The 72,089-nt window shown below is 38.4% G+C and overlaps 2 protein-coding genes across 2 annotated transcripts; one reads left to right on the top strand and one right to left on the bottom strand.

Annotated features, from left to right (window-relative positions):
• The first annotated feature begins 25,574 nt into the window (after positions 1-25,574).
• On the top strand, positions 25,575-53,655 carry LOC149934410 (ankyrin repeat and BTB/POZ domain-containing protein 2). Its single transcript, XM_090153450.1, has 21 exons — positions 25,575-25,828; positions 26,365-26,828; positions 28,623-28,995; positions 30,538-30,778; positions 31,435-31,703; positions 32,895-33,077; positions 33,629-33,977; positions 34,492-34,735; positions 44,817-45,035; positions 45,648-45,837; positions 45,956-46,108; positions 46,586-46,844; positions 48,333-48,434; positions 48,847-48,940; positions 49,025-49,326; positions 49,535-49,730; positions 49,911-50,089; positions 50,224-50,329; positions 51,599-51,786; positions 51,858-51,926; positions 53,070-53,655. The coding sequence occupies exons 1-21, from the start codon at positions 25,575-25,577 to the stop codon at positions 53,427-53,429; spliced, it is 4,794 nt and encodes a 1,597-aa protein (XP_090009576.1). The 3' UTR covers positions 53,430-53,655.
• Positions 53,656-55,531: 1,876 nt separating this feature from the next.
• On the bottom strand, positions 55,532-61,455 carry LOC149934409 (endoplasmic reticulum resident protein 44-like). The gene is made up of 3 exons (XM_090154313.1): positions 60,999-61,455; positions 57,428-57,680; positions 55,532-56,890 (listed from the first exon to the last, which is right to left on the bottom strand). Exons 1-3 carry the CDS (start codon positions 61,346-61,348, stop codon positions 56,132-56,134), a joined length of 1,362 nt encoding a protein of 453 aa, XP_090010439.1. The 5' UTR covers positions 61,349-61,455; the 3' UTR covers positions 55,532-56,131.
• Positions 61,456-72,089: the final 10,634 nt, after the last annotated feature.

The raw sequence follows: 72,089 nt of genomic DNA, 5'->3' as shown, positions 1-72,089 counted from the left end.
CTTTAACAGGGAAGTAGTGTAGTCTCTCATCTGTAGGTACCTCATATAGGGGATCGTGATTTTCTAGGCCTGACTTCGCCGCGTCAGGCCCGAGTGCGAGTTTTTTGGGCTGGTACTTCTGGATTTCCCACTAGAAACTTTAAGGCTTGGTCTGTTCCTATTTTGACGTTTTTTAAAACTATTCAGACGTGCCATCAGGCTCTCCTCAAAAGTGCGACCAGGAGCCAGAGTAACTCTCCTGTATTCAGGTACTAGATTGTTCCTCAACTTACTAGCCGCAGCAAGGATAACTTGTCTACTTTCACCACTATCGAAACATAGAAGAATCGGTTGTCCGGTTTTCTCCTTCCCTTTTCCAAAACGCGTGCACGTAGAGACAGAAAACGAAAAAGACTCTTCCAGCTCAAGGTTCTTACGCAACCAATTTTCCGCTTCTATCGGCGTATCCAAGTCATCGAATGCAACCCCAAAAGCGACAAGATTCTCTACTGGAGCCCTTTCGGACACCTTGTAGTTATTCGATTCTGTAGTGTTTTCGTTTAGTTTCAATTTAAGAGTCTCCACTTGCCCTGATAAAGCGTTAACTGTTTCACGCAAGAGCTCCGTTTCCTCCTTTTGTTGTTTCAGCTTCTCGGGGGAAAAGATCGAATTCAATTGTTGCACTAATTCCTGGATTTCGTCCACCTGTAACTTAATTCCAGCTGTGTGGTTCTCTTGGGCTAGCTGCCTCTGCTCATTTTCTTCACAGCTCTTTATTGTTAAGTTATCTCTACGGTCCAATTCCGACAAAAGAGAGCTCTGTATTGCCGTCAAACTTTTTTCAAAGGAATTGAACCTATTTCCAATAAGGCTATCCATAGTAGCCAGAAAATTATTCATCGCAGTTACATCCAAAGTCTCGATAGGCTTGGGAACCATGGTATCTGGAAACGCTATTGCATCGCTTCGGACTGAGCGACTGTCATCGTATACTGGATCGCCAGAGTTTGCTTTATCTTCCTTAGTCAAATGCGCTTCCTCTACTGAGACGCATTCCATGCATTCGTAAGTGTCTTCATAATCTCCGGGATCGTGCTTTCATCACCACTTCCCTCACATACTGAGGCACATTCCACATGGTACCAGCTGTGACATGTCACACAACGGATCCACAAATTAAGTAAACCTGTACCCTTATTAGGGGCATAGTCCGCCGTGTGACAGAGCCGGCAATTGTTACCGTCATCCCTGTTACGATTCCGGGTTTTCCGCTGTGATTGAAACATTCTTATTGCAACTATAAATATCCTAGCTTGCAGGCCCTCAGCCTCTTAACCCGCACTCCCGTCGAGCGCGGGCCGCCTCAGACCCACAAGCCATTCAGCTAAAAACGAAGCCTCGACCTCGGTATCAAAATCAAACGGCAGACACGGCACGCGCCGGAAATCGGAAAATAAACCTAAAAATAGGTTAAAGCACACAAGCCAGCTCAACTAATTCAAATAACGTATATAATATCTAACAGGGCTAAGAAAATCTTATCCAAAAGGCGCCAAAACTAGTTCAAGCACCAATAACACGAAAAAAAACCTGACCAGAATAATTAAATTTACGAAAACTAGAAAAATAAGGGAGACCAAACAAAAAACCGTTTGAACAGTGCGCGACGATCTTAATGCCATGTAGTTTTTAAACATGGTACATGATGGTAGACTGTTTCTTTACACGTAAAGATTTTTCTCTTATATGCAAACGTTTTGGATAAATATTGCGTTGTTTGTTGTTACACGGCCAACTTTGATTTATCGCGCATCTCTCGCGCTACAGCGGCCATCTCATTCGTTGACGTTTCTGTGTTAACCTATGAGCAAAAGATGTGTATGACGTCAGCGCTCCTAGCGGATTATTATTTTTAGTATAGTTTTTACATTGGGGACAATATAATCACCGAGCGTGGCGCTGAACTCCTACACAGTGACGCACACAGAATTAATTAAAAGGGGTAGGGCTTGTAAAATGCTCCGATAAAAATTTGTAAAAAAACAATGTTTTTCGGTACCAGATGGCGCCAGTAGTCCGAAACAGATTGAAATTAATATAAAAAAACCAAATGGATAAAAAAATTAAATGTTGTTCTTTGGGTGCTCCACTTAATTATAGTTTTTTTTAAATTAAACATCGCTTAAATGTGACTAGTGTTTTGTATTAATCAGTTTTGTCGTGAACAGCGAAATAAAAGACGCGAACTTTTCCGACATAAAAACCGGTAAACCTTTTTCCTCTTATTTCAAAACAGAACTGGCCGTTAATTTATTTTTACACGCGCAAAATAACACCTTTTTTAACAGCAACCAAAAACTCACTTTCACGCGCGCGTGCGCTATATAAACATTTGAAAACGAATATAGGTACCTGTACTATACAAAATTACGATGTGTACAACCGAACATTCCGCCCGCCTTGAAATAACGAATTTCAAATGAGATAGTAAAAGTCCGAAAAGTTACATTTGCATACATAAATAACCCTTAGTAAACAGTTTGAATACAATTAAAATCAGTCTAGTGGTAACTGGCATAATTTAACTACGGGTCTTTTCAGTGATTTGTCAGAGGTTCTGACAGTTACGACGCGAACTTGATTGTCTTGTCCTGGATGAAGTTCAGTGATTCTTGCCATTCTCCACTTGGTTGGAGGTAAATCTTCATCCTTGAGCAAGACCAAGTCGCCGACTCGTAGATTCGGTTTTGGTGTAGTCCACTTTGGACGTTGTTGAAGGCGAGAGAGGAATTCATTTCGCCAACGGTTCCAAAAGTGCTGCAGTACTTGTTGGCCCAATTGCCAACGTGACAGGCGGTTGACGTTTTCAGAAGTGAGATCGGGTTCGGGTATTGCGGTGAGCGCATCTCCGATTAGGAAATGTCCAGGTGTCAACGCATTGAAGTCGTTTGGATCCGAGCTTAACGCCGTTAAAGGACGTGAATTTAAGCAAGCTTCGATTTGGCAAAGAAGCGTTTGCATTTCTTCAAAGTTTAGAACCATGGTGCCAAGAACTCGTTTCAGATGATACTTGACGGACTTCACCCCGGCTTCCCAGAGGCCTCCAAAATGTGGCGCTGCAGGCGGGTTGAAGTGCCAATTAATTCCTTCGTCTGCGAGCCATCGTGACACTTGATCGTTGTTGTTTGTAGAGACTATGAATTTGATGAATGTTTTCATCTCTCGATCGGCTCCTGTAAAGTTGGTTCCACAGTCGCTGTAAATGTCGGCGCATTTTCCTCGTCGAGCAACAAAGCGTTTCAATGCTGCCAGAAATGCTTCGGTGGTCATGTCACTGACAAGTTCAAGATGAATTGATCTTGTGATAAAGCAAGCGAAGACGGCAATGTATCCCTTAAACCTGAGGTGACTTCGTCCCTTCATTAGTTTAAGGGTAAATGGTCCTGCGTAGTCGACTCCACACTTCAAAAATGGCCGAGCTGGATTTACTCTCGCTGGTGGTAAATCGCCCATAAGTTGCTTTACATAGACTGCCTGCTGTCGTACACATGAAACACATCTTCTGATATGGAAACGTATGGCATCACGAAGACCGACGATCCAATAACGTTTCTGTAAGACAGAAGTTAGTAGTTGAGCACCTCCGTGAAAATGTTTTTCGTGCTCGTGTTGTATTAGAAGTTCTGTTAATTTGCTCTGTCTCGGTAACAGTGCCGGATGCCTTTGTTCGTATGGTAAGTTGGAGTGGCAAAGTCTGCCACCAACTCTAAGAATCCCATCTTGATCGATGTACGGACGCATCGAAAGGATTTTACTTTTCCGTGGTAATTCCTTGTTTTGTTTAAGGCAAGCTATCTCTTCGTTAAAACTGTTGCTTTGGACGACCCGAATCCAATGGGATAGCGCCTTTTCGTTCTCTTCCTTCGATAAAGGTCCAGTAATCCTCAATTCTGTCGCATTTCGCGAATTGAAGACAAAACGTAGAATGTAGGCGGTGATATGAATGAGTTTTTTACGCGCTGAAAATTTGGAAAGGAGCGTGAAATCCATTTGATGATGTGTTACTAACGAAATAATTCGTCTTTCCTCGGATAAACATTCATTTGGCTCTGAGAGTTCATGTAGTTCTTGCGTTGTTGCGGCGAAAATAAGGCACTGCGGTCCATGCCACCAGAGACCATGATTTCCCAGTTCGCTAGCGGATATTCCTCGAGAAGCGCAATCTGCAGGGTTGCTGTCTCCTGAAATGTGATGCCATTGCGCTCTCGGTAGTTTCTCGTGGATTTCTGACACTCGATTGGCTACGAACGTTTTCCAACGTTGCGGTGGAGCTTTCAACCAAGCTAGGACGATTGTTGAGTCCGACCAGCAATGAACATCAGCTATATCCAATCTCAATGACTCCCTGATCAGTTGAATCAGAGAAGCCAAAAGTAATGCACCAGATAATTCCAGTCTCGGAAGTGTGATTTGTTTGAGCGGAGCGACTCTTGTTTTCGCAGCGATCAGTTGTATTTTGATTTGTCCGTTGTTATTCACCGTCTTCAGGTATACGGCAGCTGCGTACGCTTTCTCCGATGCGTCACAAAATCCATGCAGGCTAATGTCTGTAGCATTAGCTTGCGAAATGTGCCGTTGAACCGTAATGTTTTCAATTTCTGGTAAATCGGTTCGAAACGACCTCCATTTAGCTTCAAGTGGTTGGGGAAGTTGCTCATCCCAATTCAATTTTAGCTGCCACATTTCCTGTAACATCAGTTTCGCTCGAACGGTTACTGGTGCCAACAGTCCCAGAGGATCGAATATCCTTGCTGTATCCGAAAGAATTGTACGTTTAGTGATTGAACTTCTTGACGCTGGAGAAGTAACCATAAACGAGAAATTATCAGCCGAAGGAGTCCAATATAGGCCGAGAGTCTTGACTGATTCGTCGTTCTCGATGCATAGTGGCTTTTGTAAATCCTTCATGTTGGCTGGTAGTGTATCCAATAATGCAGCTTCATTCGACGCCCATTTCCTTATTTCAAATCCTGTTTGAGATGTAGCTTGAATGATTTCTGACTGAAGTCTTAAAACGTTCTCAATCGTTTCGTCTCCTGTCATTAGATCGTCCATGTAGAAGTCATTTTGTAAAGCCGAAGATGCCAACGGAAGTGTCTCTTTCACGTCATGGCCGAGTTGCTTCAAGACTTTAGTTGCTAGGTATGGCGCTGATGCGGTTCCATATGTAACCGTTAGCAAACGGTATTCGAGCAAGGGTTCGTGTGAGTTGTTTCGCCAAACAATTCTTTGAAGATCGGAGTCGTCTGGATGTACTCTAATTTGACGAAAAATTTTGGCAAGGTCTGCTTTCATTACAAAGCGATGTTGACGAAAGCGAATAAGGAGGTTGACCAAATCATCTTGAAGTTTTGGCCCCACTAGCAGATGATCGTTTAGGGAAACTCCAGTTGTAGATTTGGCAGAGGCGTCGAACACCACACGAACTCTCGTGGTGGTACTGTCTTATTTGAAAACCCTGAGGCTCTCTTGAAAACCCTGATTGCAAAGCCTCCTCGTGGCGAGAGCCGGGCAACGTATGGCTAATAACCTGCGGCTGATTTGCACAGGTATCACTGTCCCTATCCGGATTGTCCTTAATGGGGTCACTGGTGTCGTTCGCGGCTGCCGGGCCTGATTTCTGGGCTTGCGCGCCAGTTCGCATCGCCCCCTTCGCCGCCAGCCGGAGGGGGGACGGGTGTGTTCGTGGTTGCTGGGCTCGGACTTTGGGTTCGCGCGATGGTTCGCTCCATACCTGTCATTTGATAACCTTATCGGGGATGGTAATTGCAGTGAATGAGAAAGTCTCTCTAGCCCTCAGCTGTGCGAGGATGGGTTCTCGGGCAGGCCCATGGTGTCGCCTTTTGTTGGGCCGTGATGAGGGCGTTTGTTTGCCATATGTGAGCCGGTTCTTATAGCTGTCTCACTGGCCGAACGTTTGTTTCGCAAAGCGCATTTTTGTCCGGACCTGGTTGAGTGTTGTGGGCCGCCGTAGTGCCTAGCGGAACGGCGGGGTACAAATACATAACTTTATGTCTTCTTTGAATACCGCATGATGAGGCACGTAGTAAGATGGATTGGTTTCGATTTTTATTTCATTCGAGGGAATGAGTTCCATATGTCCAAGGGCAATGTATTCCCCCATGAACTTGCGGTACTCCTCATAGAGATTCGGGTTAACACGTAGACGTCGTTCTAAGTGAGAGAATCGACGGATTGCCATTTGTTTAGAATCTCCAAGTTTTGGTGCATCGTTTATCTTTGGTAATCGTACAGTGAATCTTCCTGTAGAGTCACGTGTATGTGATTCTTCAAAGTTCTTTTCACATTGAATTTCTGTTGGAGATATTATTCTTCGAGGCTGGATGTCTTCTAGCTCCCAAAGATGTTTCAAATCTGCTTCCAATGTACAATGGTGGACCTTTATTTTCGAACTTCTTCCGGCCATCAGCAATGGACCGGAAACTGCCCATCCGAAAAGAGTATTAAAGGCACCTGGAAGACCTTCTTTCCCCTTGCAAATGCCATCTTGTAAGAGCTCTAGATACACGTCAGCACCTAGTAAAATATCCACTTGTCCAGGGCTATGAAAAGTTGGATCAGCAAGTGTTAAGCCTTTCAAGTGTAGACAATTTCCAGGATCGAACGGACTGTTAGGTAAATAATCCGTGACCTTTTTCAGGACGATTGCCTCGACGATGACCTCCGACGTGTTAATGATATTTGACTGAATATTCACCATGACACTGCCTTGAGAGGTGTTCATTCCGGTTGCTCCAATTCCGTCAACCGAGACGTTGAAACGTGTTCGCTTCAATCTTAGTTTCCTCGTGAATTGTTCCGTGATGAAACTGGCTTGAGAACCCGAGTCCAGAAGCGCTCGGGCTAGATAAAGTTGCTCGTCAAGTCCCTTGACTTGGACCATTGCGGTTGCCAAGATAACTTGGGTTGATCCAATTATTTCACGAGATGGGCATGAAACTACACCGGAGGTGGCCTTCGTCTTCGTTAATTCCTTCTCTTGATGTAGAAGTGTGTTATGTCGTGCGTTGCATTTCCTACAATGACCAGATTTGCAGTCATTGCTTTGATGACCGGTTCGTAAGCAATTGAAACACATGGCACTCCTCTTGACCATGTTCCAACGCTCGTCCGAAGATGCATTCAGAAAATTGGTACATTTGTATACAGAGTGTGTTTCGTTGCAAAAGTGACACGTCTCGCTCAGAGCACCATGATGAGCCTTTGTACTCGGTCTCTGATGTAATGGAGGCTTCGACTTGATTGCAGTAGTTGTAGGCGGAGCTGCTGCTAAGGCTCTGGCCCGTTGTTCAAGAAATGTAACGAGATCCTCGAAAGTTGGTCTTTCGGTCCCCCTCAGGGAAAGTTCCCATTGTCGGCGAGATTCTGAATCCAGTTTTTCCTTTACAAGATGAAGTAGTATGGAGTCCCAATGTTGTACTGGTTCTTTGAGAACCTTGAGCGCCCTTATGCATTCGGCGGTGGTATCGATGAGCGTTCGTAAAGCGGATGAAGATTCTTGGATGACGTTAGTTTGACTGAAGAGACGTTTTACGTGTGCATCGATGATTTCCCGGGTATTGTTGAACCGATTGTTTAAGATATCCCAAGCCTCCAGATAGTTAGCTTCAGTTACCGGAATAGATTGAACGAGGAGCGCTGCTTCGTTTCGTAATGATGACTTCAAATACTGAAACTTCTGAGCTCCGGTGAGCGATTCGTTGTTGTGTACGGTGGCCGTGAAGAGATCATGAAATGGAAGCCAATCGACGTAACCACCGCTGAATGATGGAAGTTCCAGCTTAGGTAAACGTACATCACTAGCTGGTCTGACTTGTCTCACTGGAATGTTTGCTGCTCTTTCATTTGATTCAGTGACGAGTAGGATTGTCAGATCTTCGAGTCGAGCGACTAGAGGGTTGTATTCATCTTCGTGATCCGCGAAGTCGTCGTCGTCGGGATCGATATTTGCAACTACGGCATCGTGAACCTCATCCAAGTCTTTCGATAGTTTTTCCACCTTGTCTACATACAGCTTCAAGGCGACGTCAGATAGATTCGTTGCTGTTTGACCCACCGCATTTTCAATCCTGGTGATCTGTCCCTTGATAGCTGCTCTTCTTCTCACCAGAACATCCATGATGACTTATGTTGATTCGTTTACGATCGGGATATGATCGATGGTTTAAACGGTTTCCAACGAAGAATCCACGCTAATTTTCACTGTCTCTCACGGAAAGATAGCCGATTCGATGATTAGTTGAGGAACATAATCAAGTTGACGAATGTATCCGGCTCGACGGACCAAAAAATGTCGTGAACAGCGAAATAAAAGACGCGAACTTTTCCGACATAAAAACCGGTAAACCTTTTTCCTCTTATTTCAAAACAGAACTGGCCGTTAATTTATTTTTACACGCGCAAAATAACACCTTTTTTAACAGCAACCAAAAACTCACTTTCACGCGCGCGTGCGCTATATAAACATTTGAAAACGAATATAGGTACCTGTACTATACAAAATTACGATGTGTACAACCGAACAAGTTTCGTAGGAACGGGGGGGGGGGGGTTCAGGGGTACAACGTACCCCCCTTGAAGTTGGAAAGGGGCGCCAAAGTGGTATGAAAAGGGCGCCAAACTGTTTTAGAAGGGGCACAAAAAGGATACTGATGAGGGGGTGCCCAATTTAGCATCCAAGCTGTACCCCCCTTAATCCAAAACGTTCCTACGCGCCTGGTATTTATTAACGTTTAAAGTAGCACTATCAAAAACAAATAAAAAAATCGAACCTTTAAATGTTTTTTCCCTGTAAGCCTTTTGTGATTCAGTCTTGCTTATAACATATTCTGAACAGGCTACAATATTAAAGGTACTTTATAGTGTTTTGAAAATAGGCGGAATAAACCTAATTGGAGATTCCCACAACACTCACAATTGTCAGTCAAATCTGCACCCTAGGGTAGTATGATACGCGTTTTCCCCACGTGTATCTAGTGAGTTGCGCTAGGAAGAATTTTACTTAAGGTGGTCAGAATACACTCTTTTTCCTTGGAGGAATAAAACAAGTATACAGGAATTGCGGAGAGCTGCGAAATCGGTTTCGTCAGTGACCGTGAACTCGCGCGAGAAAGAGGGGTTCAAACGCGACTAGCGCCAGCTGCATATGGAATTTTGCAACTATTCTCATTTTATAGCATTGTTTTCGCGTCGTCTGGTTTTTTTTGAAACATTTATAAATTCTTTGCGCCTTTTTGCAAAATGACTCTTATTTGCTTGGAGGAATAAAACAAACCAGACGACGCGAAAACAATGCTATAAAATGAGAATAGTTGCAAAATCCGTATGCAGTTGGCGCTAGTCGCGTTTGAACCCTTCTGCCTCGCGGGAGTTCACGGTCACTGACGAAACCGATTTCGCAGCACTCCGCAACTCCTGTATACTTGTTTTATTCCTCCAAGCTTTTTCATGGTATTTTCCTGGGCGCGTCCATGTTTGGTTTTCCCCCTTTCAGCAATGGCCGACGAGCGGGAGGCAAGTAAGTAAAATAAAGGCGCGAAAAAGAGTGTATAGAGGTCCCTAACAGTGATGGGCATTTTTGAAAATTTTGTGATAACACTCACTCAGTGGCGGATTTACACATTTCCCAAAAGGAGGCTGTTCACATTTTGCCGCCCTTACCTTTACAATTGTCAGTTCCCATTTTTTTTTACAATACAACAACTTGGTTAAAATTGCACAGGAAATAGTTTTTGGGTATATTTTTTTTAATAAAAAAACGACTTTTATTGCCTTATTTACGAGTGGCCCTTCATTCCACGCGAGCTTACCGTCAGCTCCCTACACTCATAGCCGGCTGTATTAGAGAAGGCCGGGAAATCTCGGCGGTTGAAAAAATATTTACTGGCACGCGGCCAGACCCCAACCGCCGATAGATGGTGCTTATTGGAGTAGGAAATATTTAATGATGTCATTTCTTTTTTGATTTTACAATTTTTCTTCCACGGTGAGCGTCTGCTAGCTAGGCGGCGGTGTCAGCTGTCTAATTGTTATAAGTACCGACAAAAAAATGTAAGTACAGTTTTGTAATAATTCGTTTCATAATGTAATATTTATATCTTCCTTTTTTGAGATTATAGCGAGATATTTTTTTCATTGTTATGTAAACTATAAGAAAAAGCCTTTATCTAGAAAATATCTTAAACTTTAAATTAAGGTTTGTGATATGTGATTTTGTAAATCAAAAACAAATGTTCTTATTTTTAAAGTACAAAGTTCCTGTCCCTAGAATGGGCTTAAAGTTTAATATAATAGCGAAAAAGCTGCATATGCTAAAACTTTATAAAGAAATAATAAATTCCTTAAAAATTAAATGGTTTTATTAAAATAAGTTCAAAATAAAATTATTTTGTTTCATTATTTAAGTAGAACAACACTAACAATATGATAGACGAAAATAGTATTCCTAAATGGGTTTCAAATAGCTTGTTCAAAAACTTACAGGAAAGATAAATATATATAATATTTGAATCGCGCGCCTTTAGTTACTACTCCAATAAGTACCATCTAGCGGCAGGAAAAAATTACTCATGTCGCCGCCTCCGAAAATTCTATTTCCTGGCTTTCTCTAATACAGCCGGCTATGCTACACTTAACCGTTAAACTCCGCAATTTTCAGGGTTTTAAAAAAAAACGCGGGTTTTTTGTATGGGTTTTTTTATTTCGAACCCTGCTTACAAACAGTTAAAAAAAATACAAATTGCATGAAGCTATGAAAGTTCTTACAATACCTAAAGTGCACATGTGATACTGATTAAGCTTTTTTAATTTTTAAGAGAATAAAATTGTTTACACGTGTTTGAATTTTCGGTAAAGAATATAGATAATAACTACAAAGGTGTTAAAAATATATTTTAGTTTAGTTTTACTTTCGGGCGTTTCGGTTATGTCAAATTTTCGATTTCGAAGGTTAATTCGATATGAATAGTGAATAAACTTGGTTAACAATAACAAATACCTATATATATCAATGCCATGTAAAATTAATGCCATAATAAAAAATACAGAAAATAAAAAACTTACAAATTTAAACGTCAGTGTTAATAGCCGCCTGACTCAAGAAAACAAAATTCGTATTTGGAATCTTCGATAATACTAATACAGATGCATTTATATTTATTATTTAATTTATTTATTATTTATATTTAACTCCGTAACTTAATTTTTTAACGTGTATCAGATACATTTTGCAGGATAAATGTTTCTATTTTTTAAATTAAATTAAAACAACTTCCCAACGCTGCCACTGCGCCAACTAAAAAAATTTGCTTACCTAATAGTCCTAGAATTTTTTGCGCCCCAAAAAACCCTGGCGCCCGTACGCAGTTGCGTACCCTGCGTACCCTATTTCGCCGCCCCTGACCAGTTACTATAGTCGGACTTGTATGACAGGGGGTAGTGTAAAATATATTGGCCGCAATTTTGCTCTCTTCTCACTCATACAAAGTACAGGCAGAGACGCAGAAGCCGATTACTGGTTGTGGGCCGGGAACTGGATGTCTTAGCATAGAACTTAGAGAACTTATATAAATTTGCGGTACGTTGAATGAACAATGAAATTGAAAGTCACCGGAAAATTTCTTGTAGACTTCTTTAGTTGCAAGACATCAGAAAACCGGCTAAAAAAATTCGGTCCCCAAATTTGCTGCCCCTAAAATCTGCCGCCCTAGGCTCCAGCCTTTTCAGCCTTATGGTAAATCCACCACTGCACTCACTCCATCTCATTCCCGTTTCTAGAATTTTAAACTCAAACTCACCACCGTAAACTAACTTTTTAACTCATCTCCTTTCATCGCATTTCGCTAATTAAACTAACTTCACTGACACTCCAAATACTTTATTTGAAAAATCTTATTTCCTCTTACTCTCCTGAGTCTCCTCTCACTTAAATCATATGTAACATAATTACTCATAAGTATGCCTCTGTATAACATTTCCATTGAAAAAAATTCAATGAGACCTTGTTTCACGCGGAACATACATTGAGCGGACCCTAAAATGCAAAAATGCTATCCTTGCGCTATTGATAAGGTTACCAAGGAAACAAAATCTCGTGATCACGATACACGAGCTAAACTTGACATGGGCAAAGCCAGAAACGCGCGAGGAATTCTCACTAATTTCCGTTTCCAATCAGTAAAGTCAAAAGTATACTTTTGGTAAAGTTGATGACGCGTATTTCGTCACGGAATTGTAAGTGACGTAATTTACGTCATATCCCGTGAACAAGGTTTCATTAACGAAAATACTTTTATGGCATACTTATGAGTGATTATGTTACATATGCTTAAATGCATAGCTTGGAAACTCATCTTTTTTCAGGAGGGGGCCGAACTTGAGCAAAAACGCGTCTTTAATATTTTTTGGATTTTTGATCGAAATAGTTATTGCATAATTGCTAGTGATTTTCAGGTTAATAGATAAAATAAAACATTTTCCCAAGATATTCCTCGTACTTCATCCGATTATGAGTTGGTATTAGAAATAGGATTTTTCAGGAGGGGGCCGAACTTGAGCAAAAACGCGTCTGTAATATTTTTTGGATTTTTGATTGAAATAGTTATTGCATAATTGCTAGTGATTTTCAGGTTAAAAGATAAAATAAAACATTTTCCCAAGATATTCCTCGTACTTCACCCGATTATGAGTTGGTATTAGAAAAGTTCGTGAACTTTTTTGGCTCATAATAATTCAGGGTGGGGGAATGCCCCACTAGACCATCCCAAAAGACATCCTAGTCCATCAGTAGTCCCTACAGATACCTGAAATTCAGTCTGAATTTTTCAAATGATTCTGTAGTCTTTTAATAAAATGCTTCTTCATATAATAGGAATGACTATAGGCTTCGAGCTTAGGAAATATAGCGCCATCTGCCTTAATATCCGTAAACTAACTATGTGAAAAAAAGCAGACACCTTTGGAATTTCTAGGTTTTCCGGTTGAACTTTCACCAGGGTGCTTTCACCCGTTATGCATAAAGAATTTTGAACGAGCAGACAGCTTTCATATATTAAATTAAAAACTCGGTCGGTAGGCGGCGATACTTATGACCAAAATTTAAACTACGCACGAAGCCTATCTTAGGATCATTTTTAGCGTCGCTCGCAAAAACACCTCACGTTCTAACAGTAAGCTCCTCCCCCAGGGCTGTATTAAGACATGTGCCACAGGGGCCCCCGAAGTCGGAATTTTATTAGGGGCCCCAAATACTAGTTTTCGCAGGGCCCCCAATAGTGTTAATCCAGCCCTGTCCACCCACTAAAAACAATAAAATCAGCCCAGGTATCTCGTTAGTTGCTGAAATCTGATGTGTACCGGTCTTTTCGGGGTTCTAGTCGGTATCTAGCATATTATTTGATAAGAATTTAGGGGCCCCCTGAACCCATGTGGGCCAGTGGCGTTGCTAGGGTGTTTTAGGCGGTGCTTGAGCTACCTGAAAATTTTCCGAAGCGCCACCTTAAATTTCCGAAAAGCGCCTCCCAAAATTCAGAATTTTTCCAATTCACTTGGCGAAAAGTTTCTTCAAACTTAAAAATGGGCATACAAAATTTCATTTTCCCTATTCGGCCTCAATGTTTCAACTTTACAAACCTCTTTGGGAGCCCACCTCTCCCCTCCCCCATATCACTCAGTGGGACGCACCTGACCAGTGCTTATGGCTTAAGCGCCACCAGTTTTGAAATCCTGGTGACGCTACTGCCTGTGGCCCTCCTGCATTGCGGGGTTTGCGGAGGTATTATTTACGCCACTGCCTTCCATCATAAGTATAAATACACACATTTTTGAGAATAGTTTTTAAGATAATCTGCAACTTTAACATAACGCAACGTGCAAAAAAATGCAGTCGAATAATATTTTGGTTCTATTAGCTGGAAATTATTACAACTTTCCCTTTTTCAGAAATGTGCTTTAATGGATAACGAATGGAACGCTGTTTTTTGTTGTCGTAATGTACGCAGCAGCCGGCGTCAGGTAAAAGAGGGGGGCAGCAACGAAAAAAGGTAGCTTCGAAAAAAAAAATAAAAAACAACCACGAGATGTGAAGTAAGGGAAGAGGGGGAGGGGGGGGGTAGCAAGGGCCAAAAAAGCGAGAAAGAAGAATGTGAAAATGCAGGTAGAAGAATTTTTAGAGCCTCGGGAGGAAAATAATACGCCATTTTTTTTGGGGCTCGCTATATCTATCACTCTTCAAAAGGAACACGAAGAGAGAAAAAAATTATCCCACCCCAAATTTACCTTTCATTTCCCTGCAGGGTACTTTTTTTCTATCTTCAGCCGACAGTGTCTGTTCTACAGGGGTCATTTACAAAACCAAAATGAATATGTGTTTCTCGGCGGATTCGGAAGCGTCTTATCTAAACATAACGAGAACGTTTCGAAATGGCCCATTGTTTCGGCGGCTCGCATCCCCGCGGCGTTTTTACGGAAATTAATCACTTTTCATTCATTTGGAATGCCAAACAAAAAACGGATTCCAAATATTTAATTTTCTTCATAATTTTTATTCATTTGCAATTGTGATAAATGATTTTCGAATATTTAATTGAGAGAAAACTGGATATTATATAAGTAATCGTTTTTTCGTTTCATTTGTCGAATTTATTTAACTTATTGGACGATAAAAATAAGGTTAAATAACTTCGTCTATTGCTGGAAAAGAGTAATAGCAGAAGTTTATATCTTACTAGTCACGTATCCATCTGAGCTATTAAAATGAAACAAATACCTTCGAGGATCGAAGCAGTTTTTATAATATATTAATCTGGTAATATTTTATAGTATATAAACACATAAGCTTTATGGGAGATGGTTTTTCCACAAAATTTGATTAAAGCAAAAGAACCCATTTGGACCCTAGGAAACAATCTCCATTACAGGTGAATTTTGTAATTCGCTTGTAACATGTATCTTAGGAAGCTCCCATTGGTGGTAGATTGGCGTCCAATCTAACATAGCCAGAAAGTGTTAATTCCGACGTTGATTTCCATTGTGGGTTGCACAGCCACCTGATCGGACGTTATACCGCGCTTTTTCCACACAGAAAAAATGACCCCAATAGGTACGTTCTGCTACTACTACTCTGGAGAAAAATCAAAAGTATGAGATTTTTAAATCGTGGTGCTAGGACATTCTGGCATGGGCGCCGTCAGCCATTTGCATGGCCTAAGGAGGGGGAGGCTCTTCATACCTGTATCAGTAACCCATGAACTCCTCCCCCCTCGTGACTCATATATATTTTCCCTTTGGTCAAATAACATTGATGACGTCACACCTCGAAGACCTCTCCGCTTGGCCACACATTTTTTTATAACCCTAAATTGAAAATTAATTTTAAACCATATTTATCAACTGTAATTTAGCTTTTAATTACTGTTGTTAATTTTCCGGAAAAATAAAATGCGGAAAATTTTCCAGAAAATCGGAAAAATAAAAATTTGAAACATTAATTACTCTTTAAGGGTTTTTAATGTTTTTAACTTTTTATCGATATAAAATGTCTAATATCAGTAAACATACTACAAAACATTAATAGTGTTACATTGTTAATCAGTTTAAACTAGTCTAGAAGTTTAGTTCTACGTTTAGATTCGAAAAAATAAGGCTTAGCGAGTTTGCAAGTTCAATATGCGTTAGCAATTATGAGGGAAAAAAATGTGGCGAAAATGCCGCTTTATTTCCATTTGCAAGCAATATATTAGACTAATCATGGAATTAAAACATTTTTTATTTTTTTGTGGAAAAATACGGAAAATATTCCGGAAAAAAGGTCTCGGTCATTTTCCGGAAAAATTTCTGACTTACAAAACTTCTGTTAATATTTAGTCCCACGCTTAATTCGTACGCTTGCAGTCGGAAGAAAAGCGAGAAAACATTTAGGAACTGTCCACTCGATCGCGGGCAACGGGCGAGAATGCCGAATGGCTCGGAGGGCCTTCCCAAAAATGCAGGACCCCTTATAGTTTGCCCCCCGACGCGTTCGCTGGGGAAGTACGCCAGTTTTGGACTCGACGCGAGGTAGATGGTCTCTCCGCGACAGAATGCTTCGAGAACAAAATCCCCAGAGCGGCGGGACTTGGCGAAACTGGTCCGTGAACTAACCGTAAAACTTATTCCGGGCGCGTGCGAAGAGAGAGAACTATGTCGGCCAGAAGCGGTTCTCGCTTTTTACGAACGTATAATTCCTTCGTTCTATATTAACATAACTCGGCGTCAGCATCGGGAAGACCACTAGAGTGCCTAGACCAGTTGCGCGACGTCGTGATTTCGGCTGCCGGCTCGCTTAGACAACGTTTCTTTCGAGATTTTTCTCTTCGGGAGACCGTCGCTACTTTGTTATTCGAATTCTCCGCGGGAGATAACGCCGAAATTATTTAAATGTTAATTTCTTTCGGCCCTTTAACGTCATTTCATTTCGTAGTTGGTGCATTTTATTCCGTTATCACGAATGAATAACTACGCGTATGATTCTCGAAAATGGATTACCCCAAATTAGGTACGTACCTGTTTTACGTTTTGACAAAAATGGTAATGTAGACAGTTTAAGCGACCTACGGAAAATTGTACGATGGTTTCTTGAAATATTTGGTCCAAATATCATCAAACATCTGTTGGAACGTCAAAGAATATGATATTTATAATTTATTAAATTGGAAAAAATTACAAATTTCACATTTGTCTACGAAGATTGGGATGATAAATTTTCGTGGGATGATTAAAGGGAGTAAATTTTAAATTTACGCGTTACGTCTAGTTTTGAACGTAACTAGTACCAGTTAGACATTTAGCTACTAATAAATTTGATGGCGGAAATATGAAATTATAAAGTTTTCCACAAATATGCAACATTATATTTCCAAATTAATTAATATATGTAGTTAGAAATGTGGATTTTTACATATTTGGAGCTGTAAATTGATAACGCTGTGAATTAAAATAGATAAAAGACTTCATGGACCGATATTAAAATTAATTTTAAAATCAGTCAATTTCCGAGATTACGTCTTCCTATAATTTTTTTTATTTGAATTTAAGATTTTTACTCCTGACAACTTCCATTTCTACTATTAAAAGAGCATGGTAACCCTGTTTTTCATTAAAATGTCACCCAAGACTTGGCAATAGACAGAAAAAGTTTAATTTTTTTCAATGGGAGCTTGGGTGCGAAATCCGCATCTTTGTAGTTCGTTGGCGTTGAGCTGGTGGTCTTATTTAAAAATAGCACTGGTATAACAAAGGATAACGACTAGCGCCACCTAGATGTTTAATAATTATAAATGCAAACTACTCTAGTTGTTGATATTTTTTTGGCCTTTTCAAATGTGAACGTGCGTTGTGCAAAACTTACCAAATAAAGGTGACACTAAAATCGTTTAGTGAGGTACTTCCTACCGAAGGGGTTTCTTATGAACTTCTGCTGATACCCTTTTTGAACGAAGCAATCTTTTTCGCACCAATACGGATACGCCCAGAAAAAAATGGGCCAACATTCTACAGTTGGAAGCGGGTTCATCCGAACTCACGACGAAAATAATAATGACACAACAATATTTGTTATTGAGCTATTTCAAAAATCCATTTAGCGCCTGAAAATACCCCTTCATTTATATCAAAGCAGATAAATCTTAATAATAGAGAGGTTTGTTGAGTTGGAAAATTATAATTACCAGTATTTGTATTTAAACACTATGAATATATTACGACGTGTTACGTAAGCGCGAAAGAAATTGCTACTTACGCATTGAGTATACCACTACTTTAGTTACGTAATAAAGATATTTTACTTAACGTTTAAGTCTGATAACTGTTCAGTTAACAGAATCTGATCAGAATTATTATAGCAGAACTGTTCAGATTGTTCGTTTGGAGTAATTAATCAGGTACAATTTATGATCAGATTTCAGAATGAGGGTAATTTAAAAGATAAACCTGATCTGACTATCCGATTATCTTCAGTTGTCTAAAAAGATTCTGAGTTTATTAAAATAGTCGAGGGGCAGGTCACTTCCATTTTGGGTGCGTCTTAATCATAGTAAAATGATTAAATTAGATTAATCGTGATTAAATCAGGGTAATCAGGATTAAAAAATCAAATCAAGATTAAAAAATCTAATCAAGATTAGAAAATATAATCACGAATTAATCAACCTAATCACGATTTAAACGAGATTTAATCATTTTAATCATGATCTAATCTTTTTAATCAGGATTTAATCATTTTAATCAGATTTAATCATCTTAATTAAATTTAATCAATAAAATTGGTTGAATCGAGATTTTATAACTAAAATCAAAACTAAAATACGATAATTTAATATTAATGATTAATATTGATGGTTCTATCGTAATTGTGTTTGATTCTAATCTCGATTTTATCATACTAATCACGATTTAATCATACTAATCACGATTTAATCGTTTCAATCAGGATTTAATCATTTTAATCAGATTTAATCATTTAATCATGATTAATCGTGATTTAATCATTTTAATCAGATTTAATCATTTAATCATGATTAATCGTGATTTAATCAACATAATCGTGATTAAATTGAATTTAATAAAAATAATCACGATTAAATCGGATTTAATCTTTTGAGGGGTGCGTCGTTAATCACGGAAGTGACCTGCCCCTTGCCCTTCGACCAATCAGTGAATTACTAAACGAATGACGTAATCAGCCCCTAACGGCTAATTCCCCGTAATACGTAGATTGAAAGATTTATTTAATGATTTAAAATAAATTGTCACGTTGAAAACCAAATGTGAATAAGTCAAGCACCGTGTGTCAATGTTGTCGCTTCATGTTTCATCATGGGGCTGAATCTCTCTAAAGTTATCTACCTTTCACCAACACCATAAGTATATAAGAAATCCCATTAGCGCGACTGCTGCAGCTTTGTTAATTCTGAGTAGCGATACACCCTTCTAACAAAACTAATATCATACGTCAATAAATACTTTCTATAAGGGTGCCAGATAACCAAAGTAATTACTGATAGCTATGTCTGGAGTGACGTAGAATTTTCGTCATACTCGGAGAGATAAGCTCCTTTGGCGAGAAAAATACGCAACTTACAAATAAATTATCAGTCACCGTTCCTATGCCTCGGGACAGAAGCGACTAGAAGTAGCAACGGTTCCCAATTTCACAAGAAGTGTCGTAAATAATTCGCGAATTGATTACTAGGCTTGAAATAACCGAATTGTAAGAGCATTTTAGATCAATTGAAATTGGGATTGTGGCTCCGTCTAGTCACGCGCCCCCGACACGCCCCCACCTGCACGTGCTCAGCTGTCCCCTCCAAAACGCGTCTTCTCAAAGTAACCCTCGGCTACTAGTGTCACCTATTTTAAAAAGGTTGCAAAAGCGGATTTTCGTCACTTTGCGCGCAACTTCTGTCCCAGACTAATTTTTAGTAAAATACAAGCTGGATATTATTTACAATTCCGGCTTATCCCATTTGCCACCCCAAGTTTAGGGCTACGTTGAGCAGACGACCATTTCAGCACGAGGAAAGGTACGGGATAGCTGTCTTGTAGAACGTTTCATTTATCTATATTCCGAAGTTCACCGAAAAATTTCTTTCAATAAAATTTTCATCCGTGGAAGATATTGAACTGAGACACTTACGTGAAAATGATTATTTACTTTTGCCAGCACTAACTCAACTAGTTGAGCGAGCGATTGAAGATTATGTGGCGCGCGCGGGGTGATTAGTGGAATCCTCCCCTTTCGATTCGCTTCGCCGGTGAAGCGCGCCTGATTGCTGATGCTACAGCGAAGACAAATTAAAAACTTTTGTTACGAAACTCGTCTTTTGAATTCCGCGCAAAGATTTCGCTGAAGAGCCAATTCGAAAATTAAAACCTAAAAGATGAAGAAGGAAACCTTTTCTTTTAAGAGTTTTCAACAAAGAAAATACGCGATTCTTTAATTTCAAAGAATATTATCAAGAACGGATTTAGTATACTGAGAAAGTAGGAGTCGATCTGTTTAAAGAAACATGATGGTTCAAATTGAATCAGCAACGGGAACTTGTTTAAAAATATTTTTCTAACTCAATAATTAGATAATCTAATTATAATTCTGTTATTTACGAGGAAGTAATAAATAAATTCCGTTAACTTAAGCCTTGAATTAAAGAAGATAGACTCGTACGTTCTCAGTAACTTCAATACCTTCTTTGTATTTCATTAAAAATCACTGCCCAATAATTTAATACATTTTGGTTCAAAGTAGCCCGCAATATGGACCCAAATATTTTGTTGTGAAATTTTATATCTACGACAGAAGTTATATAAGTATGATAATTAGCTAGTTTCATTAATGACATAAACTAAATTGGTTTATAACTGGAATGGTCTTAGTTATTTTAAATTGTGTGCAATGTAAAGGCATTTTCGAGTTCATTCACGTTTTGTTTTAACTATGTCCGGTTTAAATTTCTTATGGAACGTTATAATTGTGGTATTTGACGAATAAACGGGTTGTCTAGAATTGTATTACCTTCCCGTGCACATATCACATCACATCACTTGCCTGTATTGTTTCGCCAAACCGTGGAAAATGTAGAAATTACTCTTCCTACCGATATTTACATACTTATAAACATATTTTCAAAAAGATACTCTCGAGAAATTTGACTTAAATAATTTCTTCCTCCCAACGGAATTATAGTAGAACTATAGTAGTTTATATCGCGGATTGTAGTAGAACGATACTATAGTGTAGGAGTTTACTACAAACGGATTAATGATGAGTTAGTCAACGGCGGAAATGTTTTAATAGTAATTACAGGGCTCCCACCAGGTCCATAAAATGCCTAAAAGCCCCTACTTTTTTTCGAGGTCCCTAAACCACCATAAAATCTTGATTTGGTCACTAAATCACCCTATTTCTAGTACATTTGGTGAAAAGTACCATCGGCTTAAAATATTTCGTAGAAAAGCGGAAAAAAAACCCGATTTAATGTGATAGAATTATTACAAAAAATTTATAGTCATTTTTGGGATTGATAAAAGTTTTTTTAGAAATTAAAACTAAGTCAGTTTTAAAAATTTGCTGCTTTTAAAAGTTTAAATAAAGATCTTATTTTTGTTTATGGAAATGGTCCCTATTTGGTTCCTACTTTAAAATATTTGGTTCCTATTTCACCCTATTTCTAGCCAGAAAAATCCCCTATTTCCCTATTTTTTTTTTGAGATTTTGGTGGGAGCCCTGTAATTATGTAAAAATATTTAAGTTTATTTTAATTAGCTTAACAGTTTGAAAAAATGTTTACTTTATTTAAAAAATATAGCCACTTGTTTATCGCTCTTTAAAATAAATTAAAAATGAATCGTTTAGTCAAGTCTAAAGAATATTTGTCGCCGTCAGGTATCCCACATAATCTCAAATTCTGGCTTATCCTTAATTCTATAGCTAGAGCTTACACTCCTCCCAGAAAAATGAAGCGTTTGTGTTCCACAGAAAATACCGGCTGTATTATTTATATGAAATTGCAATAATCATGATATCAGGGCCCCCAGAGATCCTATAATTCCTATAAAATCCGATATTTTCAAAAATGTCCTATAACATCCTATATTTTTTGCCAAATCCCCATTTTCAATTCCCGCCACTCACAAGGAGACGACCCGAGGTGTTACACACCGATTTCGTTCAAACTCGGGGGATTGGTAGACCTTCGTGTAACTTGAAAAATCCTAAAGGGAATTTATTCAATGGGTAACGGTTTTGCCATGCCAACGAAAAATGTTTTTGACAACATAAAATTGAAATTTTTCCTTTTAAAGCCATATCGGTTCATTTTCACCCATTTGGTTCAAATTGATCAAAATGTGATCAATTTCGATTTTTTTCGTCAATTTTTAAATTTTTTTTTTTTATAATTTTGGTATTTTAAAACTTTTCAATTTTTTAAAATCATTCAATGGGAAAATTTCCATTTCATGTTGTCAAAACATTTTTCGTTGCCTTGGCAAACCCGTTGCCCATTGAATAAAATCCCTTTAGGATTTTTCAAGTTACATGAAGGTTTGAACAAAATCGGTGTGTAACACCTCGGGTCGTCTCCTTGTCAGTGAAATTGCTAGATTTAGCTATAGGATAAATTCTTATACAAAGTCATTCTAGTCTATAGATTCTATACTTTTGTTATTGTTAGCTACTAGTATATTTTAGTGATAATATGGTTAAATAGTTTCCATTTTTTAAGTGAAAATCAGATTTATTTCACTAAATATAGATTTGGTTTTCAAATGCATAAAGATAGTAAATGAAATGGCATGTATAGTCCTATAACATCCTTTAATTTTGAAAAAATATTAAAGTTAAGTCCTATACTTTTAGAAATATAATCCTATTTTTCCTATAAAAAAATTTAAGATTTGAGTGGGGGCCCTGTGATATTTCTGTGATTTTATCGGTGAATTTTAATACATAAATTTTTAATTGAATGAAATTTATTCTTTAGTATTTCTGTTTCCCTGCCCACAGGGTTCCAATATCGGCCGCTCCCACCTTCGGCTTTTGACATTTTCGGCGCTGCTTAGTGGTTTGTTGCGGAGTTAATCCCTCAAATTGTTTCAGGAAAACCGTGTGTATGTCTAGTAGCGTTTTCTGTCACCAGATAGCGTAAGGAATCCATCAATATCGCTCTGTACTGAGTGAGTAAGGCTCAAAAAAATAAGTATTTATAACCAGAGGCGAGTAAGAAAATGCCCACTTCGAAACATCGTGTCTTAATTTATTCTTCAGAGTTTTTGCGTTTTTAGACGTGTTGAAACTGTAATAAATAATATAAATTAATTAAGGTTCGAAAATGGAAATAGGCTCTGAACAGATTTTAACTCATTATCGTATTTAAGATAAACCAAATAAAACAAACCCTATACATTAATCTTACACCTTTCTCATAAAAAATAAGTTTGAGATTTTTTTAATTAAGAGAAAAGATAATAAAAAATTGCTCCAAACAAAAACATTGTATTACTTCTAGAACTATTCTACCATAAACCAAACTGCAGAAAAACGGGTAAAAAATTAAATCACAGGGGTTGTCTCTCAGGAACACGTTAAATTGTAAATGAATATATGTATATAATATTATACCATAAGTGTTTCTGATAAAAGATACACCTCCAATAAAATAAAAAAGTTATAGTTAGATTAAAATTTATAAAAAATACCTATATCCTAAATTAACCAGTTTAAATATTTTTTTGAGGAAAAACGGACTGATTTTAGAATTAAATTGTAGGTGGACCAAAAATAATTAACGGAACTCACGACTCTATGTCCATTTGAACGTAGAAGCGAGATAATTACGTCACTGTGTTACTTTAAATTTAATATTTTATTTAAGGTAATAGTTTTTAAAAATCCATTTCAAGTTTGTAGTACTTTTTTAATTATTATTATTTGCGACTTTTAATGCCTTTAATTCAGGTGGCCCTGAACGGCTTGCCATCACCCTCCTAAGCATTGTAACCCGGGCACCTGTTTAAAGGCATTATAAGTCACTAGATGACTTGGGCCTAAGGTGGGGCCTTGGGTGTTAGCCTAGCTGATGATTTTATTAAATTGCGTACGAGGGTGGTGGCAAGCATTTTTACGAACCTTGGGTGGTGGCAGGGTGGTGGCAAGCATTTTTACGAACCTTGGGTGGTGGCTGGGTGGTGGCAAGCATTTTTACGAACCTTGGGTGGTGGCAGGGTGGTGGCAAGCATTTTTACGAACCTTGGGTGGTGGCAGGGTGGTGGCAAGCATTTTTACGAACCTTGGGTGGTGGCTGGGTGGTGGCAAGCATTTTTACGAACCTTGGGTGGTGGCTGGGTGGTGGCAAGCATTTTTACGAACCTTGGGTGGTGGCAGGGTGGTGGCAAGCATTTTTACGAACCTTGGGTGGTGGCAGGGTGGTGGCAAGCATTTTTACGAACCTTGTGTGGTGGCAGGGTGGTGGCAAGCATTTTTACGAACCTTGGGTGGTGGCAGGGTGGTGGCAAGCATTTTTACGAACCTTGGGTGGTGGCAGGGTGGTGGCAAGCATTTTTACGAACCTTGGGTGGTGGCAGGGTGGTGGCAAGCATTTTTACGAACCTTGGGTGGTGGCAGGGTGGTGGCAAGCATTTTTACGAACCTTGGGTGGTGGCAGGGTGGTGGCAAGCCCTTCATGCCAAGCGACCCAACACTACAACAGCTCCCAACACTAACTAAGAAAATATATTTAACCTAACACTAACCTAATATTAATTTAAGGCGAAGGCTGAAAAATCCCCCCTTTTGGTATAGCGGGTTTTAACTGACAAGTGACCGTGCGGTGGCATAAATTTTGTTCATGTCTTGTTCATCATGTTAAAACTTTGCACTTGCTAATATTTTTTCGTAAAATGGATTTTATACATATATTAGGGAAAGCTAAATTAATATTCAAATTGTTTACACTAAATTATCAAGAAGCTCATGGAACTTTTTAACAAAATTAACAAAATATATTCTATCGCCTATTGTTAATCTGTTTTCTTTAGTGTAAGAGTAAAACTTTGTCAAACCACAGACCAAATACCCCAAGAAGGACTCGCATCAACCTCGAAAAAGGGTGACTCGAAAGTCATGCGGTTTTTTTACACCAAACAGAAAATAAGGCGTAAAAATCCTTTATTTTATATAAAAATAACAAAGTCGCGCTGGAGCCAGCTTCTAAAATACATTTTTTATTGTCGCGCGTACTCGTCTTTGTACCTTTTAAACTGCCTCTACTTGCCGTGAGATGGCGCGCTCTTAAAAAAAGCGATGAATGTCCCTCTTGGGGTAGGTGGTCTGTGGTCAAACCAATATAGACTTTGTTTCGCGCTTCTATTTTGTACAAACCATGTCCAGCAACACTACTATGATGGTTGTTCATAACTAGGCACTATAAATTGTACAGTGAGAAAAGTACTATTTAAGTTGGTGATTTCCATAGTCGATATTTTGTACATAGCTAAGGGGATCAGAAAATAATATTTTTCAAAATGTAAAAATATTATTAATTATATAATAACACATCACTGACAAGGAGTCATCCCGAGGTGTTTCTCCCCGATTTTTTAAACTCGGGGGTTAAGTAGACTTTCATGTACCTTGAAAGCTCCTAAAGGGAAAAGTTTCAATTTCCATTCGTTTTGCCATGGCAACCAAAAATGTTTTTCACAAATCAAATTTAAACTTTATCAACGTAAAATAGCATGGGAAAATCAGGAGCTTTCAAGGTACATGAAGGTCTACTTAACCCCCGAGTTGGAGAATAATCGGGAAGAAACACCTCGGGATGTCTCCTCGTTTTGACGCGAAACAAAGTCTATACTTAACGAATGTATAAATTTCGTCGTCCACAGAAACGAAGCTAATTTCAGTTTGTGTCGGCAGGGTTCGTCGGAAGCGGTTCTTTTTAAAGCGAGGAATAAATTGATGCATCTGCGGTTTTGGCCTGGTCATGTCGGCGATTCCAGCAGTCCCTGAATTCCAAGATGCCGACCAATACTTGCACCCTTTGCTGTGTCACGGAGCCGACATCATCCGGCCGAAGCCGAGGCGACTTGGCGACCTGAACCGCGCCACCCCTAACACGCGCAAGGAGAGGAACTGCAACGGGGACAACGCCCCCCACCACGCGCCCATGGCCTCCAGCCAAACCCGCGAGGGTCCACTCGGTGGAAACTGTGGACCCGTTAAAGGATCTTCCTGCAGGTACCGCAATTTGCTTTCAATGGTGACGGTGCCTCCCAGATCAGGGAATGTAATCCCTTAATACGCGTGACGTTAAACGGGTAAAGGACAGAACCGCATAAAGACCTTTAGAACACTCTAAGCACTTTATTATTAAAAATTTATTATAAAACCCTCCCTTAATGTCAAATCCCCAAATTCAAACTCAGAGAAATCTGCACTCCGGTACATTACGATAAGGTTTCTCGCGTCCAATTTCGTATAGAGCAGAGATTACTACCGACGGTTCCCCTTAACTTCAACCTTATAGCGTTGAAAACGAGCAATTTGTTGGTTCACCATCGAACGTCGTTCATATCTTTGTTAACAACTTCCAAATCAATTGGTTCGCTTCCAGTGGCGTAATTGTCTCTGGGGCACACCCACGAAATTCATTTTAGGGCCCCATCCTAGAGTAATTTTGGGAAGTGAACTACAGGCATATTTATTCAATTTGTTGCCTACCCCAGACGATTCCACCGCTAATTTTACTCAAAATCATTTTCTTTTTCCCGCAGATCTCCCGTGACAAAGGACTGGAGTGGTTCAGCTCCTTCGTTGGTGAAAAGTTCGAGTCGCGATACGATAATGATAAATTCTTCGAATAAAATCGGGTCTGCGAAAGACATTTGCCACGGACACACGCCCTTAAACGCGGCGCACAAGCAGTCGTCAGTGTCTTGCGAAAACACGGCCAAAGCGTCCTCCAACCCGTCGCCCAAAAACGTCAAACAGTCGAAAACCCCTTCGCCCATCTCCTCCGCCATTCCGGCCGTCGTCACCAAGTGCGCGTCTTCGTTCGCCAGAGAATGCGTCGCGTCTCCTCAGCACAAGACTACCGCGGCCACTTCGTCAGCCAGTGGCACAGGACACACTAAACAATCGCCGAAACTACCTCGTGACACGCTGTCCCACGCGAAGAGCTCACCCGGCCTCTTCTCCACTTCGTCCAGGCCACTAGGGATTTCCACGAACATTCGAGGTGAGATATCGAATAAGAGAGTACGCGTCCACCAATTGATGCAATCACCGCTATCGCTTAAAGCATCTTTCCACTAGCTCGCGTACGTGATAAAGAAATGCCAGATTACGGGCGCTAGTGGAAACCAAACATTAAGCTTAGTTTCCACTTGCTCGGGTAGTAATGTATTTTTCATTAAGCGCGTAAAAACGTTTGCTCGCCCCAAAATAGAGTGATGTGCCGTTACGCGCTAGTCGAATCTTTTACTTGGTTTCCACTAGCGCTTCAGAATGCATCTTTCTTTACGCTTGTCAAAACGTTTGTTCGCCCCAAAGTAGAGTGATGTGCCGTTACCCGCTATTTGAATCTAATGCTTGGTTTCCACTACCACGGCCGCGTCGTATAATACATTTTTCTTTACGTTCGTCGAAACGTTGGTACGCCCCAAAGTAGAGTGATGTGCCGTTACGCGCTATTTGAATCTAATGCTTGGTTTCCACTACCACGGCCGCGTCGTATAATGCATTTTTCTTTACGTTCGTCGAAACGTTGGTACGCCCCAAAGTAGAGTGATGTGCCGTTACGCGCTATTTGAATCTAATGCTTGGTTTCCACTACCACGGCCGCGTCGTATAATGCATTTTTCTTTACGTTCGTCGAAACGTTGGTACGCCCCAAAGTAGAGTGATGTGCCGTTACGCGCTATTTGAATCTAATGCTTGGTTTCCACTACCACGGCCGCGTCGTATAATGCATTTTTCTTTACGTTCGTCGAAACGTTGGTACGCCCCAAAGTAGAGTGATGTGCCGTTACGCGCTATTTGAATCTAATGCTTGGTTTCCACTACCACGGCCGCGTCGTATAATGCATTTTTCTTTACGTTCGTCGAAACGTTGGTACGCCCCAAAGTTAAGTGATGCGCCGTTCCCGATGCTGGGTTTCCACTAGCGCGTCATATAATGCATTTTTCTTTACGCTCGTTAAAACATTTGTACGCCTCAAAGTTGAGTGACGCACCGTTACGCACGTTAGTTGAATCTTAAGCTTGAAACGTGCAAATGTTCTTATGCGCGACAAAAAATTAACATTATGACGCGCTCTTACGCGCGTTGGTGGAAACCAAGCTTAACGATGTTGGATTTGCCCTAGCACACGCATAATGCATTTTTCTTTACGCTTGTCAAAATGTGCGTATGGTCCAAAGTTGAATAACCCGCCGTTTCGCGCTAGTGGAAACCAAGGCTAAGACTTAGGCCTAAGGCATTTTTTTGCGTCACGGCTCTTTTTCCATCGTGAAAACAAGCCCTTATTTCAGGCAACTTTTTAGCCCAAGTGGCAAGGATCATATAAATAGTAGGTAGCACTGAACTGGCCTATTAATAGTTCCTAGCGAATTCCTGAAACGGTTTTCTTAAACGCTTATTGAAGTTCAAGCCCCTGACCAAAATCTGAGACCAATTGTAACCCTCTATTTACTTACGTTAAAGGTTTATATTAACTATGCTTCTCCTAATTATTATTATTATACGTTTTGGACACAGTTTAGTCTCTGAAGCAAATGTATTCTTCAAGACAGTTTAGCTCCAGGAAGAGAGTCTAATTCCTTGAGACAATTTTCTTCCTGGTTACAGTTTAGTCTTAGCAGTCAGTTTTGTCCCCAGTGTCGTAACAAGCAAAGCTTAAATATATAAATCACAATAAGCCACTCTTAATACTTAACAATATCGCTGGATTTTAGAAGTAATTACATCTAGGAGAGAATTGGTTAGTTGAATTTTCCGAAATTTTTAATTTTTGAAACTTTGATTTTTGAGGGAGTCCTGTCCGATCTGTGGTTGGCGCCAAATCGAGCGTCAGTCCACCAGCGGCGGTCGAAGAAGTGCGGGATTTCTTGTGGGAGCGTCTGGTCATCGACGAAGAAGAAGACGAAGGCGTCTTACCCGACGGAAACCTGTCTCCTTACCGAGATTCGGCGTCGAACACCGACTGTGGTTCGCTGAGCAAAAGCTCTTCGGACGGCGACCCAGTTATTTGTCGCCGAAGAATGAATGGCCGCTTGAAATCCAGGCGGAGGAATATCTTGAGTTTCCCGCACATCTTGAGTGCCGAAGAAGTCGGGAATAGTCACGTCAAAGTCGTCAAACGGATAGATACTTGCTACGGTGGATCGTCTAGCGATGAAAACAGGTAACTAATAAACTCTTTATGTTTACCACCTTTGGCCGTAGTATAGCTCTTGGATAAGCAGACCGTTCATGATTAGACCGTCTCTGACCTTTTCCATGGAGATTTGACTACAACACAAATTGTTTTAAAGTTTTATAAAGTCACAGAGATTTCACAACCATTTTAATAACATATCTGTCCCTTCTTAGCGGTACAATCAAAACAATAAACAAGGTTTATTTTCATTTCAAAGAAATGGTTTCTGTGTAATAAATAGTCTATATATCTGAGAAGGGATTCATTCGGGTACCACGAAAATAGTTATCACCCTCGCATAAAAACTTTCTAGGTTAACGGTAATAGTTAGTGAGGAAGCTGTTGACTCGCGTGGCTTAAGTTGAAGGGCTGGCCACCACCCTCCTACGCCACCGGTTTAAAGGCATTAAAAGTCGATAGATGACTTAGGCCTAAGGTGGTGCCTTGGGTATTAGCCTAGCTGATTATTATACTTTGTATCGAAAATTCGCCCGCTTTTTAGTCACAAGATTTAAATAGATTGCGATAGTCTGTTTGAAAGAGCGTTGACCAGTAAAAATAGTAATTAGACTAACTTTCCAATATTCTTAGGTACTTGATTGCATACTTGATATTATAAGGTCGGACTTCCCATTATAGCTTGTCTTCAAAATTTTATATTTTAGGAAAATTACCCGAGTTGTTAAAACAGCTTTGTTCGAAAAAAACCCGAAAATTAGGGAAAAAAACCACGTGTAAGATTAGATACTATAAGAATTATAAATATACTACATATATCTCTTAAGAAAGAAGTATCAACATAAATTTATAATTACATTTCACATAAGCGTGTCAGTACCCTATCTCGCGCGTGGTTCGAGTTTGCCTAGAATGTTTTATTTATACTTCAGGACTATGTTGAGACGATCCACTGGCAGCGAATTTTCCTCTGGTACGAACGAGGGGGGAAGTAAAAACGTCACACGCGTGATCTTCAATCGCGCTGGGAGACGTCAGTTATAGGGAACCAATGAGATTCCACTGATATGATTTCTTTAGACCGAAGGAGCTAACTCTTCGGGCATCAGGGGGATTACTAGCAACGCGAAAAGTCGTCCGAACATAGTCCTTCACCCTAAGTAGAAATAAGTTGGTTTTACTAAGAGGCTTTTCTAGAATGACCCAAAATGTTGGTGAACTTAATACCCAGTCATTTGGCCTAAAACGTGCTCTCTGCTAGGGAGGCTTTTCTTTATTTGGGTATGCATGACGTTAATTCTATGTCACTTAAAAGATAGCGATCAGTATTTATTTCAATTAACTGTCAGACGTACGGAACATAATTATAGACTTATGATAAAATGAATGCTCCAAAATAAAACGGCTCTATTTCTTTGCCTGTCGATGGAACTATTATACCACGAAGCGATAATTATTATTTAATGAGTTATAAATTTAGTTTTAATTTAGGTTTAATTTTGTGAAATGATTGTTGCGCTTCTTAAATCTGTGACGAGTGACTTGACAATAAATTTGGAAACGTTTTAGGTCTTCCGGACACGCCAGTATGAGCGAAACGCATTCGTCGTGCGTGTCACTTTCGCCCGTCAATCAGACGACGTCCTCGAATGCTACCTACAGAAACCAATCATCTTTGATCGCTGACAGCTCCAGATCAGGTGTTATCAATTGCCACGACTACGAACTATATCACGACCACGGCTATACTTCGTGTAGGGTCGATTCTTCCTTGGTTCACCCTTCCAGAGAAAGCCATTCGCACCATCAAGTACGATACTCTAGCCACGGTCACACGGTACTTAAAACCATTCGAAAATTCTTCACCGTATTGCGTATTCACACCTGCCAACATTTTTGCAAAATATTGTTGGCTAACTTGAAGCGTAAATCGAGTTACTCCGTCTGCATTTAGAAAGCCTATAAACAGCGTATTTAGCACGCAAACTCGAAAACGTTTTGGCCACGTTTAGATGAACGACTGTTTTTCTGACTGAGGCTTACCTGCCAATGTTTAATTTGTAGATTTTCGTACACATCCATTTCATTAAATCTTTCGCACCTTTATTAATGTAAATTGATATTATTATAAGAATTTGTTTAAGAATTGTGAAGAATGTTTTTCGTCATGCAACGCCCTTTTGGTCAGCGTGTGAACTGAGCTAACCAATATTTTTGGCCAAAATAATGGTTCGAATAAATAGTACTTTGGAAGAGTCAAACTGATTCGTGGGTGCTGGTTCGTGAAACAGCGCGAAGAGTGCTCAACAGTTAGCTGCTTTAGAACACTGACTTTATAGCTTTCGTTATAAACCAGGATTTACGAAGAAAATCGCAATCTTGAAGCGTTTTCGCCCTCGTGTGACCGTAGCTTTTCAAAGGTTTCGTCGAAAATGCAACACAAATTGACAACGACTTTATTTTCAGTCTGAGGAACGTACCAAATCTTCAGCGGGTAGAGGAACGCCTCTCAAGTCAGTTCCGGAGGACGACAAATTAGTGTCCATTCAAGGGAGTCATACGTCAGTGCCAAAATCCACTCGAAGGTCGTCAAGCTCATCCAGAAAACCATCTTGTTTCTCCAACGTTAGTCACCATAGATCAGGCACGTCGAAAGATGACGCTTTGCTTTCGTTCGAAGGCGCCGGGGGAGTTGAAGATCTCAGACAAGCCATTGAACAACTCTCATCTTCCAGGTATAATCTTAAATTATCATTACACTTCCTAGTTCAGTTTATTGTTGAAGCGTTTGCGAAGCTTTCTTAGGCTAGGCGCCCACTGGCTCTCCGTTTCCACAAGGCATTGTCTCCGTTACGAAGCAAAGGCTTGTGGAAGCTAGTACGTAGACGTTACGAAGAGCAGTGAGCGCTTGGCCTAATTAGGCGAAGTGCTTGCTATTGTCGTAAGCATAGCAAATGTAAAACGATTTCAATGAACGTAATAAGATCTGAGCGAAATGAAAAAAAAAAAACATTCCCCCAGTAGACTAACAAGGAGACTACCCGAGGTGGTTATCTCCGATTTGGTTCAAACTCGGGTGGTAAGTAGACCTTTATGTAACTTGAAAATCCATAAAAGGGTGGACAAGAATAGGCTTTAATTTTGCCATGCCAACCAAAAATGTTTTTCACAACTTAAAAACTTATTTTCTCTATGAAAATTAACATGGGAAAATCGAAGATTTTAACTAACTATATTTTTCGAAAAATTAAAAAAGGTTCATCAATTAGATACATAATTCAGATCATGGCTAAATCTGGTACATTTGGACCAATATACGTCAATTTTGGTAAATATGAGAAAATATACATATATTGGGTAAATACGAGTACTCAGTTTTTAAGTTGTGAAAAACATTTTTGGTTGCCATGGCAAAATGAAAGCCCATTATTGTCCACCCTTTTAGGGATTTTCAAGTTTCATGAAGGTTTACTTACCACCCGAGTTTGAACAAAATTGGAGATAAACACCTCCTTGTAAGAAATATTCGAGATTTAAATTTATAATACGCGAGTTTGAGGGGACTTACGATCGCGAGAAAATAAAATTTACGGGACAAAAAAAACGTTTGAATTTCGGAAATAGGGCTTGAAAATGTAAAATTAAATTCGTTAGATCTGCTACAACGTTGTACGTATTCGGAAGGGGATGAGCGACCTGAAATTTTTGTTGAATGTCTCAAATGATTCTGTGACTATTTAAGTACTTCAATATAAAAATATACGTAATTTTCGAGATAATTCACGTATATTCTTTGTGGTTAATTTTTATAATCCGTGGCATTACGTGAAAAATATGTTTCTTAAATAATATGACTTATATTTGTTGGCTTCACTGTGAGGTCGCTAAAGACCCCCTAACTCAATTTCTTTATTTTCTTTTTGAAGACACAATAATCACAGCTTTCGAACGAGTTACTCAACTTCAACGTACTCGTCCGCTAGTGGCGCCAGTGATATTGTGACCGAAGCCGGGGTCGCCAGAAGGCTGATGAGGCACTCGAGTATGGACACGATTAACACCAATGTCACGAGTGCCGACGAATTTGTTTGGATCGACAGTCACAATAGGTTAGCAGAGACAGTTGGACTCAGGTAAGCGATTTTCCTCCAACCTTTCAGTGCTTGCTCGGTAAGTGATGACCAAGGACTGGATCACTCCGCGTAATCGGTGTACACGCTTCCCGTAAAGAGTATGTAATATCAGAGTAATCTACGTAATCTGTCTTAAGTATCCCGCATACTCATTACGTACTACGATAACTACGGGAAATCATTGTGTACTCTGCATACTCTTCTTGTACTCTTGGAAATTTAGGCGGACTCCGCGTACTTTTCGTGCAGTCCAGATAATCTTTACCTAATCAGCGTACCTTTCGTGTACTCCGGGTAACTTCTACATACAGCGCGTACTCTTATAGTAATACGAGTATTTTTGGGGTAGCCCCTGATTACGTAATCTGTGTACAGATAAACCTTAAGTGGTCAGCACCTCGGTGATAACTGGCCATGCGTCACAAATCAATCACTGAAATGGTAGCAGGGTAAATCTCTTACGGGTAAACATCTTTGCAACGGGGTTTTTGCGTCCATTTATATCGTTTGCATTTTACGCGATATAGACTAGTGGAGCTACAACACGCGCCGTGGTCGAACAGAGATATTCTTCGAGTGTTGCAAGGCGGACGTCTGAAAGAAAATCTGGGTCGGGTATCAATGGAGACAGTTCCGAGGCTGACGTACCTTTTACAAAGACCACTAGTACGTTTAGCTCGAGAGGCGCAAAGGTTCTCCAAGAGTTTGGGAATGTGCTCCAAACAGGAAGTCAGCGGCGCCATCCGGGTCGTTTTCTCGCCGTCTTTGGCCGATAGTTCCATCAAAGCTTGCCACCGGGCCGCCGCCATTTACACGGTGGTTTCCGGAGATGTTCCCAGGCAAAGCAAAAGCGTTCGAGCCGGATTACACTTATCGGTAAGTCCGCTTAAAGAAGTTAAAGTCCTCCGTATTCATTTCTACCGTGACCCAAGGGTAGACTACCAATAGACGGAAGGTCTCTTGCGTTAGGTAGTTTGACCTACGCGCGGGGCTTCATCGTCGTAACGATGGTAACGTGCTATTTTGTTCGATGACTTTTTAAAACTTGGTCATTTTTATTGACAAGGCTTAGGGGCATATTAAATTTTGAAAAATATTAATACGCATCTTTTCGATTGAACAAAAATGAGTGAAATATTAATATTGCACACCTTTGTTAATGATAATTAAGAAATTTCGTACTTGTACGGTTATTGTTCTAAGAATTACAAGTCGTTTCCTTCGCTGGTTCTACTGTTTCGTAGAATGAAAAGTGTTTTTAGCCAATGTTCCTCCTCATTGGCTTAAAAGTTAAACCTTCTTTGAGTCGCACTTCAGCAATTTATGGTAGAAATGAATACATTCTTGACTGTGTAGAAGTAATTAACCAGTAAACAACGCATCCCGCTAGGTTGGTCGATTTCATCGGTGGATGTGCGACGTTCGCATTGGAAATTTCGTGCAGGAATACGCGGCCGTCTACTTGACAGCGGCGATAGAAAACCTCCTGGAAGAAATAGTGCTACAGTCGTTGCCATCCGACGGGAAAACGGTGGTGTCCGCTTCCCTGCTAGAGGCAGCCATCGCGTCTAACAGTGATTTGTGGGGTCTCTTGCAGCCATTTTCTCATCTCAACGCTGGAAGAACAGCAACCGGTGAGTCCTCAGTTATCTTCGATTCGTGATAGCTAGGAGCAACAAACACAGCACCCTCACACAAGAAGAACGCGATCCGTCAAACGTCGTGCATTTTCTGGCGTACAGTTTTCATTGGTTAGAAAGGTGTCGGAAGGGGAAAATACTGAAATTTTCTTGCGCCTTTCCGTAAAACGTTCAGCGAAAAGGCCCGTCTAATGAAAGTTGTACACAACACTGCGTTAGCGTGTTTAAAGGCTAGCTGCGTTCGTCTTGTAAGAGGCTAGTGTGTTTGTTGCTCCTAGGTGATAGAGTGACAATGAAAGTTTATTTTGGTTATATGGGATAATTTTGTCGTGCTTCTTGCAAAAGTTTCTGTACATGAAATACCAGATGCTTTCATATATCTAGTACACGGTATCGTTTCACCAATTTTGCAAATTGTACGACATATAAAGACGTTTTGTACGCTTGTTTCCAATATTACAGGGCAAATATTTTATCAGACCCAATCAGTAGTCTGGCTTAACGCAGTGGCGTAGCTAGGGGGGGGGGGGGGGGTGGTCCGCCACGGGTGCCACCCGTTTGGGCGTTATTTGGGGGTGACACCCAACCGTGAAAACAATAAAAACTTAGTCTAGTAAGTAGCACACCATGATATCCGCCCTGGGTGTCACCCATGCTAGCTACGCCACTGGCTTAACAGTTATTTTTAAAAAAATTATATTTTAAATTACGGTAATCGCTTATTTGGTATTATCAAATAAGCCAATAATTCTTGCATTGCAATCTCTAGTAAAACCCATTTTCTTTATAAAAAAGAAGCGAGTTTCCAGCAATTCTATTGGGTCTTTGAGTCCCGTGTTCTCGAGTCAATTCAAGACTTTCTTCCACTTATCTACTTTTAGTAAGAGCAAATTTACTTTTCGATACGCGGTGCAACGCATTATTTTGATACGATAAGAGTATGGCGATTTTTTGGAACTCTAGAATCTAGATACTCTATGGAGATACTTTCCCCAATCAATTGGGGAGCACAGCCCATGGTAATCAGCTCCTCTAGCGAGCAAAATACTGCCCGGCTCTCTAGTGCTTTTAACGGCCATCTGACGTAATCAGATCTCCAATGGTATCTGATTCATTACTGATCTGAACTGATCTGTTTTAATTAAAATCATCAGATTCATTTAGCTGAACGACTTTGTTCAGCTATTAAAGTCGTTAGATGACTGGGCCTAAGGTGGTGCGTTGTGTATTAGCCTAGCTGATTATTATTATTATATATTTTCGGGAAGGGCGAGGATTTTTTTCCTTTTCAAATCATTTCGGTTTACAATGAATTTAGATTAGTTTCGGGTTTACACTAATGTGTTGGCATTTTGACTCGTTTCAACCGATCTGATAATATCTAGGGATGCACCGATATATCGGCCTATTTTTCTGATATTGGCCGATACCGGTATTAGAAAAATATTTTCAGAAAAACATTTAAAAATAAAAAATATCGATTAACTAACTATTGATAATATATTATTTGATTGGCCGCGCCACGTACGCCAGACTTCAGACGCTAGATCATACCTTGTTTTAGACAGGGGGTTAAAAAGTAAACAAATAAAAAACAACGATATTTTATTTGTGATAGAAAATATGTATCACGTAAAATGGAAAGACACATATTCGGATATGCTCTTGCAAAATTTTTTTCATGAAAAATTAGAATAAAATGGTATGACAGTGTACTGAACCGTCTTTTATAATGATTTTATCATATACGCTATGGTTATGTTGGATTAAGAATATATTCTTAATCCAAGCTGTTATGATAGTTAACTTTGTTTAATATCGGCCGATATATCGTCCATTATTACCGCCGATATTATATATATATAATAATATCGGAACGTAAATGCATATAATCTGATTTCTGATTTATAAGAAATATTTTATCGGTTCAGATGACGCCATTGTTATCCGGAAATAGAAGAACCGCAACACCGGGCACACAATGACGACGAGGCTAAGAAAGACTACGTTTGTAGTCCTCCAAAAATGTGTGGTCAGTCTTAGTAAATTTTTCATACTCGGGAGATAGGGAACTGACTCACTTATCTGCAGATATAATTATAAACTTACGGTATCGCGGTTGGAGAAAGCGAGAAGTATTTTGGCAACTGGGGCGCGTGAATGGCCACATTAAATTTATAAAGGATGTTAATTAAAAATGTATTCAACTACTTCGGGAGACCCGGGTCAAACAATTTTGTTGCCGCCTATTTTATGGGATTTTAATGACCCGTTTTTACCCCCTTCTAATAAGTTGGAGAAAAAAACCTGACAATTTGTAAAATCGTTGACAAGCGGGAGGTTACGAGTTTCGTAGCCCGTGAATTCCTTCATTTCAATCTCACTTTACCGGTTTGCCTGTCGCTGCGGGCACGGCCAAATATTGTTCGCCCGATGTCGTGTTAGCTTGAGCGCTCCTTTCTCGTGGAATATTCAAAGGATACGTCACTCGTTTCGTAATTTTATTCGTAAATTCTATTAGTTGGCTCCATTACGCTATTTGAACAATTCATTTTACAATCTCTCCCAACCCGAACGTATAATTACGAAAACGTTTATTTTTTAATCGTGATAATTTACATATTTTTGGGGAGGAGTGAATTATTACCATAAGTTTATAATTACCGTTCGTGTAAGTGTGTCGGTTCCCTATCTTACGCTGCGTAATTTTTACTGATAACCATTTCTAGAATGACCACACATTTTTGGTGAACCTCAAACTATAGTCACGGTCTACTGGACCTTAAAATCCAGTTGAAGTCGTTTGAACTGCCTGTTATGACTAATAAAATTTTTAGAAATTTGGCGATTCAAGAAATAGTGTGACCATCTTTAGGGCTATTTTGCGCGTTTCACCTTTACGTCATAGTGAGCCGGAATGTGGTACACTGGCAATTTGGTATTTAAGTTGCGCATTTTTCTCCCTAGAAGGGCTTTTTTTGCGTACGACGTCAGATTAAGATAATTCCACATATAGTTATTAGTAATTCTTTCGTCTAACTGATACACTTATGAAACAAAGTTATAGGCTAATGCTATAACACTCTGTGCACCACAGCGATAAATAATCCTTTTTTTAAGAACAAAATGTACAATAGAAGTTTAATGTCAAGGTAGCAATCAGCACGATGAAACTACTAAATGCCGAAATGTCAAATAGTCAATAACGAAATAAATCTTGTAATTCACGGCAGAACTCCTGTAAACTTAACATATTTTAGTATTAATCAAAAATTAGTTGAAGCAATTGAATTCGAGTATAAATTTTAAAGGGTAATTTTAGGAATTCGAATAGTTAATTTTAAAAATTGCTTGTGGTCTGAGCCAATTTGTTAAAATGTCGCTCTTACGTCAGAAGATTATTAGAATATTCTTGGCACGCGCGAATTGCGTGAGCACCGTCGAAATCTCGGTAGTTATTAAAATTTTATTTTTGTCACTCTCGGAGTACTTTCACGCGCTACTCTTTAGTTTTAAAAATTCGGCTTAAGTTGGTTCATTTTGGTTGCCTTAACCCCAAACAGAAGCATAATTACGATTTTCATATAGCTCAGGTAACTTATGTTAAGAGATCATATTTCAAAATATAGCAATATTATTACAAAATCAACGAGGTAAAATTATTGTATAGCATTCAATGATCCATAATTAGAGTAAATTAACCGATAAATGAATTATGTTTCCCATATATGTTTACATATTTAACTAAACAGATAAGCTGTATAACAGTTATCTCTATTTTTGCGAATCTATACCGGGTGGAAGATAAATCTGACTTAATCATGCTCAAAACTATACCATTTAAAGTCTAAATACGCTCAATAAACTCTGATTAATTATTTGTTTTTTTTAAACCCATACGCGATCATATCCTTTAACCGTATTAATGTCTATGAGAAGATATGGGGTGGTACAACTCTATAGCTATTTTTAGCCATCCATGGACGTGAAACGATAAGGTTTAGTGTGTTTTTTGTTTGGAATTGCTGGCGAGTGACTCTCTGGCGTTTGACATTAAATTCCTGTTTGAAAAACAGCATCGCCCGTGGCACACTCCATCCAACAAAGTTGTATAAATTTACTTCGGCGCGGTTTATTAAGTGGTATTTTTATAAAGCAGCGCCTCCAAAGAAACAGGTCTTCTCCGACGATTTTTTCCCACTCGTAGTCAATATAGCGAAACATCGTACGATCGTCGCGTATTCCCAAATATGTTTTTTTTGGTTCCATCCCTCGTACGTACGAGCGAGAGGCTATTCCCGAAGTCGGCGTCACAGCGCCGCCACCGAACCAAAAACGGCCCGGGGCCAAATATTCGCCGGACGGATCCCCAAAGAATTCCCTCGCGCTATTACGTGTATTTCAGAAAGCCGGTATATGGCCTACGCGGCCAATGAGTGCTAAAGTCAAGTTCACACTGCCCGGATACATTTTTCTTCCGAATGAAAGAACGGCCTACATAGATTAGACGACAGGCGGTACTTGGGCACTCTCCGCTCAATTACGAGCGAGTTTTGCGCGGTTTGAGGCGGTACTGAGCTACCTCTATAATTAGCTCTTAATGAGCGAGATGAGCAACCTCTTTAATTGGCTACTAATGAACGAGATGAGCAACATCTTTAATTAGCTATTAATGAATGATATGAGCAACCTCTTTAATTAGCTATTAATGAACGAGATGAGCAACATATCTTTAATTAGCTATTAATGAATGATATGAGCTACCTATTTAATTAAATTTTAATGAGCGAGATGATCCCCCTCTTTAATTAGCTCTTATTGAGCGAGATGGGCCACCTCTTTAATTAGCTCTTATTGAGCGAGATGGGCCACCTCTTTAATTAGCTCTTATTGAGCGAGATGGGCCACCTCTTTAATTAGCTCTTATTGAGTGAGATGGGCCACCTCTCTTTAATTAGCTCTTATTGAGTGAGATGGGCCACCTCTTTCTTCTTAAAGCTTCTTATGAGCGATACGAGCAATCTTGATCTTTAATTAGCTCAAAATAATAACTGTAGGTTTTCTGATGAAACACGGGCCCAGTAATTGGAAGAGGTTTTACATCCCCTGGCCGGGCCTGTAGTTTCGGGCCTCAATATAGTCTGTTATTACGGAAGAGAACTATACGTTTTCAGGGAGAAACCCGGAAGAAAAGCCCGAACCCGGGCCCTGGGTTGCACGACACTCCCCCTCTCTCTCTCGTCGAAAGATCTACAATTTCTTAAATGGCTTCAGCTGCTGAGTACTTGACTATCTCTATTTGTTTTGTCGAATGAATACCAGGTTACATTGATCGCCATCAATTCAAGTCAAAACGCATTTGTGTTTCATATATCCGAGTTAATAATGTAACGGTATTTCACTGAAGTTGGAGTTGTATATACATTTAATGTTCATTATCCTTGGCAAGTTGGCCTTGAGCGAAAATTAGATACCTCGCCGTCCTAACCCGAGAGTTACACCTAGCACCAAGTTAGCTAGCGGTGTTTGTGTGATAATGCAAAATGTGTAAACGAGGTTTATAGTTCCTTTAAAGGGAGGTCGTTCGATGGTTGATCAACGAAGTTTTTCCGCCGCTAGGAGCGCTATTGTTTGGACTTCAGAGTGAGAAGTCTGTTGGAGCCTCTATTCCTAGTTTCCTACTGCCTTATGCAAAATTCCAAAGAGCGCGTCTTTCCCGCGAGTGATCCTCCGAGCTTAGTGGCCAAGATGATTCGTTCAAAGCAAATTCTGCTTAGCTTTTCTTTCCATATAAATATAATAATGCAGATTGTGTTATACCTTTTAACTATCATTACGCAGGGGCAAATTTAGGCATGGTCTTTAGGGGCTGCAGCCAAGGGCCCCGTTCAATCAAAAAGGCTCCTTCGCGGTCAAAAAAGTAAAAACAATTGAAATTAAATATTTAAGAAAAATTACATTTTCCAATTCCCCTGCAAAATGCATCTGATACACCCAAACTTGGGTTAATTGGATAGGCCGCAAACATTTTTAGTCCAGGGCCCGCAAATTTAACGGTCCACCCTTGTTATTACGTAACACTGAGCGAGAGAAGAGATGAGCTAGCATTACGAGCTGAGCGTGAATTGCTGAAAATGGCCAACCACGAAGGTAGGCAGTCAGGTAGCTCGCCGATGTCTCCCCCCTTCCCTTTGATCCGTTGATCCCCCCCTTCGACACTATAATATTGTAGCGAGGAAAATGCGGATGGAACTGCTCCGGAACTTTCCCGTCCAAATTTATACTCGTAATTATAGTTTCTGTTGAATCCATCAAAATCCTGGGCCGCGACAATTTTTTTTTAATTCTTCCAATTCGCCCCGGAATGTTTCTTTTTTCGCTGCCCCGTTTCGTTTTACGTTCACCGACGAGTTTATCGGATTCCCCGTTAATGTCTGTGAAGTTTACGATATTGATATGACATTTTGTCCCATATTCTTAAGAGGCCATAGGAAACGCGAGGTTACAACTAACCTCTTTTTAGCGAAAGATAAGATTTTACATAACTCTTTACATTGGGTATTTTTGGAATGTGGGAGATTTGAAGGTCAAACATCGTTTTATTCCGCTGGCAATTCGAGTGAACAAGGATAATCTGAAAACAAACAAACAATGGGGCTATAGCCACTTCGAAAAACCAATGTACCACAGATATCTGTTTTACAAATATTTACAATATCTCCTTTGTATTTCTGGATTTTTGCGATTTTTCTCAAAATAGTAAATAATATATATATATAAATTTTTGTTAAGTAATTTCAATGTGAAAATGTTTAATTTAAATAAAAATATTAGTTATTATTAAAAATAAGTTAAGATTTACATATTAATTGTGAAACATGTAAATATGATATAATAATATATTACTGTTAGGATCAACGCTAAAATTCGTCTCAACATCGCTACATTAGTTTTTACCCAGTCACGCATTGAGTTGTGTAACAGAATCTTGTTTGTAGTTTTCCCATGTCTACGCAGTGACCAGTGAGTTATTAAGGAAAATCGTCTTGGCCACTAAGCTTGGAGGAGTGCACCCTAAAACCAAGAATGTTTTGAGGTACCTAAGTCCATTGGGCAATAGCTATCGGCTCTGTTACCACCCTCTCAGTGAAAGGTCGTCTGACTTTTTATCACCAAAATCAAAAATAGAAGGCATGCGTCCAAGTGGAAGGTAGCATTTTCAATATGGGAACAACTTCAGATGTAGCTGTAGATGAAAAGAGCATTACTACTACCCACGATTGTCAAAACACTTATTTATACTACCTTCTAAGGGCCACGGAATGGCTTGAATTTTGAGTGTTGGGCAACGTGTTTTTTTGTATTAAAAACGCATTCCTGATTACGTGATGCTACCTGTAATGACCAAAATTTTACAAACGATGTTTTCACTCGACAGTCGTGATTTTCCCCTATTTTAGGAGCAAACATTCTAGTTTTCGCCGCTCCAATGAACTTTTTTCCCGCAAATTTTCCCCATTCGAATAATTTGTTTCTTCCTATTTTCACAAACGGGTAGGGGGAGGGGGTGGGGTTAGTTTGGTTGTGAACAGCTTGTAGTACCTCCTACAATAATTTATTATTTAACATTCGTTTCCCCAATATCTACATGCCGATTGCCGAGGGCACACGAAAAAAAAACAACGACTACTACTACCTGCCTAGAACCTGAAACTTTCAATGGCATTGTTTAAAAATTTAATTACTAATTTAATAGTAAAATTTAACCGAAAAATATTTTCCCCGTTTCGGACGCTTTTCATCACATTTACCACTTTTCCCCGCTTTTAAAATTTTTCGTCCTTAAAACGCCCCACTGACAAATTTAAAGTATTGCAGCGTTTTTAACTTTTGTTGATACGTTGTGACGGCTGAGGCAAGACACGTTGTGCGAAAACTTGTTTTTTTTTGTTCCAAAGGGATTGGGGGGGGGGGGGACACGGTATGGGAAGGTCGCCCCCGGGTCGTCAATCTTTCAAATCTTCATTCAACATTTTATCATACTGTTAATTATAGGTTTCTGACTCTAATGGCCAATCGGGAATATGATAAACAGAAAAGATAAGGCCTTTATAATGTTCTCTTTCTCACAGTTTTCGACATATTACAACTTTAAATGATGTTCGGTGAGATGTGGTTCGTACGCGAGATACAAAATAATTATCATCACGTCAAAAAATCGTTCTGAAAACTTCTACCTTTTTTCGAATTTTGATGTTTTTCGCATATAAAGTAATAAAAACTAGAATAAATATCTTCTTAGAAACGTTCCTACACTTTTAATTAACAATTTTAATCAGTTCTTATTATTTTTATTTTTGTATTTTGTACAAAATGCTAAATTACATTAAGTGAATTTCAATATCTGACACACGCGCCGTTAGACGAAAAAGCAGACGTCATACCTCCGCGTGACCTCGGTGAACTATAACGTCAGTTTAGGCTTCCCTTTGTAATGAAAAAAAAATTATAATAGTTAGTTTTAAAGTCAATAGATGGCAGATATTGAAACGCCCTTATTCTGTTAATATAAAATGCAGTTCATATAATGCAATTGTTGTTATCATGAAAACTTAATCGACCTATAAACCTGGTCTACATAGACGAAACACTAAACTTCAGCTACTGTGGACAAGCTAGTAGTCTATATCTTTTTGTTGGCAGAATGACTACCAGGCTACGTTGATGGAGACCTCAATTTTAAAAAGTACCTAAAAAATGTAGCGATTGTTTATAATTTTACATTCCGATTCAATAATTAGTCATTATTTGGCCGAATTAAGCGGCAGTTTTCACGATGAAAGCGTTTAAATTTTCAATAAGCCTTGGTTCCAAACAAAAATTAGTTGGCAAAGGAGGTTCCTCTCCATTATTACCTGGAAGCTACACTCAGCGCCGAATACGCTCGCGGCGTATGTGTGAACTATTTTTTTTAAATAGAGCTAATACCCAAGGCACCACCTTCGACCACATAAGCAATGTTGCTTGTGCGTGATCAAGTAACAGGTGGCCGGGTTACAATGCTTAGGAGGATGGTGGCAAGCCCTTCATGCCACGCGAGCCAACCGTCAGCTCCCTACACTTACTATTACCGTTAACCTCAGCAAGTTTTTATAATAAGGTCAATTATGGTTTTAGGTATCAACGACGTTTTTAAGTCCTTTATCGGGCAAGCACCAAGATTTTCCAAATATCGGCGTATTAACATTTGCTGAAGTTGAACAAAAGCATAATTAATATGAAAACACAATAAAATACTAAATATTTATTATCGTTTCGGTGTCAATATGAAATCATCGCGAAGACACTAAAACAAGCTTACATAGGTAAATAGTTTTACTAAACTAATTCATTAGTTCAACGTATAACAGTTTTCTCCTTTCTATAAAGCTATAAAAACTATATATAGAACATAATTCCGTTCTAGTTTGGTATGCAGTGATGATCTAAGTTGAACAATAACTGTTCTACAAAGATGTTAATGTTTATTTAAACAATCAGATATAATGTTTAGATAGAACAAACTGCTGTTCTAGTTTGACACAACGAAAGATTTAAGTTGAACACTAACAGTTCTACAAGGAATACTAAATTGTGTAAAATATCATTTAATGCTTCCTTGGTAAAGAACAGTTCGTTGTTCTACAAAGTAAAATGTAATGGATAGGTAAAATATATTACTGTTCAGTTTGTTATATTGAAATCATATAAGTTGAACGATAAAGATTCTAGAAAGAATATCAAAGTGTGCAAACTTATATGATTATTTGCTCAATGAAGATCAGCTCGTTATTTACCAAATAAAATGTAGTGAATAGAAGGAACATAATGTGGTTCTAGTTTGCTTTAGCAAAATGATCTAAAATGGACAGTCGCAGTTCAGGAAGGAATATAAAAGTGAAAATGTCATTTAAATGTTTGCTCTAGGAAGAGCAGTTCACTTTTATTTAAAGGCAATTCCATTTGGAAATTACAATTCGAGGTGGAACCAAATCCGGTGAATATTATCATTAATTAAAGTATCTTATTTCGTTAGGTGCCTTGTCACTGCCCAGTTGGCCAGGACACAGCGATTCGCAGTCGTCGTCCATCTCTTCTTCGGCGTCCCCTTGCGGTGGCATTAGCAGCCGATCTTCAAGTTCCTCGCAGCTCCAACAACCGGGAGAAAGCACTCCTGAATCCACCAGAACGGGTATTCCAAAATCTATTGAGCAAAACCTTCTCACCACCTGCGTCGGTGGAATCAACGAATTAGGTATGTCATTTTGTTACGTTCAACGGCGACAGTTTTCAATATCTTTTTACAGTCTAAGCAGATTTTATTTCATTCCTAATCATTATTGAAAGAATCTAAATTTTGCACCGAGGGGCAAACTACTTTTTCTGTTCACTGATTACGTAATCAGTGAACATTTATTCAATGTAACGATTACAGTGGTTACGTAGGGATTACAGAATGATTACAGTTATTATGAAGTGATTACAGAATTATTACGTAGTGATTACAGAATTATTACGTAGTGATTACAGAATTATTACGTAGTGATTACAGAATTATTACGTAGTGATTACATAATTATTACGTTGTGATTACATAATTATTATTATACCTAAAGAATACAGAATGATCACAAAGTAATTAAATAATTATTACGTACTGATTACATAATTATTACGTACTGATTACAAAATGATTACTTAGCGATTACAGAATGATTATGTAGTGATTAAAGAATGATAACGTAATCATTTCATTCATTGCTCATACCAATTAGGGCAAGTGGGTAGCCCCTCGTCGCGTGTTCGACCACTTATATTGCAACGAAACGGCATGTCCCTGCGCATGGTAATCTTATTTCCTTTGCAGGTGATATTTTAGCCAGGGTGGCTCAATACTACAACAGAGTTCTAAACGCGGCTACGTCGGGCCGACAGAGTATTTCCTGGGGCCCCGGAGCCCTTCACGCCCTCTACTACTTCATGAGGTGTTCCCAGCTGGAGCACGCCGATCATGTCGCTCACAGAGTTCCTCCAGTTCAAGAATTGGTTTACGAAAGGTATTGACCATTTGTAGTAGTCCTCGATCAGTATTCCGCTTTACGAAAATTTCTTGAGAATAGACGAATTCAAAAATTGCTTGTACTTGGAAACAAACATTTAGAGATTTTTTTTTAGGCCATATCTAGTACTACCTCCACTAGTTGAATGGGTCAGAGTGGCAACAGCACACGCGGAACACAGAAGGTGTCAAGTAATTGATAAAGATGACGTCATGCAAGCGGCGAGGCTACTCCTTCCTGGTGTGGATTGTCCTGTCAGATACCTCGGGTAAGACGTAAATCGTATCACTATAAATCGTGTTGTTACGTTGGGCTTAAGGCATATCGATTCGACAACCTAACTTAATCTGATCTCTAAAGGGCTCAATAACTAAGCATCTTCTCTCTTATCTTCAACTTATACTTTGGGTGCCTTGTTGCACGGTTTCATAATGCAATTTCAACTTTTGTAAGAACAAAATTGACAAACATTTCACGATTGTCGTTGAAGCCAATAAATAAATGTGTGGAAAATCAGCGCAATATTATCCCTAGCGAGAAAAGAAATTTTGAAAATAAATCAAAATTGATCTAGATGGGTATCGCGGGTTGTGTTGGCTTGTTGCCAACAGCGCTAAGGTGATATGTGGGAAACGTTTTAATCCCAGTACAATTGTCACGTTTTGGTCGAAGTTATTTTCGGTTTTGGAGTTGACACGTTTGTTCGGTCGTATTGTGCTAAAATATGGCAATTTCATTTCTCAAGGTCGTACGACGAGAAATTATTCCGAAGGAAAGCGATGGAGGAGACAGAGTGTGCCAAAATTCTTAAAACCGACTTGGCTTTCCGAATGCTTAGTTGCGGAAGGACGGATTTGGTTCCCCACGCCTTGCAGCTCCTTCCACCCACTAGATTAAACACCCTCAACGAGTATGGCCACACTGCCTTGATGCTCGCGTGCATCCGATCAGACGAAGCCATGACGCATGTACTACTTGACGCTTCAGCTGACGTGGACATTGAGGTACGCCTGCATGAAACTAATGAGATACCGGATGGATTAAATTTTTTGGGGGAAGGATCTTACTGTTAGAACATGAGGTGGATTGGGAGTAACGCAAAAAATCATCTCAATAACATAATTATTCTACCTAAGTACAAATAAATACATTCTTGGTAGTATTAAATTAACACTTATAAATGGCGGTCTGACTGACCCCTAATTCTGTTGTACAATGTATCGCGGATAAAGAAGGCAGTATTAATTGGTTTTGAAAATGTGGGATTTCAAATCGCCATTTCACACTCACAAGGAGACTACCCGAGGAGGTTATCACCGACTTCGTTGAAACTCGGGTGTATGGTAGACCTTATGGTAATATGAAAATTCCCGAACGGAAAAGTTGCAATTTGCTTTAGTTTTCCTATGGCAACCGGAAATGTTTTTGACCTCTCCATTTAAAAAAGCATGGTATTTTCTAGGTTACCCAAATTTTGTTAAAATTTAACCAAAATTGTTCAATTTTACCCAAATCCTTTATCAATTTTTTAAAAATAGGTCAAATTCATCTTTTTAGGTAAGTTTTGAAAATTTAATTTTTTTAAATTTTTTAAGTAAGTTAGTAAGCCTGTGAAACCGAGAAAATCCCATGATTTTTAAATGGATATTTTTGTGTATTGAGAGATCAAAAAGATTTTCGGTTGCCATAGAAAAACTAAAGCTTATTGCAACTTTTCCCTTCGGCAATTTTCATACTAACATAAGGTCTACCTAACCCCCGAGTTTCAACAAAATCGGTGATAACCACCTCGGGTAGTCTCCTTGTCAGTCAAATCTGCACTACGATATTAGTTTTTAATAACTAAGTCACTCATTGAATTGTGGAACAGAATCTTGATTGAACGAATTATCATTCGCTAAAGCTAAGAGAACCCTACTTGTGCTAACGTTTGTGCACGCCAGTGAATTTGGTTGTTTATTTTTAACTTTCAGTCTTTAAATAAAACTATTTTGTGATATTAAATTGAAACATGTATGGATTACAAAAAAATGTTTCCTATTTCTTTCGTTGATTTTTGCAATAGAACCCAGGATTATCTGGTTTTTTTTTGTGGGATTTCTTTTTCTTTTAAGATATTGTTAAATCTTAATATATTTGATTGGAGGTTATATCTGGAAATACCACACAATTCTGGAACTAGGATTAGCAATTTGTTTTTATTGCAACTTGATGTCTGATCTGCAATTATCAAACATATCCTTTGGTTCAGTGACTTAATTTTTGCAAAATAAATTTGTAGTTAAAACCAGTGACTATCAGATTTCTATTAAATTAAGTGATGTAAGCAATTAATAAATTACTTTTTGACTAGTCGTCAATGTAACTTAATTGTGAATGATTCTGACCACAATTTTTAGCTAATGGCTGGTTTTCACTGGACAATAAACGCGTGTTTACCGTTGCCTCGTGGAACCATTATTTAATAGTAAAATAATTTTTTTCGATTTCAGTCCCCGCCACCAAACAGTTTTCATCCGAGTGTAAATCAAGAAACCCAACATTGGTCCGCTCTCACATACGCCACTACGCAAGGTCATTTAGGAATCATTAAGGTACTTTTCGAAATTAAAGCAGATTTAAAATAGATTGAGTTAGAACGTTCTGTACTGTCTACCATATGTCCATAATCATGTTCCATAAGTGTGTCAGTTACTTGAAATAATTGCTGATAGCTATGCGTAGAGCTATGTTGAATTGACTTCATACAACAGCGGGTATAACGAAAAAAAATGGTACTTAAGAACAAATGGTCACACTCCAGTCCTACGCCTCACAAAGAACACGTAGCAAGTAAAGTTAACTACTCTAAAGTCCACCAAAAATATGTGGTCATTGTAGAAATATCTCTCAGTAAATATTAACACGCGGAATTTATATGGAACTAACACACTTATGTGACGCGTAATTATAAATTTCTGGTGTTTTTAATTTTTATTTTCATACTTGCATAAATACTTGTTTTAGCTGTTGTTGGAGAAAGGAGCGAATCCTGAGGGTGGTGCTCGATTGAGTGAAGACAAAATTACCGAAACGCCACTTCAGCTAGCCGCCGCTTCAGGTACTTAAAACGAATTATTCAATTGAATAAATTACCGTGAATGCTTAGTTAAAAGTATATCGTTTTTGTTGGTCATTTCTGTAGGAAAAATGGAGCTGTGCAGTTTGCTGTTGTTCTATGGCGCCGATCCTTTCCTGTCGACGACACCCAAGGACATGCTCTCTTGTTATGGTGGCTCTTCGCAGCGCGGATGTTTCAGCGCCATTTCGGTGGCAGCTGCTCACGGACAACGTGCCATTTTGCACAAGTTACTGGCCCATCCTCACGTCCATCACCACACCAAGAGCAGCCGCGAAGAAGTGTTGTCCCTGGAGGAAATACTGGCCGAAGGTTCCAATTCGTCACCACCCGCTCAATCTGGGGAGAAAAGATGCAACAGACTTCAGGTAAATATCGTTCACACGCCACGTAAAGAATACGTCGCATAAGAATTTATTGTGGTGTCGTCTCGGCAGTTTTCTATCCCACCCTATCATAGGGAGTAGCGGGTAACAGCCTAAAACTTGGCGCCATACCTAGACTTATTGTTGAACTTATCAAAGCTTGCTGTATTCTAGAAACTATTTGTATTTGAATATAATTGTTTTTCTTCAGCTAATGCCAATGAATTCGGATGAAGCGAGCTGGTCCAGTGGTAGCAGTAATCAGTTGGCGTCAAATTCATCCGGAGTATCCGAGACTAGTCAAATCTTAAAATTGAACAAGGCGCAACTTCGAGTTTTGCAAGAAGCCATGTACCACAGCGCTGAAAATGGACACCTGGAAATTACACTGGATTTGAGGAATATCGGTAAGCCTCGCTTGGCCAAATAGATTCTTACGTTTTTGTTTGGATGTGTTTTTTATATTGGAGTTACGCGCACTTTAAACTTATCATTTATATTTAAATTTGACTCTAACGTTAACGTTTAAATTTTTCGTTAGCGTTAGCACAATTGAAGTAAATGTTTTTATCTTTAATGATTTACAGGAGTGCCGTGGACCCTTCATTGTTGGATGTACACTTTAGCAACCGCTCATGATTTACAACTGGAAACAATCATAGACCAACTGCTGCAAGACTTCCTGCAGATATGGCCGGAAGACTGTAGCAGCCAATTCGTTGACGAGTGCTTACCGTTACTTTTCAACATATTTAGACACAGTAAAGTAAGTACTCGATTAATCTCTATAATCATTCATTACGATATACCTAGGAATTTGAACAATACAATTTTAATATTCTTATTTCCGTAATACGCTATTTTACCGGGCTTAACAGTGTACTTTATTCTACCATACAGAATGAAGGAACTAGTCTCTTGCTGGCTGACATTTTCTCGAGCTGTTACGGGAAGGACCCCATCAAACCAATCAGCCACGTTACAATTGACGGCGGAGCCCGAATTGGTAAATATTAATTAACACAAGGTGAAGGAACACTAACTGAAAAGAAAGTAGTACTCTGATCTAGAAAAGAGTTTAAAGCGCAACGTTCGTTTGGTGCATCAACGAATTTCACGTTCAGAGAAAATTTTGCTAGACAATGCACTTTTTAGAATTGTGGAAACTCCTATCATACTATGCTGCAGTACATATATAAAAGCAACGTATAAAGCTTGAAAATTTTGGGTACTATTTGGGGGGCTCGTAAATTAATTTCATATACCCATTTCCCACTGCACTCTGGTATACTACGATAGGAGGCTTGCCCATTTTTATGCAGCGAGACCGGGCGCCCACAGAAAGTTTTCCAAGTAGGGTGGGGGACACAATTTCTATACCTAGGCAAAAGGGGGAAGGAACTTCAGAAGAGCATTTATAGCTCATTAAAGGGGGGCATTTGCTCAGTTTTCCAACCCCCTGCCGGCGTCCATGCAGCGATATGTTAGCAGAAGGTACCACCCTCGCATTCTTCGTAGCTAGAGATCGGCGTTTGAATAAGAAATTATCCAATTATTTATTTATATTCATAACCGCAAATTATACGAAAAATATACGAAAAAACCGAATATTTTTGCATGTTAAATCGTTGTTTATTCGTATAAACTTTTCCTAAAAAACAGTTAACCAAACTTTTTATTGTTAATCGAAATTTTGCCGGTTAATTTATTCGTTCCGCCGACCTCTATTCGTAGCTAATCTTCATCTGCTTTTTAATCACAAAAGACAAACATAGATGACGACCGTCTGTGTGAAAGATAGCATTTGCCATTAGACTTCGCTCAAAATCACTCTCATCCCCATTTTCTGTTCCATTTTCGTGCATGGATCATTTTTCTCGTTATCCATGTATTGTTCTCGCACCGGTTGAGATATCTCCAAGCACGTTCAGTAATTTTCAGCTTGAAAATGAAGCTCACGAATTTTCGGAATGTGTTCCATTTTTTATCTATCGAAGCTAGGGACAAATTTGGAGAGAATCTTGAGTAGTCAAATGGAAAACGCTAAAAGAGTCGAGAAAAATCGAAGCAGGTGAACTCTCGTTACAGAGTATGCGAAGGTTGGCTCAAAACATCGGCCTTGCTGAATACATTCTTGCTAAAACGTAATCATCACCACTCCATGGCGGCGAAAACCTGAAATTAGTTGATCCACCATCGAACATCCTACCATTTTAGTAGTTTTTCTCAAACCGTTTCAAATCTCTTGTCACATTGCTCTGTCCATTTAATTTAGATCCAAAATACGTCAATAACCCTGAAATGTCCGATGTCCAGTTTCGATTGGAAGGTCGAGTTTTCTACGCGCACAAAATTATCCTGGTCAACGCCTCCCTGAGGTTCCGGGCCATGTTGACATCGAAAGTCAGTGATGGGACAATACCGGTGGTACAAATAACGGATATTCGATACGAAATTTTTCAGGTATGGCCCAAAATTAATTTAGTTTATATGTCACTATGACGTAACCTAATTGTGAATATGTTTATGTGCAGGTCGTGATGGAATTTTTGTACAAAGGGGGATACGAAGGATTCGAAGTTCATCACAACGACGTTCTCGAAGTAAGTACTAATCATAAAAAGGACCTCGTTTTTAGCGCTCATTGAAAAATTCGTACAGCGCTATTCTGTTTTCCCTTTTATTGAAGAAGCAAAAGTGGAGTTTCTCACTTTTCGCTTATTTATCAGCGCGTTTAGTGAGTTTACAGTTGAGCTGAATTTTGTTCAGTATTTGCCACAAGGGCGTAACGAAGGGGTTTTAAGGCTCAACCCCCACCGGAAACCAAACATTGATTTTTGATTCTATAGGAGGGACGCAAAACCATGGTTATATACAGGGTGTTTCAAAAGGTTATGCATCGTAGGAAAATGGGGAAAAACAGGCATTCCTCTAACTCACCCCCTACAACTCCTTAAAATTATGGCATAACATCCTGTATAATACTTATGGATTCTCTACTCGCAGGCTTTTCTTGACATTCGGACACGCTCTTCGTTTGAGGTGGGAAATCCCCCCCCCCTACCACGCCTTTCCAAGTGAGCCGGAAATCTGTGTTTTTAGATCTTCTGCGCATGATCAAATTCAAACCTTGTTTTCGCTCGGCTCTTAACGGTTTTTCAGAATTCAGATGGTGTTTTCTTTTAATTAATTACGTAGTTTTAAAGGTTTTTTTTTAAATGATGCTAAAGTCTAATCAACTTCCTTAAATTTCACCAGTGAAATAAAATCAGGATTAGTAAATTCAAGACAATTGTGGCCGTGGTTCACTTAAATATGTTCGAGACCTTTAAAATCATACACGTGGATTCACAAGCAGACGACAGACTGGTAAAAAAAAGGTTTCTCACCCGATTTCCTGCTCACTTTCGAGTGACATAACTAGATGGCGCTGACTGCTGAAAGACATTTGCTGGCCGCGTTTTCCCGCAGTAGGGAATCCATAAGCATAATATATATCCATGGCAAAGGCCGCAAAACCCTTAAACTGCTCAGTGCATAGTGTGTGCTCAGGGCACTTGCTATGCTCTGAGAACGTTCTTCACTGTGGTAACTAAAAGTGGCTGTAAATAGGTGCACAAAAAATATTTTGCCTCTGTCTAATTTAAGTCCTAATTTAATTAGAGCTATTCAGCGTTCCTACAAGTCTTTTCACGAGTACTATTATTAATTATCAATTAATAATGAATTATATTTATGTTTACCAGTTAATGGCAGCCGCAAGCTTTTTCCAATTGGACGGTCTTCTACGGTACTGCGAAGCGCGATGTTCCCAGTTAATCGACGCCGACAACATCGTGTCAATTTACATCCATGCCAAGGCTTACAGCGCCGTCCAACTGCTCGAATACTGCCAAGGCTTCCTGCTGCAAAACACCGTCTCCCTTCTGACGTACGATGATTCGGTTCGGAAATTAATATTCGGCAAAAAACTACACAACCACGACGTTCTCAGCGGACTTTTACTTACTTTGCAAGCGAGAATCAAGGAAAGGAGCGCCAGCAATAGCAAACAACAAAGTTCGACGCATTGCTTACTGACCAATCACCTTCGAAAGAAAATCTGAATGCTCCTGGTTCAGTGTTTGCCGTCATTACGCTGATGTATATTTTATTTTATTATCCCCGTTTTAGCCAAATGTAAGGCCAAAATTGTGTACAAATACTGCGTACAACGAAACTGGTTTTTAACATACGAAAATTGTGAATTCGCCATGAGGGTTATAGAAGGGTGTTTTTTTATTTATCAGTTTAATCATGTTTTTTTTTTTGGCTGTTCTGTTTTTTTCTCGATTCTGGTAATGTATCCTTTCAATTTTGTTGACTTTATTTATACCGGTTTATACAACTTGCATTTAAACGAATATACTCATGGAAGATGTATCGAAAATGTCCGTTTAATAACGCTTCTAACTATTTTCTAAATATATTAAAAACAATAAATGAAAACGGACTTGTCACATTAAATTTTTACCAAATAGTCTAGCACTTTTTTTTCTGGTGGTGGATACATGAATAAGGTTAAACTGTCAAACGCGATCTCAGTACCACTAGCCCCTAGGAGATGTAGGGAAAAAATATCGGCTGTAAACCACGACCGTTTCTATGAGAATCATCAGGGCCACTATAATATTCCTTAGAAATTCCAAATCTTTTTATTTCCTAATAGCTCATTTCGTACAAACCTATAGCTCCCGTATTTGACAAATTCTTGAACACAATTTTAAAGCGACAATTCGATTTGAATCGACTGCGACCCTTCGCAACAATTAATCTTCTCCCCACTTGACCCTAATATACCTCGAACTTGGAATGGTTATCTCGGGTTATCTAAGTGACCGTGTTTGGCCTCTTCCTCTATAATAGAGGAAAGAGGCTGTTATTTTCGCTCCTGATGTATGCGGGCTAGTGATGTTAGTGAAGGTGAAAAATTCAATGGAAGCTATAGGTCCTTATAAGTCCCCGGGAATCGACGAATTATCTTCAACGGCACTCGATATACATGTAATTCAGGCGTCATTAGATTGGTACTAGTATTAGGAAGAGGCTACTATTGTGGCTGTGCCATCTTGTTTTACGTCATTTTGACGTCAGAGCATACGTGTTTTTTCTTACGAGTTTCATTGCCTTAAAAATATCCTGGTTGTAAAAACAGTAGGTTGCGTGGGGTTAAAACTCCTAAAGAGGGAAGACGTGCCCGAAAAGGGGAATTTTTTTCTCATACAAGTCACCGCAAAAGGTACCCGAAGGACCCCGATAACTTACCATAGGGAATACGGAGGATAACCATTCCTGGTTCGAGGTATGTATTCCTGATAATTTCCAATGGATACGATTTTGGGATGTCCACACTGCATCACGGCTCAAAGGTTATCGTGTTTTCTTTCGTCTAACCATGTAAAATGTTAAATTTACACTCCGTTGGAAAGAGGATAGGTACTCATTTATAAAACATATTTTATCATTGTAATAGTTTTAGAAAATCACTAGATTATGTCAAGAATGTATTTATTTATACCTAGGGAGAATGTCTATGTCGAGACGGTTTTTAGCCTTTCTCTCAATCCACCCGTTGGTCCCCCCAGTACGCTCCTCCGCTTAAAATAATACGAATAGTCCCGGTATTTCATTGGCTGTTTAAAATTTACGTCACCTAACGCGATGGAAATCAAACGCCGGTGACGTTTTGTCTTTCCCCCCGCGCGAGACGGGGGAAAGGCGTTCAACGTGCTTAGCGATTGTCGCAACATAATCATTCTTCCTAAATATAAATAAATACATTCTTGATTATGTATTTTGGTCATGACAATTTTCTCTCGTCTTTTTAAGAGAGAGTCGGCGAATTTACGTTTTTAAAGCGAATAGCATTAGCAGGATAGTCTCGGGATAGTCTTTCGTCAGATAAATATTATATTCCCCGTATTACTGAATATTTTGAGACCCCATACAAGCTGTTAAATAATTTATAGCGTTTGTTTCACGCCATAATGCTGACGCCGCCATTTTTTACAAACCATGGTTTTTGAGTAGGAGGTGTAAATGGTACCGTAAGAAAAGTACTACTTAATTTAGTGTTTTCCAATTCACGAGCCAGAAGGTTGATATTTTGTATATAACTAAGGTGGCTTTTTAAACTAAAAGCCGCACTTGTACATAAAATACGCTAAAATAATCAAGAACCCATTTATTGTACAAATGGAATTTTAACACAACATTGAGATATGGCCATTTCACTGCGTACAATGGTTTATTCGATAAATTTGCATTCACATGAACATATTTCACCTCTATCATACTCAAAAAGAGCAAGCTTCCTACCAGAATCCTGTATTAGGATTGTAGGAACATGGGAGTACTTAAGAAAAATCACCATCAACAATCACTGCTAGGTGATCGAGAACTACGGTTTTATTGATGCGACAATGGCGGCGACCGTGTTTTGACGCGAAAAAAGTCTACAATCGGAGTTAATTATTTAAGAGCGTACTGGGAAATTTCGAATAGACAGCTATAGACACGAGTGCTGTCCGAGGGGCTGATCACTCCGCGTAATCGGTGTATACAGAGCCGTACCTTTGACTGTACTAATCGGATTACGCGTAATCTTTGAAGTCCCTGCCTTTGGCAGTGCAAATCTAAGCGTAATCCGGTGTACAGATTTTCTAATAGTTGTTAGCCCCTCGGTGCTGTCTAATCACTAAAAGGAGTAGAGCTAGAAATTTCTTATTCTCGACGAATTCTTAAGTTTAATATTAAATGTACAAAAATATTATAGTTCATCGCGTTTAAAGGTGTACCTATGTTTGGAAGGCTGTAAATACTTAAAAGCAGATTCTGGTGGCGTCGTGGGCGTACGTGTGGAAGTAATTGCGCTCGGTTCATCTTCAGATTGTAAAGTTTTCTCCGCGCGATCAATGTTATCAGCGCTTTCTGTTTGTTCAGTAACATTCGTTTCTTCGAACGAATCGTCGACATCGTCGACATCGTTTTGTAAATAGTCGTCGTCGTTTTGAAAATAATAATTATCATTCCCATTCGAATTCACCAATTTGGACATTTCCTCTTCGTGATAATCCTGGTGAAGTTTATCGCTCTCAAAATCGTCCATGAACTGTTTCAGCTTCCCCGGGATCTCTACGTTTTGGAATTTCTTGAAGACGTACATGTGGACGAAACTGTCCAACAAAATGACGGGCAAATCCTCTTCGCTTTTTCCAGCTCGGTGCAAAGGGTGGACAAAGACGTTTCCGTCCGCTATCAGAGTGCGAACGCGGTAAGGCAAGAAGTCGACCAGTTCCCTCCTGACCGCCGATTTGTACAACTGCAGGCTGCGAGCGTCGTCCTTGCCCCTGAATAAGACTAAGAACGGAATTCCAGGTTCGGACAGTTCTTCGGCGTTTTCGAACGTTAGTTCTTTGACAGTCGGTTGACAGCGCCTTTTCAACCATTCGTACAAATTATCGCCGTTGCTGAGATCGGGTGTGTACTCGCTAAAATGGCCCTCTTCCTCTTTTAAAAATACGTGGTCCTAAATTAAATTAAAAGTATTGAAATTTAACCATTCAAAAAATTATTTAAAATGTAGATTTAATATTGAATTTCTCAGACTGTTAGTGGAAATTTAAAATATGGACTCCGTCACGACACAGTGTTACTCGGTAAATCTAGTTACACTTTAAATTTAATTCTAATAGGTTAACTTTACTCGATGGGCTAGCCACTTAAGACGTTTGTTGTTCAAATAAATAATTTTGATAAACTAGATATCCACAAGAAGTAAATATGGGAAATCCGGAAATTTACTAGAAATCTCAGTAAATCCGAAGAAATATGGGAAATTTCGAGAAATACGAAGATATTTCCAATATTTCGGGAAATATAGAAATCTACAATGAATAGAAATCCGAATAAATGTTACAAATCTGGAGACATTCAAAGAAATATTTTAAGTTTTTTGACATCCAGAAATCCACAAGAAACATCGTATATATTTGAGAAGCATCGAAAATATTTGAGAAATATCATTAGAGTTAAATTAAAATTAAATGTATAAAAAAGCGCATACTTTCGCGAGGTCCATTCCAAGTGGCAAGCGACCCGCGACATGCGTCACGTAGACGGGACAAGAATCTTTCATCCAAGCCGCTACTTTTTGGACCATCTTGTGGGCGTCGTTATTTGGTCGCGTTACGTAAGCGATAACAACTGGCTCGTTCATGGCAATTTGGTCGAAGTCAGTCGATGCGTTCAGGGTCATTGCAGAATTCGTCAGATAGCCTTCCACGTAGCTCAGGATCGATTTGGCGTCTCTTTTACCTCTGTCGAAAAGATTAAAAGATATCAATTACTAGAGGATTATCCATCTAGGATATTAAAACGAAGCATGTACCAACGCGGGATCGAGGAGTTGAGGCATTTGGCAATTGGGGCGAATTTCCCTGCCAGCCGCGTCACGGCCCAAAATATTAAGCATATTACTCACGATGCAGAATGTAAAATTAACACTTCGTAAGAATATTTATTCAGGGTTGTTCAAAATGCACTTTGAAAATGCAAAATGGTATTTTGAATTAGAAAAAGTAGTTTGTAATTTACATTTTGTGGGTTTGAGAAAGTTTATCTGCTATTTACTCCCAAGTAATCATAGATGGCGATACTCACAATGTCAGTTACTTACTCAGAAGCAGAAGAACATTCGTACAGTGCCACCTAGGAGCAACAAACACAAGGAGAACGCAGCTAGCCTTTAAACACGCTAACGAAGGGTTGTGTACGAATTTCATTGGACGAGCGTCACGAGCCTTTACGCTGAACGTTTTACGGGCGGGGGGAAGACAATCTCCGAATTTTCCCCTTCCGACAGCAGCAGGCGCTAAAGCGTCTAGCCAATGAAAAATGTACACAAGAAAATCCACGATTTTTGACGCTTTGCGTTCTCCTTGTGTGGGTGTTGTGTTTGTTGCTCCTAGGTGCCACCGTTTTATTTCCCACGCTGGCGGCGAGGATAGTTTTGAAATATCTACGTAATTATTTTTAATTTCTAATTAATAATAATTAATAAGTAAATAATCAATGTTCTATACAATAAATTCATTGTGAATTTATGCGACTAATAGAAGTAAACAGAGTGCATTTGAAAAAACATTTTGCATTTTAAAAAACCCTTTTCAATATGCATTTTGTATTTTTATTTTGAGCTTCAAAACCATTTTACATTTTGCATTTAGAAAAACCAATTTTCCAAATGCATTTGGTATTTTGCATTTTAAATTTTGAGTTATGGAGAAAGTATTTTGCGTTTTACATTTTGCATATTGAAAAAAAAAAACATTTTTTTTGAACAACCCTGTATCTATTGATATATAAACCATATTTGTTCTATCTAATAGTTTAAAAGAATCAATAAATAGTGTATTTCCCTTCGCACTATTTATGTTTGAAAAATCAGAGACAGCCCGAGAAGCAACATTTCCAGCGAATAACATTAACATTCGAGGTAGATGGATTATTCTTTCGTATGCATTTATTTATACTTATACTATGTTGAGACAATGGTTGAGACGATCATGGTCCCCAACACGAGTGGGGGAAGGCAACACGTCACCGGCGTGCCCTAAGACTTCAGATGCCGGATAAGGAGATACCGGACTAATTTGATTTTGTATTGGGAATGAGCTTACTGTTAGTGTTTTAGGGATTAGGATCAACACTAAAAATCATTTCGACATAATCATTATCTCTAATCACTTGGCAAAAGTAGAATTAAAGGGAAATGCGCAATGATAATCGCTATAGAACATAAGGGAACCTAATTTTGTCCGAAAGATGGTTCTGATGTCAATTGAGAGAACGGTGTATGGAGAAGATAGCGAAAAGGGGGATCATATTTCCGGAACACGGCTCATGATTTGAGACCAGCAGATGGGCGACTCAGCCTTTCGTCTATAACCTCCGATCTTTAAGACCAAATCTTCGAGAGGAAATTGGAGACGTGGAGTACGGAGACCAAACAACACGGCGATGTCGAAACTGACGAAATCTTAAAGTGGGTGCACCGATATATCGGCTATTCGTGGCCGATAATATCGGCGGTAATAATGGACGATATATCGGCTGATATTAACAATGTTATCTATCATAACAGTAGTGTATATGATAAAATCATTGTAAAAGACTGTTCAGTACACTGTCATACCATTTTTTTTCTAATTTTTCATGAAAAAAAGTTTGAAAGAGCATATCCGAATATGTTTCTTTTCATTTTACGTGAAACGTATTTCCTATCACAAATCGAATATCGTTGTTTTTTATTTGCTTACACTCGTAACGCTCTGTCTAAAAAAAGATATGATCTAGCTTCTGAAGTCTGGCGTACGTAGCGCGGCCAATCAAATAAAATATTATCTTTAGTTAATCGAGAATTTTCTTATTTTTAAGCGGATATTGGCCGATACCGATATTATAAAAATAAGTCGATATATCGGTGCATCCTTAGTGGAGACGCTCAAGCTAAGCAGGCACTCTGTAGCTCCAATAAGCGAGTTTCAATAACTTGCCACGACAATAGGAAACCTAAGCTAAGCCAAGGTCCCGCTGAGGTGTGACGTCAAAGTACCATCCTCGTCTACTTTTTCGTCTAACTACGCATGTGTCGGGTATTATTGAAACTCGCTAATTGAGAGTGCCGGAAAACAGACGATTTTATTTTATTTTACTATTCTCTATATAAATTTATATGCTTTATTATCCTGATTACTACCATTTTTATATTTAGTTGTCTTTTTCTCATCCAGCATTTTCAATGGTAAAAAATAAATAAAAATTGAACTGTTTATATAGCGATTGCTTTATTAATTAACTAGCTTTAATACCCGGCTTCGCCCGGGGTCTTAGTTTTAATGAATTAGATCTAATTTGTACGTAAGAAAGGTAAACGCTGGAGCAAAAACGTAACCTAACACGCGTAGCAAAAAGTCCTAAACTACTTAAAAATCTTTCACACTAACTCCCCTTCTACGAATTTCACACTAACCCGTTAAAAAAATTTAAACGTCGAGACGGGCGCAAAATAAAATTGAATTAGATTAATAACCATGTCAGGTATTTGGAATTAGGCGCGATTAGTTGAAAATCAGGCCCTGAACATTTAGTTAAAATTTCAAAGCTCTAGAGCTAACCGTTCTCGAGTTTTTAGGAACATGACATACAAATAATTGTAACGTGTGGGACAAATAATTGTAACGTGTGGGACAAATTCAGTCCGCTCGTCCACCTGATTAATCAGGGCGAGATATGTGTAACGGCCACGCCAACGGGGGGATACGTGGGGACACCCGTGGCGGAAGTATTCCGACCACCCGTTGGGGGATTGGTGGTCGTCCTCACACGGCCATCCACAAACTCTGCCTCTCAGACGCTTGGGATTACAGGAGTACGCCACCCGGCGGAAACTAGATCTTCCAGCCAGCACTGGAGGCTAGATCTTTAAGTGGATGCTGGACTAGATTCCACATTTTTCAGCGGACACTAGTCTGGAGATCAAAGGTTTTACGGACAAACGCAGCATATTATCCGCAAAACAATGGACCCAGAAACGGGCCCACGACCACGCGTCATTTTGGTCATATATGCATTACCTATATTCGTTCTCTAATACTTTTCCATAAAGCGATAGTTTCATCGTAGGGTACTTGCTGACTCCGAATCTGGCTTCCAAGTTAGTTTGCGTCACGCAGTCTATGGACGCGGCTACAGCCTTGAGGTTCCCCGTTCCGAAGTTTTCACGAAACAATTTCCCGGCTTCCAAGAAATGTGGTTTGAACATTTCACTGTAAGGGCACCAATTGGCGTAAAAGTTGATAACTACCGCGTCGTTATCATCTAAGACTTGGTCCACATTGGCATCCGTCAACTCGACAACGGAACTTTCTTCATACGCGTTGACGAAGGACAATAGCAGCCAGAGGAAGCGGAATTTCCCCGCCATTTTCCGAAAAACCCGCGAAGTTTACTTCATGTATTCTAGGGCTTTTGAGTTTTAAAAAAGTGTGACTGTTATTTCGCTGTACACCGTAGTTGCGTTGTCTGCAAATTATACGACTTCAGGTGGTACGTTTAGTAGAGAGGTACTAAATAATTGTCTTGTCAACAGTTTTATAGCGAAGTATGTGTACACGTAAAAGCTTCGCTTGTCGTCTGAAAGCGAAAAGCACGTAACATAAGCTACGCTGTTTTTGTTTCAAAGCGTTATTTACATTTTAAGATGAATTTTTATACCAGTGGTATCAAAAATATTATCGAAAATATAATATTTGTATAACACGTACATGTATGTCCTACTCTTTCAAATATTTAAATCTTTGTTTTTCAAATGCACGCAAAAACGTTACGTGGTTTTTGCATTCAGGCGTCGCGATAGACTCGATAAAGGTAAAGTGTTAATATATCTCAATTTCTTAATAACAAAAGTTCATAAAACTAAGAGTATTCAACTGTGAACGGCGTCTACAGGGTGTCTTATTTTGATCGGCCCAGGCGTTTTTCTCAAATCTATAGTTGCTAGAAATGTGAAATTATCAGGATACACTCTTTCGGGGAGGACCCTTTTCTTTTGGAATTTTCAGAAAAATCGTGAAATCTTTCACCGTTTTGAAATTTTTAATTTTTGAACGATAGGTGGTAGACGAATATTTACAATCAACAAGTTGTAGAGCGTACTCGAAAACCTTTAATGAAATTGGTTTGGTCAAAAACGGAGAAACCTATCTAATTCAGAGGTGGGCAAAAATTGTGAGCGAATTCTGAAATGAACGCTCAGACCTTTTTAATTTGAGTGATCAAGTAAGCTAGTGCTCAATACTGGCGATGCTATTTTCTCTCTCTTAAACTGAACCAGCTCAGGCCGAAAGCCGTGAAATTCTCTCAGTCACTGATCGTTCACGGTGCGTTGAGCGAAAACGGCTGATCGACACGCTAGCCTGCTCAATTTGAAGCGCCACGTCCTCCAGCGGTGGGATAATTCGTTCACTAGAAAGCGCTGACGCCGGGCTGAGTGAGATCGTGCCGAGAGAAGCGGCAGTTTTTTAACATCGGAATTTCTCAACCCACTGAGCGACGGGATAGTCTTTCTTCTGGAATTCGCTCATAGCGCGGTGAGAAAAAATTATACAAATAATATTTTATTGACGATTTTTTTATTCAATGTACTTTTTTATGAAATAATTTATAAGAAATGAAACTTTTTTCTCACAGCACTTTGAGCGAATTCCGGGAAACAGTCTACCCCGTCGTTCAGTGGGATGAGAAATTCCGATGTTAAAAAACTAGCGCTTCTCTCGGCGCGATCTCACTCAGCCCGCCGTCAGCGCTTTCTAGTGAACGAATTATCTCACCGCTAGGGGAAGCGGTGCTTAAAATTGAGCAGGCCAGCGCCTCGATCGGCCGATCTCGCTCACCGCGCCGTGAAAAATCACTGACTGAGCGAACTAATCGGCGATCACCCTGAGCTGGCTCAATTTATCTTTCTCGCTTAAGAAGAGCAACCGACCTTCGTATTTGAAGTGCTCACTCGTTTCGAGAGGATTTTCAAAAATGAACGCGCACAATGTTTGCCCACCTCTGATCTGTATGGTGCTATCCCGATCCGGGCTTACGAAGCTATGCCGCTACTACGTCAAATTGTTTAGCCAATTAAAAGCTAGAGGAAATGACGGACATCTCCATAGAAGAGTAGGGGTTCAAAAATCAAGTGGCTTTGCCCAAGGCCAACTTTGATTGTCGCTCGCTGTCGCGCCATAGCGGCCATCCCGTTTGTTTCCTATCTTTCGCAAAACTGCGTGAGTAAATTAGTTCCTAGTGATAGCGCTAGGGGCGCTTTTACGAACGAAATTCTACTTCTGTATTAATAAGCCAAAGGCGGGCAATTCAAACTTAATCACAATAAAGTAGTTATTTCGTGATTAACATAATATTTTTTCACAAAATAAGCTGCAGTAAGTAAAAATTTAATATTTTTTTATTATATTCAAGTATAATAAACAGTATATGAAATAATTTAACTTATTAAAATTAAAGAAGACGCGTTGAGGTTGAATGTGTTAGTTTTGCGACCAGTTGACGACTTTTTTCATTTGAAAGGTATAAAAGAAAGGTAATATTATAAGTTTTAAAATATTAACTGTAAAATAAGAAAAAAACGCGTTTCCTAAAGGTAAATTAAACAATGGCTTTATAGGACTAATATGTAATGTTTTGGCTGCAATATTTATTTTTCTCAAAAATGCTGTTTATATATAACTTTAATGAATTAAAATAAATACATTGGAAAAATCATAGTTTAAAAAAATCATTTGATAAGTTATAGCATGAAAGTATTTATTTCTACCATAAATATAGAATTGCCATAAGGTAGTCTGACCTCTATCTCAAAGATATATTTCGTACTAGTAGAGGTCATATTCTAAAAATAACTAGAAACGTTCGTTGTCGGTTAACATAGGAAATCTGAGGATTTTTCGTCAATCAAGATACTAAAGAACAGGTCTCTTCTGATTGACTTTGGTGAAAACATAAACAAAATTGTTACCACCCATCAGAGACCCAAAAATAGCAAAAGCTAATGTTGTTGTTTGTAGAATTTTTAGTGATATTTACCGGGTTTGGGAGAGCTAAGTATTATTATTTGTTACCCACGGTAAAATAAAAACTAAACTTTTCTGGGAAGCTACATGTATCTTATCGGCGATTTAAATTTCAGTTGAAGAAAGACAATATTCTGATGCCTACTAAAACCAAAAGTGGATAGATATCTATCCACTTTTGCTAAAACTTTATTTACGATTTGAAAATTCTCTTTTTATTGTGAGCCCGATTCCGACCTGTTCGTTCTAAACGTTCATTTGGTTGTGTGTGAAGCTTACAATTGCTGGGGGTGTTTCTGCCTGACGAATATCCGGTGGGTTTTGGCGAACAGAGCATCCTCGGGTACACAATAATCAGTATTTTTACAAACATTTTAAATATACACACATACATATAAACATACTTAAAAAGGGTACCATTACATCATCAGTAAGCTCATAAAATGTAGGAGCTAACAGTTTAACTTCAATAAACCAGTTACAGAGATGACTGTGTTGTCTCTAAGACTGATTCAGGACCATCCAATTCATCAAGCAAAGATGTCATCGCAAAAGAATGTCTAAGAATTTTAGATGCTCTTTAAATACATCCTGAAACTCAGAGGGCTACAATTAACCTAGCAAGTAGAGAATATGTAGCTGGATATGTTTTGAAACAATTGGAAAAGGAAGAGTTTTGTAATGACTGTATTGAAAACCTAACCCCTCCTTGTCAAAACTCACCTCTTCTCGATTTGATTAAAGACCAAGACAGAAGTAATTTAAAGTATCCAAGTCAACCATTTGTGTCTGTAATTTCCACGAATGTAAATTTCGTGCAAAGCTCATATTCCTACATTTGTGACTCTCCAAAGGTTTTCTCTAAAATTGATGAATGTGTTTTACCAAAACTTGAACTTTGCCCGGTATTTGTTTGTCACAATCCAAACCATGCCAAACTCATTGCAAAAAAAGTCTGTCAAACATTAATTCCTGCTGCTATTGATAATTTAACCCAAACAATTTCTGCAAAACATGAACAGGTTAGAGAGATTGTAAGCAAGCCAATATCTAGAAAAGTCTACAAACTTTAATTAAAGTTAGCTGAGAAACAAATTAGTTACCCATTTTCAGTTGTAATATCTCATTTAAGAATTTAACTCTAGAGTGAAATTTAAAAAATGAACTTGTTTTAAAAATTTTACTTTTCATTCATTAAAAGTAATAATTTATTTTAAAGAAAAACAAAGTTTCATTTAATATGGACAGCTAGGCCTACTTTCCACAGATCACAACGTTAGAGATAAGTGAGTGTGTATACCGATAGGGGTCCCCGCGGGCGGGGGAAACTGGGGTGAAACAGCCCCCTATGGGGGTAAGCATTGCCCCTTCCCCCCATTTTGCGTACATTTTCGGCGGGGTCAAAAGGTTAGCTGATTTACGGGGTCAATAGGTTAGATGATTTACGATACCCGGCCCCTCATAAAACCTAGGTGGTAACCCCCCATTTTAGGTCAATAGGTTAGATGATTTATCTGTCCCTATTCCGCAGGTGGTGTGGACTGACATGATATTATGCAAACAGCTATAAACCGTTAAATAGGTCCGTCAAAACCTATCCGTCATAGTGAATGTAGCCCTAGGGCACCTGTCTTTCGAGTTGGTAATAAATAGTTCAATGGGTTTTCGCCGACAAACACTTTCCGCCGCCAAACACTTTTCCGCCGCCAAACCATTATTTTCAAACACTTTCGCTGTCTTAGGGCCCCCTAAGGGTTGTAAAAGGGTACCGTAAAATAGCGGGTGGTCATGGCTAAAAGTGTTTTGGAAAAAAAAGAGCAGAGTGTATACAAATTATAAGGTTTTATTTATACATTCAAAGTTAGAGTACATTATCCCATTTTAGCGCAATGGGTCAGCTGATTTACGACGTTATAAACCCGAGTAACTTACCTAAGGGTCCTTGTCAAAGCCTATCCGTCATAGTGAATGTCTGGCCTAGGGCACCTGTCTTTCGTGGTGGTAATAAATAGTTCAAATGTGTTTTCGCCGACAAACACTATCGCGCAAAGCTGTCCCCCCTAGGGCATCTGTCAAACACTTTTCGTGCGCGTGGCGGTAATAAATATTTCGATTGTATTTTCGCCGACAAACACTTTCCCCATTATTTTCAAACACTTTCGCTGTCTTACGGCCCTAAGGGGTAAAGCGTAGCTTGCCCGTAAAATAGCCACAGCGGGCGTCTTCGCTAAAAGTGTTGGGTAAAAAAAAAGCCGAGTGTATACAAATTATAGGGTTTTATTATTGCTCCCAATCGCTAGAAATTGGCTTTTTTCCCATTCACTATAAATCGCAGCAGTTTGCCAGAATTAGTTTTATCTCTCCGAAATAATTAATGTACCCAAAATTGGACCGCCAGTTTATTATTCTTTTTAGGGGGGATCTCTCTGGGCGTTTAACATTACAATAAAGCTAAAAGGTCCAGTTTGGGGTACATTTGGTCCGAAATGGGGTACATAGGGGCGAAAATGGTGAATTTGGTCGTTTTTAGGGTACATTTGGTCCATTTGGGTCCATTTTTGGGTACATCCGAATTGCAGTTGGAAAAACGAAGAGCCGTAATTTGATCCACCCATCCCTAAACTCCTTAAATTTATTGCTATAATTTATTTATCGCTGGCGAACCCTAGAATATAATTAATAAGGACAAGTTATTTAAATTTAATTTAGAACTTTTGTTTACATGATTACGACTAATCCGATATGATATATAATCCGTTTAAATCGTAATTTATCTATATAATTGTAGTTAATTTTTAAAGAGGAAATGGCTGTGCGATATAATATTATTTTGGCGTATTTCAATAGGTTTTTCTATAAAATGTTCAACGGCCGGTCTCCGTCACGCATCGCCAACTTCACTAATAAAAGTTGGCAGTCCTTTTTTATTTCCTTTTGGCCATCGAAATCTCATAGGTATCTAGAATGATGCCGCCTACGGCCGAGCTTGTCGCCAGTTCGTTTTGAACCTTCAGCCAATGAGAGGCCGTAGAGTGGTTCCACCAAGGAGAATAATAATTTTCCTTGGTAAATATAATAAAATAGAAACTTACTTTTTTTTTCTCTTTGACGGTACAAAGGGATACAATATTTCCATCAACGCGACTTCCCACCCCACCACACCCCACAGTCGCATTCGAATCTTCTTTAACTAAGAACTCTCTGCATAATTAATTTTTATAAAGTAAAAAAATAACCTTATTGATAGTTAATTAATAAGCTATATAAATAATTATGCTTTATATGCTTTACGTAATGTGTTTACTTCTATATTAAGCTATTTTAAATACCATTATTGTCTCAAGTACATACCATAAATATAATATAGCAAATTTGAGTGTGTGTATTGACAATATAAATACCAAAACAGTAAAAAAAATAACCTTGTTTAGCGTTTTACGATTAGAAATTTATTATCAATGATCGTTATATAGTGATATACCATTTCTTATCTTGATACGTTTACAGATAGATGTAACCATTATTACGTTATAATGATCACTGTAGTACAAACATTGATCATAATCGATATCCTTAAACAATCATCAAATTGATAATATTATATTTTTAATGATTAATTAATCGCTTGTTTTATTTTTTATAAATTAATTGTACATTATTTATCGTTATTTAGTTTTTCGTTGAGCAAAGTTTTTTGTCTATGATTATTTTATAAAAAACGTCTCTTATTCACAAGAACTTGTATATTTATCGAGAATGTACTAGCGCTATTAGATATTTTGGAGGAAAGGCGATCTAAAATTTATTTTTATTTACTTAATTATTCCATTTCACTCTAGCCTTAACCCAACCGGTGTTTATTCTTTATATTTAAATAAAGCATATGATATTTTTTATATTGACAACATTCAGATTAAACAGAAGCGAAGATATAAGAAAAGGTTTTTATTGGAATATCCATTTCAGAAGACCAACGTTAGTGAATGAATTGGGCTAAATTTGGAATGATGTAATGAATAAGGGAATTATACATAGCATAAAACTGAATTGTTGGAAGATAGAGGGTTATATCAAATGAAGGTGCTGAATAAGTAAACGTTATCTGAAACACTTAATTTGGAAGAAAATCAAAATAGGGCTGATATTATTTCTACCCTCAGAACCCACATTTTATACTTTTTATACGGAGATCCCTCAAAAATCGAGAGCAGTTTATGAATAGACTCGGTTCGAGTAAAACGTATGTGTTTGTCTTCTTCGAATATAATCCAAATGGGTCGAAACAAATATATTCAGTGTCCAAGTTGCTAGAAACGAATACGTGGCTATAGATTAAGAACCCATAAATGTAAACGTACATCGTGTACAACATGCAATAAATCGTTTAAATCACAACTGAGTCGGCATATTAGACGGTGCAGTCTAAGCCCTCACAAAGTAACCTTAGGTAAAGTAGAAGCGGAAATTGATAAACAACGAGTCCGCGCACAAGCCGTTGCTCGATCGGGACTACCATCGCATCTTTTTGGAAATTTGACAAGTGCTTGGGTGGAACAAATGAAAACCCCTAAACGAATAAACAAAGATATAGAACTTAGACCATGGCAGAAAAGTTTATTGGAACATTTAATTCTCTCAGACAGAAAAATAATATTTGTAATAGGAAAAGATGGAAATGAAGGAAAATCGTGGATGTTAAATTACTTGAAATCCCGTAAGCCCGACTTTGTACATTGTCAGCAAGTGACAGTTTCGGGGAGTGAAATGCTTTTTCAATTGAAAAAAGTTTGCTCTGGTGTGAACCACTTTTTCTTTAACACCTTGAGAAGTATAAAAATATGCGACGAACACTTGGCAGTATTTGAAAGTTTAAAAGATGGTGAAATTGTTAGTACGAAATATAATTGTGTGAGTATAAATATTAGTACTCCAAATGTAGTTTGTGTTTTTGGAAATTATATGCCTGAATCTTACGGTTTAAGTTCTGATAGAATTGTACGATTTTATAAAAAATAATTATTTATGTAAATATTAATTATGAAATATGTATAGTAGAAATGTTAATATAAAATTTGCATAATTGAGGACGTGTGAATATAAAAATAGTAAACTTAAGGTCGTTTGTGTTTAATTCCCGATTTTTTTGGCATATGTTCATATTATAGCCGTCCTCAGGTTATCTATATAAAAACAAATGGTTGTATAAAAAAATGAAAAGAAAGAATAATAAAATTGTTGATTTAAAACAGAAAAGGTATGTCTGTCAAATGTTTGAGTTTTCTTAAATTTATTTCATATACATTTCTACATGTTTTTATTTCACTGTAATAAAGTCTCTAACACTTATGAATAGATAATTGTATAATTGATTTACAAGTTATTAGAGTTAGAAATTTAGTCTTAGCAATTGTTTTTCACGCTTTATTTAAGTCAAGCAATAACATTTTTAAAAATGAAAGCTGTTAAACGAAATAAAATAAGCATTTCTGAACTTTTTATATTAATTATGTTTTATTATTTATAACGATATGGATTTCAATACATTTGAAGAAGCGAGTAAACTCCGCTTATCAGACTTGGGCAAAGTGGTTTTTAAGTGATGGTGTTAAATAATAAAATATACTTCAGCTTTTGAATAAGATTTTTTTTCTATCCAACCGATATCCTTTATATAAAAGCTGAAGTAATTTATCCATTCAATTCAACAAGCATTAAAAAACCCGGTTCAAGTCAGAATAGCTGTGCAAAGTACTAATAACGTAGAAAATGTTTTTGGGGTTCAATTGACCTGATGAAAAATTTTCATGTGGTAAAGTTACTGGACTGATGGAAGCGTCAGTGTTTTCAGAGCGAAGTCTTAATTGCATATTCTAAGTTTTTTTAAAAACAAGTTTATTTCTAAAAATGAAAAGGACATGTTTTATCGGGGGCAAACTTTTTCCGTGTGAATGGAGAAATGATAATTAAAGAGTTAGCTATTTACGATACGGAAACGGAGAAGCATAACGTCTGGACCTTTAAACCACCATATCCATATTCCAGTCTTACGGAAGACGATAAATGGCATTGTAGATGGTTGTATTGGAACATTTGCGATCTCCGTTGGGACGACGGACAGGAAGACTACAACAGCCTAGGAGCCATCGCAAATTATATAAAAGAACAAGGGTTCAAGTTTTTTTTGGAAAGGTTTAGTAAAGGCCAAAGTTTTATCAGATTTCATAGGAGTTAACGTCAAGAACGTCGAGGATTTAGCCTGTCCTAAATTATCTACCATTCTTTGTATAAATGCTCCTAAACATTGTCATTTTCACCGTGACCCTAATAATTGCGCCGTTGTGAAATCTCACAAAATCGCTGTGTGGTACAGCAAAATCGTATGTAAGAAAATATAATTCGCTTTTAATATTATTTTTGTTACTTTTTCATCACATTGGTTTTACGTTATTTCCGTTTTCTAAAATTACGTTTCTTAAATAGCGTAACGTATTAAAGTTGAATAAAGAGTTTTTCATTTAATTTTAATTTTAGGGTTTTTATAATATCTTTATGACTATATTTGTATTGTTTAACTTCTTTCATTTTTAAAAATGTAATTGCTTGACTTAAATAAAGCGTGAAAATTATTAGTTTCGAAATGATATTTACAAATCTTATCCACTCTAAAGTCCATCTTTCAGGTATTAGTAAGTATTTCATACAAACTAACTTAATTAAGTATTTTTAGAAGTGAAGAGAAACACATTGTGAAAAACCAAATGAAAAGAGACTTTAAACGGTTTTAAAATTCTTAATATATTTATTTAAAAAATCCAACGTTTAGGAGGAACTGTTCCTCCTTCTTTCATCCCAGCATGTATCCCCTTTTATCCTGGTTTCTCTCCAAAAAATAGCCAAAAATCTTAAATAAATTTATAATCGTAAAACGCTAAACAAGGTTATTTTTTTTTACTGTTTTGGTATTTATATTGTCAATACACACACCAAATTTGCTATATTATATTTATGGTATGTACTTGAGCCAGTAATGGTATTTAAAATAGCTTAATATAGAAGTAAACACATTACGTAAAGCATATAAAGCATAATTATTTATATATCTTATTAATTAACTGTTAATAAGGTTAATTTTTTACTTTAAAAAATTAATTATGCAGAGAGTTCTTAGTTAAAGAAGATTCGAATGCGACTGTGGGGTGTGGTGGGGTGGGAAGTCGCGTTGATGGAAATATTGTATCCCTTTGTACCGTCAAAGAGAAAAAAAATGTAAGTTTCTATTTTATTATATTTACCAAGGAGAATTATTATCCTCCTTGGTGGAACCACTCTACGGCCTCTCATTGGCTGAAGGTTCAAAACGAACTGGCGACAAGCTCGTCCGTAGGCGGCAGCATTCTAGATACCTATGAGATTTCGATGGCCAAGAGGAATTAAAAAAGTACTGCCAACTTTTATTAGTGAAGTTGGCGTTGCGTGACGGAGACCGGCCGTTGAACATTTTATAGAAAAACCTATTGAAATACGCCAAAATAATATTGTATCGCACAGCCATTTCCTCTTTAAAAATTCTAGAGCATCTACACACGATAAGATAGTTCTTGGAAATAAGAGACTTTTTTCAAAGATAAGCAAATTTTAAAGCTTATTGTCATTGGTTCCATAACAAAAACCGCATTGTAACGTAATAATGGTTACCTCTATCTGTAAACTTATCAAGATAAGAAATGGTATATCACTATATAACGATCATTGATAATAAATTTCTAATCGTAAAACGCTAAACAAGGTTATTTTTTTTACTGTTTTGGTATTTATATTGTCAATACACACCCTCAAATTTGCTATATTATATTTATGGTATGTACTTGAGCCAATAATGGTATTTAAAATAGCTTAATATAGAAGTAAACACATTACGTAAAGCATATAAAGCATAATTATTTATATATCTTATTAATTAACTATTAATAATGTTAATTTTTTACTTTATAAAAATTAATTATGCAGAGAGTTCTTAGTTAAAGAAGATTCGAATGCGACTGTGGGGTGTGGGGGGGGGGGGTGGGTAGTCGCTGTCCCTCTTATGTC

The sequence above is a fragment of the Leiobunum rupestre genome, chromosome 7 (genome assembly GCF_980474605.1).
Source record: "Leiobunum rupestre chromosome 7, qqLeiRupe1.1.hap1, whole genome shotgun sequence".
Taxonomy (NCBI): Eukaryota; Metazoa; Arthropoda; class Arachnida; order Opiliones; family Sclerosomatidae; genus Leiobunum; species Leiobunum rupestre.
The sequence above is the reverse complement of the archived record's forward strand: the minus strand, read 5'-3'. Positions and strand labels throughout refer to the sequence as shown.

What these genes read in the sequence shown, in the direction of transcription:
- LOC149934410 (XM_090153450.1), top strand. Translation starts at nt 25,575, where the DNA reads ATGTCGGCGATTCCAGCAGTCCCTGAATTCCAAGATGCCGACCAATAC. An exon ending in GTTAAAGGATCTTCCTGCAG is followed by an intron (nt 25,829 to 26,364) that starts GTACCGCAATTT and finishes TTTTTCCCGCAG; the next exon opens with ATCTCCCGTGACAAAGGACT. An exon ending in CGGTGGAATCAACGAATTAG is followed by an intron (nt 45,036 to 45,647) that starts GTATGTCATTTT and finishes TTTCCTTTGCAG; the next exon opens with GTGATATTTTAGCCAGGGTG.
- LOC149934409 (XM_090154313.1), bottom strand. Translation starts at nt 61,348, where the DNA reads ATGGCGGGGAAATTCCGCTTCCTCTGGCTGCTATTGTCCTTCGTCAAC. An exon ending in GTATTAGAGAACGAATATAG is followed by an intron (nt 57,681 to 60,998) that starts GTAATGCATATA and finishes TCTTTTCGACAG; the next exon opens with AGGTAAAAGAGACGCCAAAT. An exon ending in TTGGAATGGACCTCGCGAAA is followed by an intron (nt 56,891 to 57,427) that starts GTATGCGCTTTT and finishes AATTTAATTTAG; the next exon opens with GACCACGTATTTTTAAAAGA.